Consider the following 72089-nt stretch of genomic DNA (forward strand, 5'->3'; position numbering starts at 1 on the left):
TGACATGTGTCATTTATGTACTGGATGTGTGCCTCGTCATGCCTATGTGTGTGGGCTATGGTGCTCATGCCTGTTTTAATTACTTTTATTTTGTGTTTTTGCAGGTGATGAGGCACTTGATGCTGGTAAGGAGGAGGAGATGGTGCAGAGGCAGGAGTACTCACAGCCACAACCGGGCACCAGTGGAGAATGTGGGGTGGTGATGGGTGAAAACCCATTCCTCCTACAGGCCATACAGTCCACTGGTGTCTCTGGGTACAACTCTGAAGACCTCTATGAATCAGGTGCTGAATCGGACATTGAGACATATGTCCCGTCGCAGGTGAGTGTTTCTGGCAGGGATGCTGTTCTGTCCAACCCACCTGCACTGGGGGTAGACCCCTCGATGGGGCATTCAGTGATGGAAAGTCCGCCTGTGACGGTTACGGATGCAGGGTCACACTCCACAATATTTTCTCCTGTTCCTGGGCCAGCAGATCAAAGGAGGAATGCAGTCCTGCATCCTCAGGCAATGCTAGCACAGCAAGGTGCACATCACCTTGCCCCAAACAGGTGTGGTGCCCACCAACGTGGTGGCCGTGCGCCACCTGGCAATACTGTGTGGGAGAATTCCATGTACTCTATAGCAGCACAACAGGGGGCATTGTGTGAGATGATGGCTCAGGCCGTGGATAGGGTAGCCACTTAATTCATAGGGTGGCCACTTCATTCTCCCCCTGAAAGGCAGGTGGAGCTCCAGCAGCAGGCAACAAAGTCCATTTGCCACTCACACAGGGAGGACATGTTGGCGTCCGACAGGGACCGACGGGTTGGACTGGAGACTCTGCGCACAGCCATGTTTGCAGAGTCACAGGCCCACAGGGATACCCTGAGGTTGGAACACAGGTCCATCAGAGATACTCTGTGTAAACTTGAAGTGTCCCGGAGTACAAGGTCAGAACAGCAGCTGGAGCAGCTGACACGCACACGCTCAGCTGAGCTCTAGGCAACTCGTGAGGAGATCCGGGTATCGCGCGAGGCCATGCAGGCCGAAATGCATGCTACCCGTGAGGTGCTGCATGGGGATCTCCGTACCATCATCCTTCAGAACCAAACCTTTCAGACCCGCATGCTTGCTGCCATGGAGGAGCATGCCAGGGCTTTGCGTGGTCTGCCTCCCATATCACGCCCACCTTCAGATGTAGCACCAGATGGTGATGACAGCGACGGCAGTTCTCCCACTGTAGCGTAGCCGTGCAGGCCATAAGCCCATGGAGGGTTTTTTTTCTCAACATCCACGCATGTGGGTGTTGGGGTGCACCCTATATCTCATCCCTCCTGGGTGGAAGGTCCACACATGGCCATTTTTGATTATTTTTTTTGGAGGTTTTTTCACATTAAATTCCAATTTGCTAAATGAAAATAGTATTCCATTCATTTGTTATCTTTATTTCTTCTTCTTATTTTTTCTATTTCTTTAATTTATTTTATCTTCTATCTTGATTTCTTATTTTCATTTTCATGCATTTATTTTTATTTTGTTATGCTTCTGATTTTTACTTTCTTATTTTAATTTGTTTGTTTTACTTTACATTTACTTTTGCTTTTTCTATGTTTCATTTCCATTTACATTTTTGTTCATAACCATTTTCTTTAAGATTGTTAATTAATGTTACAGTGTGTTGCTTTGTGTGGCTCCTGTAGGCATCCACTGTGTATTCCTGCTGGGCACATGCAGGCTTGTCCTGTCTTTGGGTTAGAAACTTGGGTTCCTGACACACACACCCCTCCTGCTTCCCCTTTCCATGGGCTCGCAAAGGGTGTGACCAAGTGACAGTAACTTACACAGAGACATTGGGCTCCCATAGGTTGTGTGGGCAGTCTGTAGTCCAAACTGTGCATACATCCCTAGTGGGGATTGTTGCTCATATCTCCACTGCATGGTGGATTTACATATGGTTTTACATCCAGGACTTTTTCCTTATATACATTTAGCTTGTTCATGTCTTAACAAGCCTGTCTCCTTTGCAGATACAGTTCATGTTGTATGCAGTACACTGCCACATTTGCCTACCAGCAACACTCTGCAGTTGGAAGGGGACGATGTGCTGCCTTAGTCAGGTTGTGACACTTGCACTACTTTCATTTTTTACTGTCATATGTTGCCACTGTTGGATCCTGTATGGATATTTTGTCTTGCTGGTATTTGTTAATGTGTTTTTTTTTATTCATTACTGAGAGGAAATTGTCTGTGACCTGTTTGCATTTGGGACAGTGCACTTTGTGACACTTGTGTCATGTGTTGTGCATTAATTTGGTTGCTTTCACATTGCATGCCATGGTGTGTTGGGTAGCTGAGATGGGGAGGGGTTGGGTGACATGCCACTATTTGGATTTTGCAAGGGGGTAGTCCTTCATGCTGCATTAATGTGTGCCTTTTACTGACACAGCATTGGGTGTGTTTAAGTAGCTAGAGATGCATACAATGTAGCACTTCCAGGTGAACAATCTCAGGGTGGTATGGTTGTGACAGTTGACTGTTCCTTTTGTCATCATCATTGATTGTCAGCTGGTATGTGCCAGGCCTGTGTGCACTCCGCAGGGGTGGGATTTTAGGTGAAGTAATTTACCACAAGCTGGGTACGGGCTGCCTCACCACATGCCCGTTCACCTCCCATGCGCAGTGGCCGTGCATGTGGTTGGGGATGTGGGGGCACCACCATGTCCACTGGCACGCCCCACCGGGTTGCAACGTTGTGCAGGACACATGCTGCCACTATGATCCTGCACACTACTGGGGGCGCATATAGCAGCTGCTCACAAGAGCGGTCAAGGGAGCGAAAGCGTGACTTCGGCATCCCAATGTGCGCTCCACTATGCCCCAGGTTGCAATATGGGCTGTTTTGTATCTTACCTCGGGTGGTGTGGTGGGGTTCCGAATTGGCGTCACCATGTAGGTGCTCAGAGGGTAGGCACTGTCTCCTGGGAGGTGATAATGGTTGTCATTAGTGGGGTTTTCACATTTCTCAGTGTCTGACATGCATGCATGTGCAGAGGCATTTATACTCACCAATTAGCAATGTGTCGCCATGCCGCTCAGCTTCCAGGTCCCGGTTTAGGGGTGACATTCTGAATATGAAACTATCATGGCTGGACCCTGGATAGTTGGCATATAGTGAGGTGATGATTCCCTTGGCATCACATACAACCTGCACGTTGATGGAATGCCAGTGCTTGCGGTTTTGATAGATGTGCTCAGTGGCGCTGGGAGGACATAGAGCCACATGGGTGCAATCAATGGCACCTAGCACTTTGGGGAAGTGTGCCACCCCGTAAAGGTCCTGGACGACAGCCTGCCTTTCAGCAGGTGTTCTAGGCATGTATATGTGCCTGCGGACTGAGGGGCGTGCAGTCATGATGGCCAACACCTGGTGTAGGCAGCGTGACTGCGTGGCCTGTGAGACACCCCCAACTATGGCATGTGTCTGCTGAAATGACCCAGTAGCCAAGAAGTGCAGTACATTGAGCACCTTTTCCAAGGGGCTCAGTGCTTGGGAGCACAGGGTGGGTGATGTGAGGTCCTCCTCCCACTCCCTGACCAGTTCTAGGATTATTAGTGGTGGAAACCTGTACCTCCCATAGACCTGGTCATCAGGCATCCCAAAAAGGCTGGTCCTGGGTAAAAAAAATGCGGGGCCTGGCTATCCTCCTCCTCCTGTGTTGTCCCAAGACCACTGCTGCGAGGAACGGTATATTCATCATAGCGTATGAGCTTGTTTGTTGTTTGCGCGCACTTTTTCTGCTGGCATACGTGTTTCCGGATTAGCGCGTCTTTTTTGGCGCACGGGTTTCCCCTGTTCGATTCCCTGTTCGATTCCATGAATACGTGTTGTTAGCGCGTGTGTGGGCGTTACGAGCATTTACCTGCCGTACTTCCCCCGTAACGCCCACATTTTCACGCGTTGTTCCCCATTCCGCGTGTTACGCCCCGTGTTCCACCGACTTTTCTTGTGTGCGCTACAAGATTTTCGCTTTCCCTGTGCGCGTCGCACACGCCGTTTAGTGATGTGTGCACCAGCATGCGCCACCCACAGATTTGGCGCACATCCCAGGTTTTACACGCTTGCGCTCCCCTTTTCGGCGCACATTTATTGCTGAATTCCCATAGATAATATGCGACAGGGGCTGCTTAGACACCATCCAATTTTAAGGCCTGCGAGAACTGGCGAAGTAGAAGCTGTACACACGGCGGATGTGTTCACACAACTTTCTGCAAGGGTGGAAATCTAAAATCTAAAATTACACCTTTGAGGAGGAAACCAAACTGCAATCAGCCATAGTAGTTAAAATGCTTAGAGATCCAAAACAGAAGGGATGGAAATGATGAAGGGTGGATGATGTATACTCGCCCTAAACGTTCGGATCATGAGATTGAAAGATTGACACTCAGGAACTTTGAACTTTCCCTATAAACTCAGCACTCTTTCTATTTGTATTGACGATATTTGACTGCCTTCTTTGCTTACAATACATTACTGCATGCATTTTATTAGCATCCTTCCGCCTATGCACTTAAGCCCCCATGCCAGAAGCCAAAAACGCTTTTAACTGATCCTCATGCTTAAAAACTGTGGCCATGTAGACCAGTCCAAGCAATATGCCAAATGAATGCAACAAATTAGTGCCCCTCCCCCTAAAACTTACACTAAAAAATGTTCAATAAATCTTTCAAAACATGTACACAAATACATTAATATGTATGAACCATTACAAACTTTTCCTCACCACAGTTACATTTTATATGTTATATTAGACAAACAGCGCTGAGCACACCAGAAAGGCGCTAATTCAGGTAGGTGAGGACAAGAAAAACATTAGAACAAGAACTTTTTAAGCAAACGCCTAAGGAGAGATGGTTCTCACAAGCCAGTAACCACGAGGAAGAGAATTGCACAGCTGAGCAGCAGCCACAGAAAAACAATAGCCACCCAACACGGGCAGCAAGGAACCGAAACCTGGCAAGCATCCGCCGAACGAGGAGTCTGAGCGGGGATGTAAGGACGACATTTGTACTGTAGGTACTCCGCACCCGGACAGTAAAAGACACGATGAACCAAACAAAGGGCTTTAAACTGAGTCACAGGTAGCCAGTGGAGCTGGTGCAGAACTGGGGAAATGTGCACACATATTGGTGTGGAAGTGGATGCTCTAGCAGCAGAGTTCTACAAAACCTGAAGCCGTCGCAAAAGGTCCGCAGGTTGAGACAAAAATAAAGCATTCCAGTAAAAAAAGAGGAAACGACCAAAGAAGAAACAGGAGCCTTAAGATGGCGTGCAAGAAAAGGGAGAACCTTACGCAGGATTTTAAGTTGTAAATAAACAACTGCACTAATCTTGTCTTCTATAGATAACGATGAGGAAATCTTTACCCCCAACTCCTTCACTGACAACACAGGGAAAGGAAAAGGGCCCAGAGAAGGAGGCCATAAAGCAGGAGTCCAAAAAGAAACAGCAATGAGGGGGGGGGGGTCTACCACCAATACCTCAGTCTTGTCACCATTCAGCTAGAGCCAGTTGTTACACATCCATTCTCCACCACCTTCAAATCTGGCAGCAGTCTCTTTTTTTTGTTTTTTAAATATATATTTTTTTTCTGATAAACAATACAAGCATAGGATCAATATCAAAGCAATTGCGTGTAACTGATAACTCACCCCCTCCCTCCCTCCCCATTAGACCAAGACCAAGAAGGAATGCCGCTGATTAATATGTCGAGGTTCAGTGTGGGCCGTCCGGGTTCCCCCCCGGAGTAGCTGTCCTCAGTTGCACAGAACAGGGACGTCGTGAGGGCCACCCATTGCAATAGATCATCGGAGGAGTCCATGTTTGCTGTCGCTGTGCAAGTTCCAAAGCTCCTGTTTCTGCAGTGGACCATCTACGTATGTCCGCCCACCACAGAGCGTCACTGGGGGCCGCAGGGCTCTTCCAGGCCATGGCAATCCGTCTTTTTGCCAAAATATACATGAGGTCTTTAAGTCTATTCAGGGGCCTGTTCTTCTTGCTCCTGGGGTATGATCCCAAGATACAAGCTTTGGGTGATTGCACATCTAGTGTGATGTCTGCTTCAGCCGCTTTTGCTTTGAGTAAGGTCCAGAAAGCGTGTATAGCCGGGCATCCCCAGAACATGTGGGACATTCCTGCAGAGGATTCGTGACATTTGGGGCATGTCACTGCGCTCGAGCTGCTGAATCTGGAAATGGTGTCTGGGGTAAGGTATGCTCTATCAATGATGTAAAATTGTATGAGCTGGAAACGGGCGTTCCTAGATACCTTTTTGTGGTAATGTGTTATGGCCTCCCACTCCTTGCCCTCAAACAGCATGCCCAGTTCCAGTTCCCATTTTGCCTTGATTCTAAGGTCGTGTTGGGAGGTGCAGCTGAGCAGGGTCTCGTAAAGCCTCGAGGTTTCATGTCCACCCTCTGCCACGCTCAGCAGGTTCTCAATGACCTCGTGCCCGCTGCTGAGGTTTTCCGTCTTGGGCCATCGTTTCATAAGTCTGTTCACTATGGCCCCGTGTAGGAGGAATTGACCTGGCGGTATCCCTGTGGATTCTTGCAGTTCAGTGAACGTGAGGATGCCCTGCTCGTCTACAAGATCCCCCAGGGTGGCGATACTGAGGGGTTACCATAAGCTCCTGATTACCTTCTGGCCCTCTGGTCTGGTTGACATAATAGCGGCTATCGGGATCTGTGGGGGAAAAGGGTCGACCAATTTGGCGGTTTTACAGGCTCTTTTCCAGATCCGGGTGCCTAGGTTGACCAAGTATGGGTTTTGTTGCTTTGCGCCCAGTTCGATCCAGAGTAAGTCTCTGAGCAGTTTCTGGGGGGCTGCGGGTCGTAATAGGCGTGTGTCCGAGGTGGCGTCGTCAGCCATCCATTGGATTACGTGCTTCAGTTGGCCTGCTAAGTAGTAAAGTTCGAAATTGGGGATTTTGAGGCCTCCTCCCTCATACGGTCTTTGCATTACCTCTAAGGCGACTCTGTGCTTTCCTTCGTGCCATAGGAATTTTCTACAGAGTTTGTTTAGTTCAATGAAGAATCGCTGAGGAATGTTGTACGGGACGTTGGTGAAAAAGTATAGGAATCTCGGTAATGCTACCATTTTGAGGAGCCCTGCTGTGCCAGCTACAGAAAGGGGCAGCTTGCTCCAAAAATCCATTGATTTAATCAAGCCTTCTTTCGCCTTCACGCTGTTAAGCCCATGTTCAGTTCTGGGGTCTCGGTGAATCTTTATGCCCAGGTATTTGAATGAGTTGGGTTCCCAATTAAGAGCCAGTGCAGGGAGGTGTTCCTTCTTAGTCGTACTTAGGGCGGCTAGGGGGTACAGGCAGGACTTGTCGTGGTTGATTTGGATCCCAGTGCATCTGTAAAACCCCTCCAGTGTTTCCAATATGTAGGGAAGTGTGTGTTCGGGGTCCTTCAGGTAAAGAAGCATGTCGTCCGCATACATAGAGACAAGGTGGGTCACCCCGTTTATTGTTATGCCCCCGTCACCATACTCTTGCCTGAGGTAAGCCACCACTGGTTCGATGGCTAGTATTTAAAGTAAGGGGGAAAGCGGGCAACCCTGTCGGGTCCCTCTGGAGAGGTTCCATTTCTCAGAAAACGTGTTATTGGTTTGCACTCTGGCCGTGGGGTTTGTGTAGGTGAGTTTGACCCACTTTGAGAAGGCAGGCCCAATTCCCATCTTGGCCAGTGTGGCGTGGAGCCACTTCCACCGGACTGAGTCGAAGGCTTTGGAGGCATCCAGGGACGCCACTGCACTCCTTGTGGGCTCGTCATCTGTGCAGTATATGACATGGTGCAGCTTGCACAGGTTTTCCGTGATGGACCGGCCCTGCACATACCCTGTTTGGTCTTGGTGGATTAAGAGCGGGATGGCGGCCTGCAGTCTCCTTGCCAGTAGCGCTGTAAGTATCTTATAGTTCACGTTTAGCATGGACAGGGGCCTATACGAGCCACAGTCTGACCTGTCTTTTTTGGGTTTAAGCAGGGGGATGATAGTGGCTTTGCGCATGGTATCGGGGAGACAGCCCGCCTCATACGCCTCATTGTACACCTGGGATAATAATGGGGGAAGACGGTGGCGTCGTGGTTAGGGGCGTAGGTGCTAATCAGGCAGATGTCTCTACCTTCAATGGTGCCATGTATCGGGGCCATTCTACCTTCATTGTCCGTTTTGGTGTGAGTCAGGATGATGGGGATGGAGCGTGCGATCCATATCAAAACTCCTCTGGCGTACGCGGAGTACGTGGAGTACGCAGAACCAATTAAGGTTCCCCTCCAGACCTTGGCCAGCGCTGCAAGTTTGGCTGCATTTAGGTGCGTCTCCTGCAGCAGGGCGACCCCCACCTTGTGGCGTTTCATGTAGGAGTGGATACGGTGCTGTTTGACATAGCTATTCAAGCCTCTGACGTTCCAGGACATGATTCTAATTTTGTCAGCCATGATCTGCGTCTGGTTGAGGATAGGTGGGCGGTCCGGTGTCGAGGTCTCGGGTGGGGCCGGTCGTGCCCGCTGTGATTCTGCAGCTGTAGATCTTGGTCTGTTTCATACATAACTTTAACTGGGTACCCGTCTTGGGATACCCTTCCCAGTTAACAATAACCTTTAACTTTCCTTTGAACGTCTTGAACTGGGTTCCCATCTTGGGGTATCCTTCCCAATAAACAATAACCTTTAACTTTCCTTTAAACGTAACTTGTCTAGCGAGGTTCCGCTCGTTCTGACTTTCCCGTTTCTGCTCCATGGACCTAGGTCTCTTGGTGCCCCACGGGCGGGTAAACTACCCAAACTATTCCTGGGGGCAGGAGTAGCAACAACATCAGGTGGTATACCTATGAAGTATTCCGTGTCTGGTGTGGCTCCGGTTGCATCAGGGTTTGCCGCATTCCGTAGTGTAGTGCTGAGTTCCTAGTTAGTGCTGCCTGGGGATGGTGTGGTTGGGCACCCATGTTGTTGTAGGTTATGGTTTGTGTTGTTTTGGTTCTAGGTCGGGGACTTGTTCCCTGTCCATCCAATCGCTTACTTCGGCGGGGGTGTTGAATAAGAGGGCTTTATTGTTATGCAGGACCTTCAGTCTAGCCGGGTATAGGAGCATGTAACACAGGGTTGCGTTTTTCAGTCTGGCTTTGGTGTGGTTGAATTGGGCCCTGCTCCTTTGGTCCTGTAGGGTGTAGTCGGGATAGATGGGGACCTTTGCGGCGTCTCTTTGTATGGAGCCGCCCAGCCTTGAGAAGGCTAAAATTGTTTCTCTGTCCTTATAATTTAGCACTTTGGCTATGATAGGTCTGGGCGGGTGTCCGGGGGGCGATCGTCTGGCAAGAGATCAGTGGGCTCTCTCAATGGTGAAGCCTTGTGATAGTTTCCTAGCTCCGATTTCATAAGGAGGTCCTCAACATAGTTTGTGGAGTCGTTGCCTTCGATTCCCTCGGGCAGGACAATAATTCTGATGTTATTTCTGTGGGCCCGGCCTTCGGCCTCGTCGGCTCTGTCCTCTAGGTTCTTCACCTCCTGTACCAGGACGTCTACTTCTTTCAGCAGTTGTGTTTTCGATTCAGTGTTGTCTCGCACTTGGGTCTCAAGAGCATCCGTCCTACTGGCAATGGAATGCACACCTTGCCACAGTGGTTCAAGTCAATGGCCACTGCGTCTATTTTGCTTTCCATGGTTTTCTGGAGTGTCATGATGGCCTGTAAGAGTTGCGAGTTCGCTGGTTCATGTGCCTCTGTGTTAATGGCCTCATTGTTGGTGGGGCCAGTGTCTTGTCTGAGTGCCCCGGTGGCTGCAAAGGTTTCCGTAGTGGTTTGTCTGTGCTTGCCTCGGGCGCCTTTAACAGACATGGCTTCGGGGGCAGGCTGGCCCGCTGGGTCTATTGTGGGCATTTAGTGGTAGCAGGAGCGGTCTGTCCCATGGTGGTGCAGTGTCGGGGTCACCACTGGCCGGAACGGCGTGGTTGCGTCGCCCTCTTCCTTCTAAGGCTGCCAGGGGCGAGACGGGAGGGTCCAAGGGGAGGTTGAGGTCGGTAAGCCCCTGTGTAGTGACGGCCTTGTGGGGCGGGCCCCTTAGGGAGCGATGTAAGGGGGGCCTGGGGTTGGACCCGCTTATGCAGTAGGCCTGGGGGAGTGGTGCCCTGATTCAAGGTTCTGGCCCAGCCGCAATTTTGTTAAATTATTGGCTTATGTGCTGCAGTGGTGGCCCAGCCATCCTCCGTCGGTCACACCTGTCCCGACCGCAGGTCACTTTCGGGGCCCAGCAGCGGCAGCACGGGTCAGGGGGCAACAGTCCTCTGGGTAGACTTAGGCAGGCTGCTGTTGTCTACCGGGGCCCTTAGAGGAGGACCCAGTGAATGCCTGGGGCCTCGAACTGTCGCGGTACGCCACCCCACAGGGTGAGGTGGCCAGGGCCGGGGGGCCGGGGGATCAGGGCACTGTGTCTGGAGGATTGGGAGACTGATGACCCCCGAACCCCTACCCCCGACTCCTCACCGTCTGTCTTTTGGCCACTAAGCGGGCCTTCCAAGCTCCCGATCGGGGCACGGAGCTCAATGCGCCGGGTGTGGGGAATTCCTCGGGGCCAGCTCCGGTGGCCGCAATAGTCCTCTGCTGGCTTCGTAGAGCCGCCGCAGGTAGCTCAGTGCTGGTGTGGCTCTCGGCCGCAGGGTGCACTCCTCGGATGTCCAGGGGTCCGAGAGGACGGTTCCGCCTGTTCGTCCTGCAGTGCGGTGGTGGAGGTGGCGGATTTGTGGCACCTCCCGTCCCTACGTATCACTGATGCACCGGGAGGTTTTGCAGGAGCTCCTTATAGGGGCTGTTGGGCAAGTCACGCCATTCCCTGGAGGCGAGCCGGGTCGGCTCCGAGCCCCTCACTCTCCCCTTCCAGGACGGGTGTTTTGCCGGCTCAGCACCCCGCCAGCCGTTCGCCATCCGCGGCCTCTCCAGACTCTCCCTCTTCCCAATTCGGGGCACCAGGACGCTGGCACCAGGTTCAGTCTGTACGGTTCACTTTATCGACCCGGTTCACTTGGCACACGCTTCGTCCAGCTTCAGCGGGGTGTTACGAGTCTCGCGACGTCACTGCTTAGGGTGCAGGCTTCATGGAGTGGCAGGTCTCGAGGCGGCCGCCATTTTTAGACTTCAGCGTCTCACCTTTCCCACGTTGCAGTGGCCGAACAAGGGAACTAGGCTGCACCAAACTTCAGCATCAGGTGCCCCAGGCATACATTGTCGATTGGGGCGACTTTCGGTCGTTTCGGTGATTTGTGGCTAATGCTAGCGGCTGATCTGTAAGCGTATCATGCGGAGCTGATGAAGACACATCCTTCCTACATGGCAGTTGGCCACGCCCCCATCTGGCAGCAGTCTCACCACAATAGACGGGTCTAAGCAAACCAGGATCTGGTTACGTCATTGAATGGACCGAGCCTGAGAACCCAGGCATACTCGAACTTCCTCTGTAAATACAGCCCATGCAGGAGAGTCGGCGCTCAACAAACATTCCGTTTGGCATTTTGTTCTGTTATTACCTACCTGCTTCTACATGTACCTGAACCTGCCTGCCTTTGGAAACTGCCTTGGCTTGCCCTTTATGGACTCTTGCCTTTACGTGTATCAGACCCTGCCTGCCTTTGAAACTGCTTTGCACTGCCCTTCATAGACCCCTGCCTAAGTTATTGGACCAGCATGTATTTAAGACATGTTTGGAATACCCACCTTGGACCTATTTGAACTTTGCCCTACCTCCCTCTAGTGGCACCCTTGTGACACTCGGGAGGACCCTGCATTTATTTTGTATTTCTTCTTCCTTTGTTCGGTGTGGCGCGCTTTCTGATCCTTTGCCTGTACTTCTTCACCTTCTAGAACTTCACCTATTCCACTGATTATTACAGGCTATTGTTGTCCACTCCAGTCCACTTGCTCCCTAGGTGTTTCATTTAACTGGGTTAGACGGTGGTGAAACTGTGAGGTAGCCAGTGGGCATTTCCACGGGCACATAGATTCCCCTCTGGTCAGGATCTCGAGATCTGCCGTTGCCACATTTTAGGCACGCATTGTGAGTTACTACCTGAAATACGTTTGCTGGGATTCATTGGGGGTTTTAATAAGAGGGAGGTGTGAGGAGTCAGGAATGAGACACAGACACATGATTTGCATAGCAAGGCAGTTGCCTGCAGTGCATCTTTTGCTATTTTAGTATATTTAGCAGGGTTTTTATTTTCCTTTCAGGCCACGGGCTGACCCCGGGCCGCAGCGTGTGATTAGATGCCACTGACCTATCATTCACACTCTCAGAGGCAATTTTATTGTTCTAATTACGTTTAATGTTTGATTACTTTCTTTTCCTTGTACGCCAGCTCATAGGGCCGAGGGGGCCTGGCCTCACTAAGACTCTGAGGCTCAGGCTCGACAGACAGGGTCCTCTTTTTCTTTCTTACCTCCACTCACTTACCAGGCAGTCCTTCTTCGCTGCATACTGGCAGGAAGGAGGGATTGACTACAGTAACACAATGGGCCTCATTACGAGTCCGGCGGCAACCAGCCGGTTTTTCCGGCTCGGTTACCGCTGGACTCGTATTACCATTCCGCCTCCATGACTCCCGGAATTACCAGGGCATTACGACCCTGGTGTCCTGGGAATTCCAGAGGCGGAATTCAGTAATTCCCCATTCCCATTGAGTACCATAGGACTCAATGGGAATGGGGAAGTGGAAACACTGGCACCATCTCGTGATGGTGCTGATGTTTCCATGTCCGCCTGCAGGCGGGCGGTGTTAAACCCGCCAGGTCAGACCTGGCGGGAACGTCACCTCCCGCCTGCAGGACTCGAGATCGGGCCGTCCGGAAATAACAGTGGCGGCGGGTTTACCGCCACTGTTATTTCCGGACCGTCCGACCCGTAATGAGGCCAAATGTGTATATATCAGAACTGTGCTTCCAGAAAGTACATCAATCGTGCGCAGGGACCATGTGCCAAAGTTTTGGCCATCCGGGCTGAGTACGGGCATGAATCTGGTACTGGGATGCACACACGTGAGGATATTTTGCAGCTTGCACCTTAAAATACTACCCCTCCCCCCCAATTTTTGCACCTCAATCACTATTGGTTCAACTAACACTGAGACTGCTATTAGTAATAAGTGCACCCTCCAGGAATTTTTACTTAATACACGGTCACTTTTATCCACAACTTTTTATCTGAAACTCTCCAGGACCTGCTATGCTGACCTGAAACATGGCTTACTGGCAACTCCCCCCATATCATAGTGCAAACCCTCCCTGAGGACTGCAATATTTTGCATATTGATCGAGAAGCCCATGGTTTGGGTGGTGGAATTGCTATTATTCTTAAATCCAGCTTGCCTTTTACACCAATTCATTTTTTACATCACCCAAAAATAGAGCTCTCCTGGCTCGTTGCACTGTCTCTGCTTCTGAGACTATTAGGGCCTCATTACACGGAAGGCGGTGATCCAGGGTGCTATTAGCACCCTGGACAATGCCGGTAAATTACCGGCACCACCTTGGCGGAAAGGGGATTTACCGCCCCATTCCAAGGTTGGTGGGGAGGTAAATCCCCCTTCCGCCATTGCCCTTCCCCATTCCCATTTCTGCCCCATAGGGCTCTATGGGAATGGGGAAGGCGCTAATTACGGCACGCAATTTTGCGGTGCCGTAATTAGCTCCGAGGTCCCTTAGCGGGTTGGTTTTTAACGCCTGCAAAAAGCAGGCGTTAGAGCACCAACCCGCTAAGGGACCTCGTAGTACGGCGGTAAGGGTTAACGGTCACCGTTGCCATTAACGGTGACCGTTAACCCTTACCGCTGTCCGTGTAATGAGGCCCTTAATCTTTTAATAGTATATAGGCTGCCTGACTCTCATGCCAATTTTTTTAACGCCTGTCTGGAGCAGATTGCCTCGCTTCAAACCAAATTTTCCAATCTTATTGTGTTGGTGGATTTCAACATCAGATTCAACCAACCCCACTCTCTGTCATTGGGCCAATTATTTGGCTCATTTGATGACTTGCCCTTACCGCAGTTGGTCTCTGCATCCACACACATAAAGGATGGTATCCTTGATCTGATCTTTGCACCTACATCTTTAGTAGTTGTTGCTCCAGCTCAAACAGTCTTATGGTCTGATCATTTCATCGTCCCAATTGTGGTCTCGGCTACCCCATCGCTCGTTTAACCAAACTCTGTCCTAGCAAGAAACGCAACTGGTGGTCGGTTGACTGTATCCAGCTCTCACTGTTATTCAGTGAAAGATGTCAAGCAGCTTTGGAAGTGGATCTATTGTTTTTGGCTAAAATGCTTCTTGCTGTAGCAGATGAAGTGGCACCACTAAGAATCTTTTCTAGTAGGAAGTGCCCTTCGTCCCCATGTTTTACTGAAGATTTAAAAACCTGCCAGCTCAAGGCAAGACTGGCTGAATGTACATGGCGTTAAGCCTATCAGCCTTCTTTAAAATCTGCCTTCCGCCAGGCTACTCATGACTACTATGCTGCCATTAGGGATGCTAAAAAGCATTCTATTAATCCAAAATAGAGCTTGCTTTAATCAACACTAAAGAAATATTTTCAGTTGTCTCCTCATTTACCTCTGATGAATGCTTTATTCCCAGTATACCTCCCTCTTAGGCTCTATGCAATTCCTAGCCAACATTCGCTCTAGTATTTCGAAGGACAGGGGCCAGGCGCTACCTAGATTACAGCCTGAGCACTCTGCACTTTGCCTATGGACGATTTTTCCTGTTTTTTCCTCTGAGATATTCTTAAGGCAGTTAATCTTTTTAAATCTTCTCCATCTGATCCTCTGGCTTTAATGGTGATTACGAAAAGTATGCCTTCCCTGGTCCCCTGGGTCCCTGAAGCAGTTAACCGGTCGTGCCAGAAGGACATTAGTCCGGTTGAGCTTAAGCAGGCTATCGTGATCCCTCTCCTAAAGAAACCCTCACTGGAGCCTTCTGTTCTCGCTATTATGGGCCAATTTCTCTTCTCCCCTTTCTGATGAAAGTTTTGGAATCGTTGGTTTCTCCTCTTCTTTCTTCTTTTCTGGAAACCTCCTCCTTCTTTGATCCCCTTCAGTCTGACTTCCATCCGGGACGCGGAACAGAGAGTGTTGTAGTGTCTGTCCTGGATGATCTAGCCATGCTGGCTGACCAAAGCAGGGTAGGAGCCATAATACTGCTTGATTTGTTGAAACCATCGACTACTCCATTCTCCTATCCTGCCTGGCACTAGCAGGCCTCTCTGTTCCTGTTCTGGCATGGGTTTCCTCTTTCCTGACAGGAAGGGGTCAATCACTTCTTCTTTCTCCTTTTTTCTCAGACTACCCACTGTCATGCAGTGTTCCTCAAGGCTCAGCCCTGTCCCCAACCTGGCCACTGCTGGATCTTGTCTGCTCTCAAGGGTTCCGTTGCTATTCGTACACTGAGGACACCCAGATCTTCGTCTTGTTAGATCTTGGCAGGGCTGGGTTGTCTACCAGCTTGTACGCTTGCTTGGAAGACGTGAAGAGATGGATGGATCTGAACTGGCTGAAGCTCAATGGGGACAAAACTGAGATTCTGGTGGTGGGTGCCCCCTCTGTGCCCATTTCCTCTTTTCTCTCTAGCTGGCCTTCTACAGTTGGTGTTCCTCCGGTTCCAGTGATGGAGATAAAAAACGTGGGAGTTGGTTTTTCTGCGTCCCTTTTCATGGCTTCGCAGATTGGTGCAGTGTGTAAGACCGGCCACTTTATCTTAAGAACTGTCCATAAGGTATTGCCCTTTCTTCCTATACAGCTGCGGCCTGTGATAGTGGCTTCTCTTGTGAATAGTCGCATTGACTATCGCAATTCCCTTTACATGGCCCAGCCGGGGGAACCAATTCATCGACTCCAACTCTTTTCCAAATATGGCCGCCTGGGTCGCTACTGCCACTCCATATAGGACTCACATCAGTCCAGTGCTTAGATCCTTGCATTGGCTTCCAGCGGCAAGAAGAATTGAGTTTAAATCTCTCTGTTCACTACATCAGACCTACAACCATCAAGGTGAGGAAAATCTACAGGATACATTGCCACACTATATTACTGAATGAACCTTGCATTCCAGAAACGCACATTTGGTAGTTATCCCCAAATTCTGTTGTGCTAGAATAGGCAGCTGTGATTTTTGGCTGCTGCTAGTACTCAGTGGAACAGCCTAGTACTGGCTCTCAGACGTACAGAAAACCATTTGGTCTTCAGACGTCTTCTTAAAACCCTTCTCTTCTAACTTTGCTTCGCTGTGCTTTACTCGTGCCAAGATGCCATTTGGCAAACATGTACGCTACAAGTGACCCTAACATAACATAACAGAGAGCTCATTGTGTTGGCTATAAACATTTATTCATAATAAAAAGGATTGGAAAATGCCTGGCTGTCCTCTACTCTCAGCCAAAACTAAGGGTCTGTCCTGTGTCAAGATGTCCAAAGCAAAATATCCTGTGTCAGAAATCCTATCCTATCCCTCACACTCTATGAGTAAATCTAATGTGATATGTATAATGTCTTTGGGCTTGAAAGTTTACAAATGTTCAAGATCAAATGTAAAATGTAACTCAAACACAAAAGTTCACAGTTTCAGGGGATGGCTACTGTTCACCAACAACATGAATTAATTACACAACCAAAGTTCTTTATAGCCCAAGAGGATAACTCCCTCCTCTTGGCGTCACAGCTCATTCCCAGGAAGCTGTTTCCCTTCCCCTATGACTTTTAATAACACTTAGAAACTCCTAAGGGTATGAGTCTTCCTTGGAATGTTGGGGGTTTCTCTGGTCAACAAAACAACTTAGACTTTGCTTTGCCTGGTGTACTCCCATGCCAGGACTTCCCATGTGGCTTCTTTACACACTTGCAAACGTGACTTTGCCTGGTATACTCTCCGGCCAGGGCTTTCCTCATGTGAATCACTTTACACACTTACAAACTTGACCTAACCTTGCATTCACCTTGTTGTATATTTCTCACATTCACCTTGTTATCATTCCGAAGACATTGGGTCTCTCAAATTCCCTTTCATTCACTTTGCTTGCTTTCATCTGTCCTTGATAATATTTCTGGAGTGCCCCGGTGTCCTAGTTTCCCTTCTCGGAAACACAGGCTTTCCTTGGTGTTCTCCAGCTCTTCTGCAGTGAATAGGTTGCAGCGTTCCAAGGCCACACTTTCCCTTCACGGGCTTGTTGGCTCCGCTTAGGTGCTCCCACATCCCTTGCGGCTCCCACCTTGATGTGGAACCCATATCTGTGTCCGGGTGGCTTCGGTACTGCTGCTCGGATCCCACAGCTGTCAGGAAGACTTCCCTCTTCTTCGTGTCTCGGCTTCAATGCAGCGAACCAGGATCTGCAATTTTCCTTACATCACCGTCCCCCTGAGCAGGCTGGCTCCACAGTCTGCTTTGTGACTCGGTTGGCCCTTGGTCCGCACCAAGAGGACAAAGCTTCCCAGGCAGCGTCTCTGTTCACCATGCTGGTTGTGATTTTTAAATGTCCCGGTACCTATCAGAGGTTTGTAAACACGGCAGCGCGTGATGTGCTTCTCGAACTAATTGATCTAAATCACTCCGTTCAATATCCTCATCTCAGTATTTCCATGCACATAGGATTGATAGGCAGTTCATGGTAACCTACTCATGGAGTATTGAAAAATGCCATTAGTAGATTTGGTGGAGGTTTGAAGAGAACAATCACAGTAAGCCATAAGGGCTTAAGATATGTAGGGGACTTCCCTAAAAGGGAAAGGGCGGTATATGCTCTCACTGGACTATGCTGTGTAATCCCTCTGACGGTTGCCTCCCCCATGTGGTCCTCCCTCATATACCTGCCCCAGGGTCAGGATCAGGTAGCGCCTCCCCTTCCCTGGCCACATGGGGAGAGGCTACCTCCGGGAAAGGAGTGATGAAATTGACAGATTCATCAAAGAGGCTAGATTCAAAGGTGTTGCTCCTTTGATTGCCAAGTCACTTATTGCCAAATCATGGTTTAAATGTGCCGTTCCAACAGTGAAGTACTGGTTTGCATTGCTGCTATGATGCAAAGCTGCAATGACCAGAAGCAAGTCATGAGATGCATATCCAGCCATAACCCTCAACCAAAGGACTACTGGACAATGTTTCTTGATTACTTAGAAAGAAGGGCACTAGAGGGCAGGGAACTGAAGCAACAAGCCTGATAGCATACATCACCTGGTGTTCAATTTCATCACTTCTAGATTGCCGCCCACTAAATATGTAACCGCAAGATGAGCTATTATATTGCTATGTCATTGCCTGTAACATCTGCTATGAATTCCTATTTGTCATGCTGTGCTCATCACCTGTGTATAAGGCTATATGTTAAACTTAATAAAAAAGAAGCTCAAACAGCCTCATTCCCTTACTCTGCAGGAGTTCAATCAGCTGATTAGAAAACACAAGAAAAACCTGCTCTAGGAAAGGAAACAGAAAAATGCAGACTTCAGTAAAAGGGCACTCTGGGTAGATTTGTTCAGGCGATAGATTGGCAACAATGTCATTCTTCAGGTGTATGTATTTGAAGAAAATGAAAGAGAACGAGGGCAAAAAAAACACTTTGGTCCCAAATAGGTGGACCAGGGGGGCAGGATCTCTTCAAATACCTTATGCTCTTTACTTTGGCGCTCAACAGCGTGAAGATAGGCTTTTCGGTGTTGAAAGGGGAGCATGGGTATTTTTTTAGCACCGGCCAGTGTCGAGTTACAGAGTGGCAGCGCCAGGTCCATTGATTTAGTGCTGTTTACCAGCAGCGTTGGCTTGTGAGTCAAAAACTCAGAGGATACCAGGCTGTTGGGTCGGCGGTGCAGGAAGACTCTTCGACATTGAGTCCAGAGAACCAAACAATAGCCTTCGTCGGCGAGCAGGCTCAGTGTACTCAACACAGCAATGGGATACTTTAGCAGCATCAGCTAAAAGCTCAAAGAAACTGGTGACCATGCAGCAGCGTAAAGTTTGGGACGCTGCAAGTCTCGGCTGCCCACAGATGGAGAGATGGCAAAGCATCAGCAAACAACGAAACTTGAAAATTCAAAAGCAGTTGAGCATCAAGGACAGACAGGACCTTGGCGGTTCACGTGCAGCAGCTCGGATAGCATCTAATGTGCACAAACAAATTGGTGTCAAGGCAGTTTGGAGATGCAGGGAGAGAAAGGGGTTGTTTCCTTGGTTGTGTGGGTGCCTCAAGACTCAATCCATGGTCTCAGGGGCAATGTAAGTCCTTCAGTTCTGTATTTCTGCTCCAAGAAGTTGGTTGCACCTACAGTGGCACCTTAACCTCCATTGCATAGTCTTGGTTCCAGTGCCAGAGCCAGCAGAGAGGCCTTTGTCCACAAAAGTTTACCCCTCTGTTCCCTGGGTATGATCTGGGGACAGAGCTCTCCTCTGCCTTGGATGTTTCCTCTATTTACCTCCCCGACAGAGGACATTGGGATGGACTGTATCCCCAACAGATGTCCAGATAAATTCTTCTATGAGTCCAGAGATTAATCAAAGAAAGAAGGGTGCCTCTTCCTTATAAAGGCAAAATGTCAAAGGCAGATGGGTCCAAACACGCCTGCTGTAAGGGGTCCAATTTAGGCTGTTGTAATAAGTGCCTTTTGGCATCACACCCAGAGTTATTTGAGGGATCAGAAAAGAGAGACAGACACAAAGTTGTAGTTTTCTCAATATTTGCCATATTTATTAACGTTAAAGGGGGTGGGATAAACCCCTATCTGTCCCTATCCTAACGAAAATGTTCCTACCTAGCAAACAATTGAAAAGTGACCATGTGTCCGAATGTATCTGACCCTGAAACTATCACATACAACCAGAGTACAAAAGGTAAATTTATCGGTTTCCAGTTCAACCAAAATGTGTAAAAGTTTGATTCTCACAAAGCAATCATTGTGACCAGGGTTGAATTTCCTTTGTCTGAATCAATTCAGGAAGATTTTGAAAGCGTTCTGGTTCAACAGTGTTCTATTCAGTTCAATAGCAAATGTCTTTTGCATCCAACACGTATTTGCATTGATAAAGAAAACGTCTCTTTCACACAAAACCGATTGTTCAAAAACCAAAGCAACTGTTTCTTCCACAGATTTCTCTTCCCAAGATGAAAATGATTATTTAGATTAGTGTAACACTTACATAACAATTTGTCAGGCTGATAAACTAAATATTTTCTTTCCACAACACTCTTAACCACAACCAAGTTTCCTTCTGTAAAGCAACTATTTCTTCCCTGGTTTACTCCCCTGCCAGGATTACCTTCCACCTCAAACAACTTGGTACCTTTCCTGGTTTACTCGCCTGACAGTATTAACTTACACTTCAAAACAACAGTCAATGTTTTCTTCTGCATGTGGCAATACTTGTTTCACGTTCCTCCATCAATATCTGTTATGGGAAGAATTATACAATGTTTTCCTGCTTTTATAGTCTCTCGACTGGTTACAGGTTTCCCCAAACTGATATCACAGGTAAGGAGAATCGCGCCCGTTTTGCCCTTCTTTTCTATTTAGTCGGTATTCAAAATTATCTTTTGATTGTAACTGCTCTTTGCGGCAGCGACCCAGGGTTAACCCTTCCCTTAGGCCAACTTACCAGCTTCTTTCAGCGTTTCCATGTAGTTTCTTGATGCAGCGGTGCATTCATGGTGTGGGTTGGACTGTGGTAAACTGGCAGACCCTCCGAGGTCCGACAATACCTCCGACAGCTGTTCCATGGCTGCCTTTGTCCACCCAGTTCTTCCCAGGAGATCACCGGTCATTGTCGGGCCTCCTGATGCTCCAGCACACTAAAGTGGTTTTCTGCGGTGCGGGAGCACTTCTCCCTTCCAGCTGGGCTACTACCCCGGCTGCAGCCCTGCCCAGCCCAGCTTCCTGCTTCAGGTACTCTGCAGCACCTCACAACTTCCACCTCTGCTTCTGCTTCTCTGGCGTTCCTCGCTTCCTTGTCTTCTGTGGTTTCGTCAGCTTCCCTTACCTTTGGGTGATTACCAAATTTAAATGTCCCTCTTCGCTGACTGGAATTGTAGCAACTAGACTACACAATCTTCTTAGTAGCACTAGTAATCGTAATTAGCTCTTTGCTCCTCTCCTTGTCCAAGTACCATAAGCATTTTGGGTCTTGAAGTCCATAATGGTTTTAGAGTTTTCAATGTCATTTTGTCTTGATTGTTTGTTGAACTGAAAGCCATTAGAGACAGGAGATGTTCTGTGAGTGGTATGTACAGTTATATTGGGGTTCAGACTTTCATCCCAGACAGAACCATTAAAATCAGGGGGCCTTACATGTGACCCATAGATTCCTAAGGTGGAAAACATATTCAGGTTAGGTGGTTTCTCATATACTTTTCTTTGGATTCTAACTTGGGAAGGATTTATGCATTGACAGCATGCCATCAGGTATTTGGGAATTATAGGGTCTTCATCCTCACAGAAAGAGGAACGCTTCATCTCTCCTAAGGGAGTCACCACATTACCCCAACATCCATCTGCTACCAAGTGATCCTCTGTCATATGCCACCCCCAGGATTAGGATCAGGTCGCAGCTGCCTTCCCCTGGCTACATGGGATGAGATGTTAAGCTGGGGATTAGTGATGACTCCACAGGATTCATCACAGTATGTTGCCTGCAAACAGGGGGGAAGGAAGTTGTAGCGTGCCCCAAGTTAAACCAAGATGGTGAAACCCTTCTCAGCCCACCTCTTCCTCCCGGCTACTCCACTCCGCCCCCTTGCCATGCCTGCTGACTTCAAAGGGATCCCAATGGTCAGCACCCTGTGTGAGTGTGGTTTTCTCTTTTGTCAATGCTGCCTTTGAATCATTTGTGCCCAGAAGACATACTGGGTGAGGCTTCAGTGGCCCGGAGGAAGGTGTTCCTCTTCCTGCACAAAAATCAAATAGTCAGCATCCTGGCCATTTTTCCACATGGCAGCTGTAGAGAGAATCAGACCAGATAGTAATATACACCAGTCCCATCATACCTGACACACAGAGTGGACACTAGTGTGATATCAAATTACTGTGGCTGTATAAATGTGTGCTCATGGTAGACACCATGCCACAGCCAGACATGGCTTATATTTACAGATGTAAATGCCACAAGACAGAGTTAGGCATACAATTATTAGATTTTGGAACAGAAGTACAGAAAATTAAAAAGGCGCCTCTGGCTGTCTAGGCACCTCTGGCTGTGGAAACATTTTGTTCCGGAAGCTGTCAGGAATGCACATGTGACCTTTGAACCTGCAATGTGTCACTGCAGGGCTGGGGCTGAGGGCTCTTGTAGGAGTGGGGCTGGAGTCCAACAATGTTGTCAATCCAAACTCCTCTAGCCTACCATGCCTAGTGCCCTGGAATAACTAAACTGCTTACAGGGCCGAGCCGGGTAATAGCGTTTGGTTGGACCATGCGCATGTGCTACTAGAAACGAAGTGGGGAGGGAAAAAGAGGTTGTGGGGCGTATAGAGACTAGAGAAATTGAAGACACTATAGAAGTATACAACAAATATAACGCTAGGAATGTCCTTGTTGATGTGGTTGGATGCCTTGAAGTCAGTAATTAGAAAGCAGTTTATGTTCAGGGGGCACGCTCCTGGCCTGTTGTGTACCCCAAAAGTGGCAGGAGCCCCCACTTTCTGCCCCCCCTGGCATGCAGCCCCTGACCACTGGACTTATGATGGACCCCCTGCCCATGAGGGCACAACAACAAAAATCCAACACGTATTTGCAGAGTTCTGCACCACGTAACTGGAGGCCAAAAAACAATAGTACTTTCTCCCGCTGAGCTTCAAGGAGAGGAGACAGTGCACGGCATTTCGGCCCGCTCAGATGTCCCATCAGACTGCTTAACCAAGGCGGGAGAAGGAGCTTGGAGACATGCTGAGAAGTGTGTGGAGGCGAGTGTCCCTTCCTGTTACCCTCCAGCCCCCAGGGTAATCTAAAAGGATACGCTTGCATGTGCTTGCTCAGCGGGGGGCGGTAGCACCCGGGAGACGAGTGGTGGTTCAGGGAGAACGCCTGGTGCCCAGGGTGGGCTCTGGTCCCCCCCACAGCCTGGGAGGTGAGTGTGATATCGAACCGTGGGGGAGTAACTTGCGGCTAGAGACAACTGTACCACAATCCCAGCTGAAAGCAGTGGGCCTGCCCTGTACCACAGGCCTTGGTGGGATCAGTAGAGAGGTTTTGACCTCGAAGGGGCTCAGAGCCCAGGGTTACGCCGCAGACATAAATAGTGGCAGAGCCCGGTTTGTCTGCAAGGGTCCCCTGAGCATTTGACCCCTGGCCCAGCTCAGTACTATTGGGAGGAGCACCCGAACTCTAGAGCCACATAAAGAGGCGGTGCATAACACAGAGGTTGCACCATAGGAGCCTGCATGGGCCACAGTGAAGCCCAAAGAGGCCCCTAACAGACTAATGAAAGGGCCCAAGAATCAGAGGTATCTGGTAGCAGGCTAGAGCGCCTCCCTTTTGGAGACTCAAGTGGCCTTATCCATGAAGGCCGGCAGGAGAACCGAAGACGCCATAGGTGTCAAGTTTAAAACTCCTGTGAAGATTTAAACTGGAGAGGCCAAAGGCTGTCAATCTCAAAATTTAAAGACGCTGCATCTAGGGAGAAAGGGAGAAGAAGAGCCGCTCAGCTAGTAGTGGGATGGAGAGGTGAGGGCCCCCTAACCCAGGGGCTTGTGCCCACCTTCCTGCCCCCCATCGCAAGGCAGTCACTGATGCCCTTGAGTGGCCAACAAGGGAGGCAGTGTCCTAACAGACAGGATCTGGTGCGACGACTAAAGAGCCCCCCCACCCTCAAGTGAGGAGGAGGTCCACTAATTGGGAGAGAATAGACAGGCAAGATGGACTGATTTATACTTGTAGCATACGTTCATCTACGTAAGCCATTGAGGGGTGGCACATGGATGGGAGATCCAGGTTGGCCAGCTTTGAATATATTCCACAGAAGAACGATGCAGTCACTGCCACAAGGGATATCATGTCTTTCGCAGTGGATGAGTGCAAACATTGGGAGAAGGATTGACAAAATCACTCAAATGATTCAAAAATGGTAGAAGAGGCTTGTGGAAGTGGAGCATACCCAATCCTCCCTAGACACCCTGGAGACCCAAATGGAAGTGCGTATGTCTGAAATGAAGAGGAGAGAGGCTGAGATTATACTGAAAATTGACTATCTTGAGAATCGCGAAAGGTAAATAATCTCAGACTTTTTGGGATCGCGAACAAAGAAGGGGTGACGGAGATGGACTTGAGAAAGACTTTTCACAAGGTTATGAAACTCACTTTTGAGGACGACACAATTGATGAAGCAAAAAAAAAAATCGAGTGGATTCACAGAGCTGGCAGCTTGTTTGGGGGCCCCAAGTCAGTCCTAGTCAATTTACACAACTACTCTGATAAACTTAAGATCTTGGAGAAGGCAAGGAAGAAAGGCCTGATCTGATGATGTATGGCACAAGCAAAGTGACGATTCTTCAGGATCTATCACCTCTGACCCTCGCCAAAATAAGGCTGTGCTCACTCCTCACAAAGTGGTTAAATGAAAACAAGGAAAGGGGTGGACCTAGTATGGAACACTTCCAGCGCTTCGCTCTGAGATGTGGTGAGTTGGTTAGTTAGCAGCAAGGTGACAGATTGGTGGAGGCGGTGCCCTTACCTCCTTTGGTAAAAAGTAATAGTCCCGGATACCTTGCGCTTTTTTAGGGAGGATGAATATCCACACGATTGTTTGAGTGAAACCCAATTGGTTTTTATTGAGGTAAAGAAGACATATAGGGCCTCATTACGAGTCTGCCGTACCGGAATCTGGTGATTTCGTGACGACGATGACACCGTTACCGCGACCGCAAGGTAGCGGTATGAACAGCGAATACGGCTTGTCGGTCACGCGCACCACACCAACGTGGAAACGGTGTCACCGCCGGCACGTAAACACCCACGTACTCGAACATACCGCCCCAAAAAGCAGTGGAAAAACCGTGACTGCCCCCCGCCGTCACGGACACGGAATTACTGGAAGTGGAAATACCGTGACCGCGATAACCGGACACAGAGAGGCAGCCATTACTTAAACCACAATCCACTGCCATCCTCACACACCACAGGCCTGAGCTGTGAAAATCATCAACCACTATGGCATCCCAGATCCCAGCAAGAAGACAGCACAAGCAGAAGTTTAGTAAGGAAGAGCTCACAGTGTTTGTGGAGCATATATTGGAACATGCCGAAATGCTTTTCAGCGCAGACCAGCGGCGCGCCACCCAGCAACGCCGTAAGGAAGTCTGGGCTGAAGCAGCATGCAAGTGCACAGCAGTAGGGGTGACCACACGCACCGTAAAGGACTGCCACAAGAGGTGGGATGACCTCCGGCTCAGAGTGTACAACCTCATCGCTACACACCGCCAGCACAGCACTGGCACCGGTGGAGGTCCAGCATCCCCACTGAAACTGCAGTCGTGGGAGGAGCGGTGCAGCAGTGTCCTGCACCTTGAGGGCATACACGGCATTGGTGACACAGAGGCAGGAGTGAGCTCACCTGTTGATGCCGGTAAGTCCACAAAGTACAAAGCCATGAGTGTGAGTGACCCAATGGACCCACTGATGACCCCCACCAGCCAGGGCAGGAGTAACCCAATGGATCCACTGATATCCCCCCCAGCCAGGGCAGGATTGGCCCAATGGACCCACTGATATCCCCCCCAGCCAGGGCAGGATTCACCCAATGATGACCTCCCCCCCCCAGCCAGGGCAGGAGTGACCCAATGGACCCACAGAAGAACCACCCCAGCCAGGGCAGGAGTGACCCAATGGACCCACTGATACCCCCCAGCCAGGGCAGGAGTGACCCAATAGACCCACTGATGACCCCCCAGCCAGGGCAGGAGTGACCCAATGGACCCACTGAAGACCCCCCGCCCCAGCCAGGGCAGGAGTGACCCCCCCCAGCCAGGGCAGGAGTGACCCAATGATTACCCTCCCCCCCCGAGCCAGGGCAGGAGTGACCCAATGGACCCACCAATCACCCAGATGACAAGCAACACGCACCCAATACATGGCCCCTGGACATGCACACAGTGCGTGACTGAGTACAAGCTGAGACACACACACCCGAGTGCATCAACAGTCAAATGTGTGTACATGCAAGTGGTCACGGATCGTTCAGTCTGATGCATGTGATGGACCCATCAAGTACCGCCACACAACTAACAGCATGCCCTCTGTATCCCCACAGGCATGTCAAGTGACAGCGACAATGTCCAACAGGCGACGCAACCACCTGCACGTGTCCAACGCAGCCATCCTGCCCGGGATGACGAGGCGAGCAGCTCTGAGACACAGGCACCAGCTGCATCTGGCATGGATGCAGCAGCCGACATCTCCATCCCCATGCAGGCTGACGCCACAGAAGTGGCACATACTCCCACCATGGCCACAGATTCCATCATGCAGGCTGTCTGCACTGCGGAGGAGGCTGCATCCAGTGGCGACAGTGCCCCAGCCATGCACAGTCCAAAGTCGGAGGCCAGGAAGAGGGGGACAACATGGATGACCTGTCACCCCTCCACAACCTGCAGTTCAGCCCCCCTCAATGCACAGCCCCATGAGGTCACCAACGCCCTCCATGGGAGAGCTAAGTGCCCGCATGCAGCGGATGGAGGAAATGCAGGCCACCCTATCACAGCTTGTGGAAAGGCAGCTGGAGGAGGCAAGTCTGCAGCGGGAGGAGGCTAGGCTGCAGTGGGAGGAGGCTAAGCTGCAGCCGAAGGAGACGATGCAGCAGTGGGAGGCGGCGAGGCTGCAGCGAGAGAGCAATGCAACATCAGTGCATCGGCTCTCCAGGGCTTCGGACGTTTCGCCACGACCATTGTCACCTTGGCACGCCATGTCCGGGAGGGCAACAGTGTGACATCCACCATCGCTGAGTCCATGTTGGTTGCCCAGCAGGCGTTTCTTGGACGTGTGCCACTAGTCACACCACCAGTGACATCCACCAGCATCACCCCATCAAGCTCCACCACTGCCAGCCCACGGAGGCGCTCCAGTCGGCTGGCTGGACCCTCAAGCAAGGACGCTCATGCGCATAAGCGCCCTCGGAAACAGTGCCATGTGGGAATGGCTGTCCACAAGACATTCTGGGACACAATGGGTGTATGGGGGTGGGTACGTTTGGGTGGTGGGGGAGTTCCATTATGGGGTTAGTGGTTTGGGGCCTGGTTGGGGGTGGGTATGTTTGGGTGGTGGGTGGGCACGGGTGTACAGCTTTCCTATCCAATACACCTTCTTTCATGCTTTGTTGAATAAATCACCATTGAAAACTCTTTCACGAGTGGACATCCATAATTTCATTTGCAATAAATCCATTTATTAACATGCATCATCATATTCATGCAATACTGTTCATGTGCAGTCTCTCAAAAGTAAATGCAAATGAGTGCATCTCATGCATGTTGACCATCTTATGCCCCCCTGCGAGGGAGTGCAGCCATCCCCAACCCCATCGTCATCTTCATCATCAACTTCATCATCACCCACTGTGTCTGGGGGCAGAGGAATGTTCCTGCGCATGCACAGATTGTGCAGCATGGCACACAAGCACTATTTTACCCGTCTTCACTGGGTTGTACAGCAGTGATCCGAAGATCTGCTCAAGCAGCGGAATCTGGCCTTCAGTAGGCCAAATGTCCTCTCGGTCATGCCACGTGTGCGGACGTGTGCCCTGTTGTAGGCCTCCTCATGCCTGTTCCTTGGCCTCCATATGGGCGTCATCAGCCATGGCGTGAGTACATATCCTGCATAACCTACATGGGATGTAAATGGAGGGGACATGTCAGTGTTTGTGGTATGCATGTCTTGATCAGATGCAGTGCAATCATGTGTCATTAGTCAATCATCCATATGGGGTAAGCAGTGGTCTGACCAGTGGGTGATTACCATTCCTCGGTCATTGTTGTCCACATTGGCGCTTGGACATTGCCCAACGACTTGCTGTGGATATGAAGTTGCCCTTGTGGCCAGTAGTGGTTGGTGAGTATGGCATTGTGCAGTGATGTGTTATAAATGGGTAAACCCTACTTAACACAAAGTCTATCTCCACCAGTAGGGAAAATAATGTGTTTGTAACAGGGAGAAATGACAGGGAAAGTAACTAATTATTATGGACCTCAAAAAACCTACCTAAACTTCATTATGTTCCGGCAACACAGTCTAGAAAAAATTGGACTGTATGCTGATGAAATATAAAAATAATGTCGATTTATTACAAAATGTACCACAAATGGTTAAAACATCAATGGACCCACAAACACCAAACACAGTGGAAGAATATTAACAAATAACCTAATACCTAGACCTATCGTCTAAACAAACTTCTTACGTAATTGCACAAAACACAACAAGACTCAAAAATAAAACAATAAACATTCTACATGTGTTTAAAAAAAGAAATTCCCATAATGTCGATTTATTACAAAATGTACCACAAATGGTTAAAACATCAATGGACCCACAAACACCAAACACAGTGGAAGAATATTAACAAATAACCTAATACCTAGACCTATCGTCTAAACAAACTTCTTACGTAATTGCACAAAACACAACAAGACTCAAAAATAAAACAATAAACATTCTACATGTGTTTAAAAAAAGAAATTCCCGACATGTTTCTGTTCATCAACGACTCAAACGGTTGAACATTCATCAGGGGAAAGCTTCTGTAAATATGCTGTAGACTGCTTCAACACTGTGCACAATGGGTCAGTTTTCACATCTCAAAAATGGATGTAATCTAAAATACAAAAATAAAGGGAAGTTATAGTAAGGGAGGGGTCTGTAGATACCAAATATACCTGCATACTTCAGAAAAAATACTGAGGCATGGAGTAACACAGGCAAGATAAACCAAATAACATCTGCCCTTCTATTAGTTCTAGAAATCAACTAAGCAATTACCTTAACTGTATAATTGCTAGTACAGTGTGCCAATAATCAGAGCTACACGACACACCAATCGATGGGTGCATCTATTGTTTCAAAAAGCGCAAGTAAATTGCCGTAAAACTTGATCCGGGGCGCTGCAGAGTCAAGACAAAAGACAAAAACACACTCACCAAATGTACTTAAATAAGAGAGTATAGCCATCGAAACATCAAATGAAAAAACAAAGGCGAATCACCTCTATTGCCTTTAGTCAAAAACCAGGTTAAATCCGGAGGTCGAATCTCAAGAAAAGGATCAACAACACTATTTCAATCCGATCTTCAAAATGTTAATATCCACACTACCTAAAAAACAACAACAGAACAATTATAGGCTAACGGTGTATCACTACATGTTCGACCGTACTGGTGTGATTCCAAAACCCGTACTACATGATCTTATCACTTAATAAAACAGAGCCAAAACACTGACTACATATAAAAGGCTTGTTAGTCTGCAGTACTCAACTCATTTTCCATAGTACCCGGACCTTCTACATTTCACCACTGTGTATATCTAAAGCTTACTATATATACACACAAACGTTTACTATACATAAAGGTAATGTGACTCAAAACACGGGTACTACCGAAACCTACACAGAGTGACACGGCTACACATCCAACTTACCCAATCAATTGGTAAGCGCTCCTCAATCCACTCGATCTAAACACCTAGGTGTGGACTGACCGCAACCACTGGCCGGTAATTGACATGGAAAACAGACTGACCCTTTTATAAAATGGATCAATGATCATAGAAACAGGACTACCCGCACAACATGGCCGGTAAATGACATCAAAGCCGGAATGACCCCTGTAGTGAGTTGGAACAATGATCATAGAAAAAGGACTGCAACCCAAACATAAAGTAGCACAGGGTTTAAGGCAGGTAGGCTGTACTTAAAGGGGAAGCAGCCTCAAAAGCAAACGGTCCGTCTATGCCCCTAAGGAGCATAGGAACGCCCATGGTACAGGTATGGAAACAGCCTACAGTATCCAACACACATAGTGATATTGTTCCTACACACTTATATTTACAACAAAAATGTTCTAATACCTCGAAACTTTTTGTAAACTTTTCATTCATTAATAAAACATTTATAGGACACAAACATGTAATTCAAGACATATCTTTCAACTTAAAGAAACATTATGTTGAAGAACCTTTTAGAGAGATAGATATTTTCTACAACGATTAACAATCAGTTTATACAATCTAAATTTGTTCATACTATATAGATGTAACGGCATAGAAGCATCAAACAAGCAGCTAATGATCGTTGCTTAGGATCACTATGTCTCAAATAAGACTCACACAGTGCCAATCAATTGCTTCATTTAAACCCACTACGTGGCTCTGTAGTTTGAAAATCATCTTTTGTTCAAAATTGAGCAACTTGCGATCAATCTCTTGTTTATTAATGCCACTTATTTTTTTCAAGATGAACCACCTGAAATCAGTATGAGAATGTCCTTTCTCCAAAAAATGTTTCACCAAAGGAGCTGTAATTACCTTGTTTTTAATACAACTACGATGTTCAATCATTCTTATACGACACATTCTGTTTGTTTTGCCCACATACTGTAAACCACAAGGGCACCTGATCAAATAAACGACATTTTGGGTGTTACAATTCGTTAATTCATTGAAATTCCAAACAAGATCTGGCAATATCTGAAAACTCTTTTTCTCTTCTGTCTGTGCACACATACTACACTTCCCACATGGAAAGTGACCTTTAACTTCAGGTAAACCCCACAAGGTGCTCACTCGTACTTGTTTCCCCTGAGTTTTAGTTATATCATTACGAACCAACATATTGCGTAGGCTCTGACTCTTTTTGAAAGCAACTAGGGGTGGTAAAACCTTCTTACCATGGTATGCTTTCTTCCAAGCTTTATTCACAATTGTTTTTATTTTATACGAGAGATTTGAATACGTGTTAACAAACACAGTATCAATCTCTCTTTTTTCTTTCAAAGTTTTTTCCAACAGAGCTTCCCGATTGTTGTTGTAAGCCCTTTTTGAAGCCAATTTGATCACACGTGGGGGATATCCCTTGTCTACTAACTTTTGAGTCAAGATGTTAGCACTTTTGCTATAGTCCTCCTTACTGCTACTGTTCCTCTTCAGCCTGAGAAACTGTCCAAAAGGTAGATTCATTTTCATGTGTTTAGCATGATGGCTGTTGAAATTGAGAAGGGCATTTTTGTCAGTAATCTTACTGTAAGGTTTAACCTTCAAAGAGCCCATGGAGTGGAAAATGGTAATATCCAAGAAGTTGATTTCACTTGCACTAATACATTTAGTGAACTTCAAAAAACGATTTTGCAAATTCAACCATACTACAAAATCATTGGCTTCCTCCACCGAACCATCCCACACGATAAACACATCGTCAATATATCGCAACCACTTCCTCAGATGTTGAAGAAAGGGATTAGTGGCCGGATATATGACAGATTTTTCAAAGAACTCCACATATAAGTTCGCTAAGTTGGGAGCCATGGCTGCACCCATGGCAGTACCCTCAACTTGTTGGAAAAACTTGCCTTGAAATTGGAAGAAATGTTTTGTAAGTGCAAATTCAGTGCACCATAAAATGAACCCATTACTGACAGGGTGCCCATCTGTTCTGCCAACCAAAATGTCTTCTACAACCTCCAGTGTCGCCTTTTGGGGGATCATGGTGTATAACGATTGGATGTCTAAGCTAATCAGTAATGATTGGCCATATACAAAGGGCAGTCCCTCTATCTTCACAATGGCATCAGTTGTGTCTCTAAGGTAACTCTGCATATTGAGCACAAAGGGTCTCAAATAAAATCCACAAATTTTGACAATGGCTCCAAAATGGAGTTTACTCCCGATACAATGGGACGGCCAGGAGGATGGGTTAGATTTTTATGGATTTTAGGAAGGATATAAAATACCGGTACTCTCCCATTCATTTGAGTAAGATATTCGTATTCCTGTCTACTAATCATTTCCAAATCCAGAGCCCTTTGAACTTTTTCTCTTATAACCTCAATCAGAGCTTTCGAAGGATCCTCTGAGAGGCGTTTGTAGCAGGTAACATCATCTAGTAATCTTTCACATTCGGCGATATAGTCGCCCCGATTCATCAACACAATCGCCCCACCTTTATCTGCTTGTCTAATGACCAATGAATTTTCTTTGGCCAATTTCCTAGTAAGCGCTCTTTGTGTACTATTGAAGTTGGAATTAATGGATCTTTTCTTGCTCTCCAATTTCTTAACCTCAGTAAGAACCTGGCGCTCAAACACCAAAGATTCAGGAGTGAATGAATGAGAGGGAGCACAAAAGGATGAAGGATTGCGGAGACCACTCAGATTCTTACTAGTGTATGGCTGTTCTTCACTGAAATATTCATTAAGATGAATTTTGCGCATAAACGCCTGGAATTCAATCCTGAACTCAAACGGATCATGGATTTTAGTCACAACAAAATTTAACCCTTTGTTCAAAATAGCCTCTTCTTCCTTACTTAAAGTGTAGTTTGACAAATTAATCACCACTGACTCCTGGAGCGACTCCTTGTTCTGATTTGGTTGTCCCAGTGCCCTCTGTTCGGACCCTGTCCTAAAAAAGGCATTCTCTGACGTTGTTGGTTGGACCCTCTTTGGCCTCTCCCTCTCCCTCTGTTAGTATTTTGCTGTGTATCTAGGCTTGTGCTGCCCTCATCGCTCGAGCTATAAGAAGTATCTCGAAAATGAACTCGTCTGGAGGATTTCTGTACTGGAAAGTTGTTTCCAAATTTAAACCCATCAACCACATATGGGAAAGATTTTTCATGATTAAAGTTAGACAAATCTTTTCTCATTCGTTTTACTCTCTCCAGAGTCGTATCATTTTTGAAATCTATTAACCCTTTAAGATGCTGTTCTAATTTCACCTTAAAAGCGTCTAGATCCATATCTTTCTTAAGTTCTTCTTGTAATTTGTTGATATCAACTTCAATTTGTTTAGACACTTCATTGGCTGTGTCAATAATCAACACCAGCCAGTCATGGCCGCATTTATTTGAAATGTAGCTCCACTTGATCCTAAATTCCTTGTTATCCAGGAATAAACGGGGCTCATTTCTAACAATTAAACCCTGTGGCAGAGCCTGGTTTTTTAAGTATTCGAGCATAATAGCTCCATGTAACTCAGTACGTATAAGTCGTTTTCTCAATTGGATCGACTCATCCCATTGGTCGTTACTGTTACTACTGGCTTCATTTTCATTTGAGCCAGACAGAACGGACAAAGAATCCAATAGCTTCTTGACATAATCCTCACTGTAGGCAAGGCATTTATCTGAAGGAATGGCCATCGTGTCTAACGACTGTCCACTTACTCTACACCCAACCAAGAATTGAGATTTGCAAACCTCCGAGACCACATGAGCCTCAAAAAACTGTGTTATAAATGGGTAAACCCTACTTAACACAAAGTCTATCTCCACCAGTAGGGAAAATAATGTGTTTGTAACAGGGAGAAATGACATATACCTGCATACTTCAGAAAAAATACTGAGGCATGGAGTAACACAGGCAAGATAAACCAAATAACATCTGCCCTTCTATTAGTTCTAGAAATCAACTAAGCAATTACCTTAACTGTATAATTGCTAGTACAGTGTGCCAATAATCAGAGCTACACGACACACCAATCGATGGGTGCATCTATTGTTTCAAAAAGCGCAAGTAAATTGCCGTAAAACTTGATCCAGGGCGCTGTAGAGTCAAGAAAAAAAACAAAGGCGAATCCCCTCTATTACCTTTAGTCAAAACGGGTTTTGGAATCACACCGGTACGGTCGAACATGTAGTGATACACCGTTAGCCTATAATTGTTCTGTTGTTGTTTTTTAGGTAGTGTGGATATTAACATTTTGAAGATCGGATTGAAATAGTGTTTTTGATCCTTTTCTTGAGATTCGACCTCCGGATTTAACCTGGTTTTTGACTAAAGGTAATAGAGGTGATTCGCCTTTGTTTTTTCATTTGATGTTTCGATGGCTATACTCCCTTATTTAAGTACATTTGGTGAGTGTGTTTTTGTCTTTTGTCTTGACTCTACAGCGCCCCGGATCAAGTTTTACGGCAATTTACTTGCGCTTTTTGAAACAATAGATGCACCCATCGATTGGTGTGCCGTGTAGCTCTGATTATTGGCACACTGTACTAGCAATTATACAGTTAACGTAATTGCTTAGTTGATTTCTAGAACTAATAGAAGGGCAGATGTTATTTGGTTTATCTTGCCTGTGTTACTCCATGCCTCAGTATTTTTTCTGAAGTATGCAGGTATATTTGGTATCTACAGACCCCTCCCTTACTATAACTTCCCTTTATTTTTGTATTTTAGATTACATCCATTTTTGAGATGTGAAAACTGACCCATTGTGCACAGTGTTGAAGCAGTCTACAGCATATTTACAGAAGCTTTCCCCTGATGAATGTTCAACCGTTTGAGTCGTTGATGAACAGAAACATGTCGGGAATTTCTTTTTTTAAACACATGTAGAATGTTTATTGTTTTATTTTTGAGTCTTGTTGTGTTTTGTGCAATTACGTAAGAAGTTTGTTTAGACGATAGGTCTAGGTATTAGGTTATTTGTTAATATTCTTCCACTGTGTTTGGTGTTTGTGGGTCCATTGATGTTTTAACCATTTGTGGTACATTTTGTAATAAATCGACATTATGGCAATTTCTTTTTTTAAACACATGTAGAATGTTTATTGTTTTATTTTTGAGTCTTGTTGTGTTTTGTGCAATTACGTAAGAAGTTTGTTTAGACGATAGGTCTAGGTATTAGGTTATTTGTTAATATTCTTCCACTGTGTTTGGTGTTTGTGGGTCCATTGATGTTTTAACCATTTGTGGTACATTTTGTAATAAATCGACATTATGGGAATTTCTTTTTTTAAACACATGTAGAATGTTTATTGTTTTATTTTTGAGTCTTGTTGTGTTTTGTGCAATTACGTAAGAAGTTTGTTTAGACGATAGGTCTAGGTATTAGGTTATTTGTTAATATTCTTCCACTGTGTTTGGTGTTTGTGGGTCCATTGATGTTTTAACCATTTGTGGTACATTTTGTAATAAATCGACATTATTTTTATATTTCATCAGCATACAGTCCAATTTTTTCTAGACTGTGTTGCCGGAACATCATGAAGTTTAGGTAGGTTTTTTGAGGTCCATAATAATTAGTTACTTTCCCTGTCATTTCTCCCTGTTACAAATACATTGTGCAGTGATGTACACACATGGAGGAGTCAGTCAATAGACACTGTGATGATGTGGTTGATGCAGATTGTCTGATGGTCACACATCATGTGCATTGGGGGGGGCAGTGGTGGATAGTGTGGGTGGGTGTATTCAGTGGCTCATGTCGTATTAGCTTGTGCTACCAGAACATGTCTTGGTTTTGCATCTCCTTCGGCAGGGTGTGTACGGGCACACTGTGACCACCTGTCATGTGTAGGTTTGTGATGTGTGGGTTGTGGTGACTGTCCATTACATTGGCCAGGGGGTGATGCATTGGCAGTTATAGCAGCCCAGTCACACAGGTCATTGCCCTGGACACCCCCCCTTCACAAGGGCCATGCATTGGCAGTTGTACTCACCCAATAGCCATGTGCTTTGTCCAGCATAGCGTTCCATGAACCGTGGCAATGTCGAATTCCGCAGGACCATTGAGTCATGTGTTGACCCCGGGAAACGTGTGCAGCAATGTGTTATCACTTGTCCAGCGTCACATACCATCTGTGCATTCAGTGAGTGGAATTGTTTCCTATTGCGGTACACCATCTCCATTGCACGTAGTACTGTCAGCTCTATGTGGGTGCAGTCTACTGCACCAATGCAATTTGGCATGGCGGCAATGGCATGGAAGGCCAACTTGGTGGCAATGACCTGGGCAAGGGTACGGGGTAGGGTGATGTGTTCTGACACATGGCCCAGCAGGGCATCCAGTATCTGGCCCAGTATTCTTGAGAAACAGGGTTGTGACAGCCCGCGCAGCTCACCAACAGTGTGCTGATACGTTCCGGTGCCAAGAAAATTCATTACCGAGCCCACCTTCAGAAGGGGGGGATTGCCGTCGAAATGCCAATGCGGCTGCTGATGTCGTCCTCAATCATGGTGGTGATGTACATGATTGTTGGATGGTCCAGCCGGTATAATGTGTGGATCTGTCCTGGGGTCAGGTTCCAGGGTGAGGCCCTGATGCAGGGTATTGCAGGCTGCCTGCGGGGTCGTACCAGCTGCACAATTGGGTTTGGAGTGGGTGCAGGGTTTTCTAACTGCCGCTTGCGCCTGCTCCGCCTCCGCCTCCTCCGCACCATTGCTGCCACCATGTGCACTGCTGCCTGTAAGTTCAATAGCCCCAGTCCCAATGCTGCTACAGCGGCTGCCTGCATAGTTGTGGTTGGAGCTGGCCTGGGTGTAGCCCTTTTGCAGGCGCCCAGTGGCCCGATGGGCACATTTGGTGCACCTGTGGCCTGATTCAGCTCACCAGACACTGTTTAACGACATCTCCGCGGTAGCGGCGATACCGCCACAGTGTCCACAGTGTTTTCGCCATTTTTGTGGTAGAGTTTCCGTGTCCGTGCTACTCATAATGCGCACAGTGTTATGTATTGCTGGTAACTGGGGTGTCGTCGTGCTGTGTCTGCCGACAAAGTTATAGGGTGCGATGAAGCCCCGGTGGCGGTTTCAGGGTGGTGGTATTTCCAGTATCGAAGGTCGGAATTCGCTGGTCTGGTAAACTGTGCCGGTATGGTTATACTGGCAACCTTAAGTCCGGACCGGCAGACTCGTAATGAGGCCCATAGTCTTGTGTGGTTGCTTCACAGAGCGCTGCAATACACACTGACAAACTTTGAATATTCAGCCTAAACAGGACTATAACCCAGCCCAGACCTACACAGGGTGGATAACCCTTTTACCACCGCCTATACAGGAACTGATCAGTCCAGGACCCAAATCGGGCATCAACCAAACACAATAGCCTTGACAAGGACCCTAGAGGTTGAAACACGTGTCAGCTGACCACACAAGACTATGGGCCTGATTCATGGAAGTGTTTTATAATGGCGCAACCCCATAGGATAATGTTCCATGAATCAGGCCCTATATGTCATCTTTACCTCAATAAAAACCAATTGGGTTTCACTCAAACGATCGTGTGGATATTCATCCTTCCCAAAATGCAAGGTATCCAGGACTCTACCTATTACTGGTTAAATGAGCAGGTGATAAGGTATAGGTGGGGCTTCCCATTCTCCTCCGCCTTTGAAGTGGATGGGTACAAATACAAGCTAACCACCAAGGATGAAATTTGCAGAGTCACAGGGTAGCTGGCCGGTTAATCCGGGACTCCCCAGAGTTCAAAAGACAAGGTGGCGGGCGATGGTCAATTGCGAATTAAGGGTCCAAATAGAAGATGGATGCCAGGATCCCGGAAGTTTAGAAAATTGAACACACCCCTGGCGATCAATACCTGAGCTGCTGCCAATGAATAAGCATGCAGTGTAACTCGAAAAGGGGAGGTCAAAATTGAGTGGAACTCATGTGAAATGTTGGCCCAGCAGGGATCTATTAAATACCCAACTGCCTCCAGGCATTTGAGAAGAAATGCTGCCGGCCGTAGGTTGGGGGGGATTGTAGTTAATGTTTGATAAGGGATTTTTGGGGATGGTAAATCGGGCTCTAGAACAAGTGGTTTGAACGCAAGGGATCCGATTGAACTGGTGGCCATTGGGGACTGTGGGAGGGGGATATTGGGGTTTTGGTACGGGTTCTCCTCATTTGGTTTTACTGTTATGACAATAATCAAATGGGCACTCTGAGGTGTTATGGGGGGTGGAAGAGAAGGTGCTCCCAAAGTGGGAAGAAACAAGGGAGGGCTGTTTGAAGATCGGCACTCTCAATGTCAAAGGGCTGAATGAGACAACAAAAAGATCACTGGTTGCAAGGGAACTCTGGAGAGTGGGTCTTGATGTCCTCTTCCTCCATGAAGACCTTGTGGGGGCTGGGTTGGCCGAGAATATTGGGGATCAGGTCCCTGTAGGAAAGCTGGAATGGGGATCCTAATAAATAGAACACTTAAGATGGAGGTTTCTATGGTCTGGTCAGATATAGAGGGGAGGGCCATCCTGTTTTTGGGTCCCATTAGGAAGGTGCACTTCACGCATGCAACGATTTATGCCCCAACCAGTGTCAGTTGAGATTTTTTAAGAGTACCCTCTCTAAAATATTAGTTGCAAGTTCAGGACACCTTAGTTTGGGTAGAGACTTTAATATTTGGGCAGTTGCCAAATTGGATAGACAAGAGTTGCATGCTAGGGAACATGAATTTTCCAGGACAGGATATGGGGCGGTCTAGGAGACACAAAGTATACAGGTTGCAAGATAATTGGCGGCATCTCCACCCGCAGAAAAGGGGCTACACCTTTTATTGCCCCCCCCCCCCCCGTGGAACCTTCACTATGATTGTTTATATGTATATTTCAAGGGACCTCTGGGAAGAGGCTCTGTGCTTACACATTCACCCATTCTCCTGGTCTGACCATGATATGGTGACGGTGGACTTGGGTTGGTTGGGGATGGAGGTGTAATGAATCCTTATGGAAGGACCCGGTTTTCCAGCAGGAGATGACTAGGGAAATCGTGGAATATTTCAACACAAATCACACAGGCGAAGTGGAGAAAAGAATAGTTTGGGAAGCATGGAAGGCAACATGGAGAAGGCACCGATGGGGGAAGGGGCCAGGGAAAAGAGGGAGCACACACTTAATGAAAATAGCCTGAGGAAGGAGATAAAACACCTCGATAGACGGGCACTTGAGTCTCTAGGGGGTGGGAGAACTGCATTATAGAGGCTAGGAGGAAATTCCTGGAGGAAGGGAAAATTATCTGCAATTTGCAATTTCTCAAACCGAAATTCTATGAGAAAGGGGACAAAGCTGATGCACTCCTGGCAGCCAGACTGAGGGCCTGATTCTCATGTAGGTGTTAAGTACCAAAAAGGACGTTAAAAGGCTTAACAACCTTTTCGGTACTTAAGACCTATTCTGAAGGTGGCACATTCTTCCGAAGTCGGAAGGAATGCGCCACTTTTGGAATACATGTGGCGGTTGCTAGGATGGGTTGGAAACCAACCTAGCAACCGCCACATTCGTAAACTGGCTTTTTGTAAGCCTATTCTTGTGGAACTCCTACAGTTTAATATGTGCGCTAAACTAGCGCACATTTACGTACCCTTTTGGTGCCGTTTAACTGGAGGAGTGCCACAAGAAGCCTTGTTTGGTGTAAATGGAAGTGTCCATACACCTGTGTTGTATATGGACACTTACATGTACACCAAAGCAAGCAGCTTCCTCGTTGTAGGATGCAACGTTGAAGCTGCTTGCTTTGGTGTACATGAAAGTGTTTATATACAACACGGGTGTATGGACACTTCCATTTACACCAAAGCGAGTGTTTTGTTTTTTGACAACGGGACAAAATGTGACCAAATATTAGCTAGGCCACTGCAGATGAGGAAAAAAACTGGACATTTATACAAGTGATAAGAGTTGTGGCGATGTGACTGCAATGACGTTGCCACATTGACAGTGGCATAGTATCCCCAGGTCCACAATAGGAATGGTCTGCAGTAATGCATTTCCTCGTCATAGACTATTATCTTTGGGATTAAGAAGCTAGAAAAAGTATATGTCCGATATGTCCTCTCTTGAAAAAAACTAAAACCTGGACTGGATCCAGGGAGTAGAATATTGGACAGGGTAAGGACTGCACAACCTTTAGGCAAAAATGTCAAGTTTAGGCTGCTTATAATGATGCAGGTTTCTACACATCTATTTATAGGAAATAAAGTTCATTGTAAATAAACTAAATAAAGCTCCTGATGGTAGTTGGCTAATCTCAAAATGTATTCCCAGATGACAAAATATCTTGGCCAATGCATTTTGAACCCCCAAAGTCCTTTGTCAGGGCAAAATCTGCATGTATAACACACAGAAGCAGCAAAAGAAAAAGGGTTAAAAAAAACAATTAGTGGCATGCTAGTGCCATCAAAGGAATCTAGTAAAATACCCAAAACAATAAGAAATATAAAGAAAGATAACCAGCCTAGCCTGCCTCAAGAATAATCTCATCAATATGTGCCACCAAGAAAGCATCTTGTAACCTGTAATAAACAACACAAAAAAATAAAACAAAAGTCCATCATCCATTTTCAATGAGGAATCATTCGATAGTGGTGAAAGAAGAAAGTACATCTCAACATAGGTTCTTGTGATTTTTGAGTTGGTATTTCTATGTGAAAGAATGCCATAAAAACTAGAGGTTGCTAAATGACAATTATCAAAAATACTTTTGTCCCAATTCTGAAAAACAATCAATATTACGGAATATTACAACATGCAAAAAGGAGTCACATAGCTAAGAAAGTGTGACAAAAAGGTCTACCCTTTACCTCATAGCGTTCTGGAAACCAATACGCGAGTGGAGACCTGTGTCCCTGCTATCCACCATTCTATGCAGAACACAAAAGATGCTTGTAATCACATCGTGACATTATCACGCGTTGACGTCACAGAGTAATTCATCCAAAAACAAAAAACAAACTTTAAAAAGAACTATGAGCTGTGTGAAGGCATCATGAAGCAAAACGGAGACAACAGATTCAAAGTTCAAAACAAACTATTTTATCAAAGTAAATGTCAGGATGGTAGCAGGCCTAACTTGCCCTCTTCCAACGTGGGATTTCCCTACCTGAACAAAACTAAGATACGTCTGAGTCCAAGAGTTCACCTGAGAATCTGTCTGTGTCCAAAACCTATCCTTTCCCTCACAACTAAAGATAAACAATGTGTAGGGATGTCAGCAACAAGAAGAAACATTGTTCAACAAAATGTTCTGAGCTTCTTCCAAGCTTCATTTCCCCAAGTGCAAAACAGTTCTTAGATACAAGTTGATACAGTTTTAAACATTCCCTCGGGGTTCCCTTTCTCAAGTTTCTAGCAACAGTTCAAAACACAAAAAGGGCCTTCATGCTCTGTCCTCAAGACACCAAGGGTAATTCCTCGAGTCTCACGGTTTCCTTCCCCAAGACTTCATCACAAACAGGTGGGTATCTTGCCTACCTCTTTGTTCCCTTGTCCCATAATGTTTTATTTCCTTTTTTCATATAATGGGTTAACTTCAAGATTTTATTTGATTCTCTTTTCCTCTGTATTTTCATACCATTTGTAATTTTCAGTTAATTTAGCATTCAACATGCAATGGTTTGGTTTAACTTGAAAGTTCCATTCACTTTGAAATTCAACCTGCAATGGTTTTGCTTAATTACCCAATTTCATTCACTTCTGGATTCAATGTGTGATGTACTTTTGCCTAATTATAAAGTTCATATTCAGTGGGCAATGGTTTGACTTAAGGGATAGTTTTCATTCAGCCTGCTATGTAATATTCAGGTATGTAATTTTCCCAGTACTCTGAGACTTTCAAAAAACGTTTTAAGACACACGACCACTCCAATACAAAGTATTTCATCACATGGAAATGTTCAGTCCTTCCCGCACTGGGTTTCTCATCTAATAGAAACTCACCAGCCTCTTCAGTAGCTTTCCTGGCAGCAGGGAGCACACAAACAGCAACCTCTTCTGCTAGGAGTCCAGCTCTTGCCCCTTAGACACTCCGGTGCCGGGTTCTTGACACAGAGGAACAAGCACTTCGAATGAATGGGAAAGGGGCAGCCTCTCCACATGGCTCCCTTCTCTGCAGTCCGCTCCACAGGTCCCCAGCTCCAACGCCATGTTTCTATGACCACTTCTCCATGCAGTCCTCAGCGTCTCGGTGTGCTGCACACAACGGACCGTCCCACAGCAGTTCCCTCCAGTGGATCACTTCTCCTCCAAAAAGGTTCCCTGCTGATCACAGAGGCCATCCTTCTGCTCCTCTGTGGTGTTTTTCCCCTCCTCCTTTTATACACCTGCAACCCTCTAACAGGTTGCAGGTGTATTTTCTCAATTAGACTTGCCTGACCATGATTTAGGGGACATGCCTGACCTTCACAACACATTGCAGGCATCTTCTCACAGTACCAAAGTGGGGAAATGGTATAGTGTTAATTATTCTGAGCTGCCTCTTCCTCGTCACAAAAGGGGAAACGAAGGGACCCGACTTAACCCATAAAGGTAGAGGGAGGGTTAGGTGGGTCATCAATGACCCCACTCCCAATCCTCAAGTACCCTCCACCCAGGTGATCCTCCATTGGTTCTACACCCCCCAGGGTCAGGATACAAAAGTGATGGCCTTTCCCTGGCCACCTGCGAAGCACCACCAAGGGGAGTAGGAGTGAGAATACCCTCAGATTTCTCACAGCTAACAGTGTACTATCAGAGCAGCAATAATAAATATAACAGTCAAAACTGGAATTAAATGGAACTCATAATCTAACCTGATTTGGTGAAATGTATGGACATAAATAAATGGAGCTCTTGAATTTCCCGTTATGGGCTAATGCTTCGTAAAGAGAAATGTTCAAATGTCACCATAATAATGCAACCACTATGATAACATGTTAAGCATTGCTCAACTGTAGGCAAACCTAGCAAACCTGTTCCCCACCCCAAGGTTCAAAATAAAAACAAAGGACGAAAACGTCAGTACGAGCGTACTGCAGAGAAATTAGTTTGAACAAACACATGGTACCGCAGTGACAGCAGTTGCGTGCTGAACAATAGTACAATCATAGTACACCTACCCAATCTAACCCCATTCAAGCCTGAGCAACAAAACACTATAAAAGAGTTCAATCTGTAGATAGAGCTCAAATCTAAAGAATGCGCAATGTTACTCAAGATTAATCAAAATAGACCAACATACACTATTGAATGAATCAAAGTTTCATTTAAAAAAAAACGTGTATGTGTACTATGTACCACAAACATAGTCTATTAAAACTCTACCAGATGAAAACCATTCCTGTATGATATATAATAATAACCTAGTGTCAGTCGCTCAGACATGTTATATGGTGTGCATACCGCTCAAAGAAATGCATATAGAGCTCATAAGAGATATTCATAAATGCTTACAGAAAGAATCTAGGTTGTTTCTTCAAAATCAACCTAATCAGTTTGCATCTTCTCAAGAAACATTGTAAATTGAAATCCTTATTCATCCCGCCAGGTACAAGCGAGTTCAATTGATGCACCCAAAATGCTTCCCTCCATTCAAGTCTGCAACAAGCGTTCCCCTTGAATTCTTTTTTGTTGATGACTTCAAGATCTTTAAATTACATTTGTACTATTGGGGTGCGCTCTTTCTTTGTAGTGTAGTGCCACTGATGAGTTCATATTGCCTGTTTGTATACAGGTATACAGGATCAGTGTTTTTTTTATTTTTTAAAAAAAAACGATTCGTTTCATATAACATGCAACAAAAGAGTGACCCAGTGGCAGCAACATACAGCAACATCTCACTACAAATATAATGTCTTCCAGGTGTTCAGCCACATTACCTCTGCCACTAGGGGAATCCTCCTTTGATACAGTCAGCAAATGTTGTATGCAGTGCTCCAGATAAGATTTGGAGGGGGGAGTATTTTACTTCCAATTGTTTTAAGTTGGGAGTAAAATGATTTTTTACGGAGTAAAACTGTCCAATTTCCAATAAGAGTATTTTATAAGCGGTTAAAAATGTTCTAACTAGAAAACTTTAATTTTTTTGTAATAATTATTTCTTTGCACCTAGTTATTCATGAACATGCACAAGTCGGGTCTTGCAGGTGCTGTCCCCCAGATGAGCATGATTGGATCTCAGTGGTCAATCTTCCAGGAGCCTATCCTTGGGTCTGCATCGAGACAAGACACCACCTTCTGCCACAATGTGCCCCCCACCACGGCCTCACCGGCACTCCAGACTCTCAGTCTTGGTGGAGTACAAGTCCATTCTCCCCTGCACCAGTCCACCAGTCGTGCTGAATCACCCGCTGCACCACCCTGCAGTCCTCCCCGCTCACCAGAAAGCACAGGATTTCGGGCCCTACTTCAGTCTCCACAAGGATACACTCACTGGGGCTAGATACTGGACAGCAAGTACGTGCCAAGCCACCGGTCTCCCAACATTGGATCTGGCAGCCGTCCTCCAACAAGGCCTACCGGGCCCAGTAAGACACTGCCGCACTCACCCATCTTCTTCTGCAGGCCTCCCACCTGTGCAGCCGGGCAAGGGCCGGTCAGAGCCACCCTGCCTCGAAGACACTGATCCAGCAGGCTCGACCGCCTCCCATCTCGCCCAGCCAAGGGTCTGACCAATCGCTCAAGGTGCAGCGGGGGACACGACACCAATGACCTGTTCTCTCCCTCCGCGGGAGATCGCGGTTCTGTCTGTCAGACCTAGTAGAGGGCACATGGGCATTGCATGCAGTAAACTACATTTTCTGATTCACACGTAGAACAACATTTCAAGGGGATTCTTTCTCCAGTTCGAGGATGGAATGTGACTGATTCCCTAATAATAATTTTACAGTTACCACAATTGAAACAAGGGTACGTGCCTACATGCCTCAACATGTGTCTTCTTGTTGCCTGGCTACTGGTGTTCACAAGTAAATCACGCAAGTGCTCGCAGCTGCGCTTGTAAGCAAAAATGGGCAATTAAATAAGAGCTCTTTCGATCTCTCATCATTTGTATGTATTTTCCAATGTCTAAAAATACTGATTGTATTGCTTTTCAAAGAAAACTTACATAGATAAACCAAAGAGGGTGTAGATCTAACTGTTTTTGTGTGCAACAAAGATGCTCTTGTTACAGAGGAAGTTTTCTCTACTGCTGCATGGAGTTCTTCATGTAACTCAAGAACTAAACCTCAGCAAAAAAGTCATCAGGAAACAAAAGAAAACCTAGTGCTGATCCAGGACTATATCCAACCTGGTGCTCCTCAAGGAACACAGAACAACCCGCCTATAACTAATCAATACAGCGCTAAGCCCTCCTACTATTAGAACACCATAGCAGAAAACGACTACAAAAGCAGAGACCTCATCAAACCAGTTAAACACTGCATCAACCCACTACCTGACACTGCCATACCACACGCCATCAAAAAATCCACTGCCATCAACACCTTCTTCATCGACAAAATCGGCAAGATTCCCCAGCACACAGACACCAGCTCTGCAGCCAAAGTCCCACCTGACGTCCTTCCTCGCGAAATCTCCACACCCTAGGCAACTTTCAAGACACTCTCAACAGATTGCCTGGTAGAAACCCTGGCCACCCTCAAAGCCACATCATATACAAACAACATTCTCCCAGCATCCATTCTCAATACCCTGCACGCAGAAGCTCACCTTCCCTTCCTGGATTTCATCAACATCTCCCTAACTCAAAGCACCTTCCCATTGAGCCTAAAGACAGGACTAATCCTCCGTCTATTAAAGAAACCCACTCTGGATCCTGACAACCTAAGTAACAATTGCACCATTAACATTACCGATAACTATTGTTCCATCACCCATCCTAGGTAAGATCATCGAGAAAGCGGTAGTCGCACAACTGCAGTAACACAGCGACACCAACATTCTCATCCAAACCTCCCATTCCGGGTTCAGACCCGGATGCAGCATTGACACAGCAACCATACAGGTGGTCGACAATGCCCTCAACATCCTTGATGACTGCCACCCCTGCCTCCTTGTTCTACTCAAGCTCTAGACCTCTTCAACACAGTAGATCACCAGTCGCTTACTGACACTGTATATCGGCGCGTGGGAATCGGCAACCTTGTCCTACACTGGTTCAAGTCCTACCCCGCCAATCGTCAGCAGCATGTTCAGATGGACTCCTCTAGATCGCCAATACTACCTGTGGAGTGCCGCAGGTTTCCATCCTCTCCCCATTGATCTTCAACCTATACATGGAGCTGCTTGGAGCCCCCTAACCACACAAAACATCCACATCCATCAATACACGGACAGCACACACCTATACCTCAAGAACAACTCCATCAAGGACAGCCATATGCTCAATATCTGCCTCTCGCTGATCCACTCCTGGATGTCCAATGCATACCTGAAGCTCAAACCCTCCAAGACCAAATTCCTACTGCTCACCAACACTAGCTATCAACCATGAACTCTGAGGGCTTCACACCTGAGGTCACCACCTGCGCCAAGTCTCTCGGGCTACACATCAACAAACATCTCTCCTTCAAGACACACATAGCTAAGACAACTCAAACAGCTTGGTATCAGCCCTCCCTCCTGCGAAAATCCGAGCCCTTCCTCCCTCCACACAGATTTAGATCCATTGTTCAAGTGCCGGTCCTATTCTACCTGGATGGGGTCAATGCACTCCTTGAAGGCCTTGTGTCGTCTTCCCTTGTGCCTATGAGAAGTGTTCTGCACATGGCTGCTCGCCTCATCAAGCGTATGCGCAGATATGACCACATCACCCTGTGGGAATGGCAATTTCTATGTACACTTTTATTTGCAATGTAGTACATGACTTTTAATTTGCCCAATGTATTCAATGTATTGCACAACTTAATTTTCCAAAGTATTGGGTGACTTATTTTTCCATAATGCATTTTCCTCTGTGTCCCCTGCACTGTGTGAGTGGGGGGTTGTGGACCCAAGCGATGATCCATCAACAAATAACCAGTTTTATCTGTTGATGAGCTGCAACCTGGAACCCCTTTCAACTCTTCCTCCCACTCTCCCCACCCTATAATTAATCTCCCCTTTGTCTTGGCATGAAGACTCTCTGAACCCTGCAAACCAGTTCCACTTGTTGTGTCCCAACACAAGTAACCTCTCTTTTGGCCCCAACTGCCCTTCACTGTATAATTTAATCTCCCCATACCCTACAATTAACACCCCCTGCTGTGCTAAAACTGCCAACCCCCCTGACCTCGGAATCACACAGAATACCTGAAAAGGTGTGTCTGTCAGGAATAGGGGCTGGAGTACAAAAAAGCGTCCTGTGCACTGTTAAAGCGGGCTGGAGTAAGGAGACTACAGTTCACAGTAACCCTTGGGCTAATCTGAGTCATTGCGCTTCGATGCACAAACAACTGAGTCTCATTATGAAGGGACTATTTAACCTCTGACCGCCCGCACTCAGGTGTGGCTCATTAACGACTATGAGGCACGGGCGGTCATGGCGGTTCGCATGAGGAATTCTCAGCAACTCAAGGATGCCGGGAGAATGTTTCACCACCTGCATCCCGTGCCGCAGCGGTGAGCACGGAACCGGTCCGGTGGATTCAAGGCTCTACAGCATTTGGTCCGGGTCGTCCCTCGGGAGGCCCAGGCCCTCAGTTAAGTGCTTGTGGGAAAAACTGGACGGTGATACGTGTGGGCTTTTCTCTGCATAGAGTTACTCACACCGTAGACATGGGAGAAGGGCAGGGCAATTACTGGGTGAAGCAAAAGTCTAATTACACACGCAACATAGGAATGGGAGTGCATAAGGGGCATTACTGCTCACAAGGAGATCATGCACACGCACATGCACACGCTCGTCGCGAGTGCAATGCTCTTGGACATCAACTCCCATAGAAAAGATTACAAGTTCCACGTTCTGTTAGGCAGCATTACTTGAATTCAAGGGTTGCCCTTTCAATGTTATGCTTGTCAAGTTTTCATTATCGTGCCCAATGGGCCATGTGTTTATGTCTTTCATGAAGGGGATAATTCCCATGTGTGTTACATTCCGCTTGCTCTTGTGCAGTATGTGTTTCATGTGCTACAGTTCAATCTCTGATTTATATGCAAGTCAACAGAGGTGCCGCTATTAAGTATTGTCATGTGCTATATGTGCTAAGTGGCAGGCTTCAGGTTATGTATGCTTACTGTGCTAGGTCTTTGGTTGAGTACTATTCTGCCACAGGTCATATGAGGTCTCTCCCACAAGGGAATAGGTAGGACGCAGGTTAAGGTAGGAGATTATGAGCAGGTCAGGTTCTAGAATAAACTGGTTGGCAGGCAGGATTGTGTTAGGATATCAAATGCTATGTGTGCTCTATTTCTTCGCTGAGAATCCCCAATAGCCACCCAAGTTACGTTTTCCTTACCCTCTTTCCAGTATTACTACAACCCCATCCCTATCCAAAATCTCTCCCTAATCCCTCTTCCTTCCATTGGCTGCATGTGGTCACCTGTATTTCTAACATCAGGAACCTGTGCCAACCACAGCGAGAGGGGTCGATGTATTCGGCTTCCGTGGTTCGGGGGAGGGTGTTGAACCCTCACCCTTTTTGTGTGATATCTGACAGAATAAGCCAACCCCTGATTTCGGGGAATTTGAACCACCCAGGCCAAATGGATTGGAATCCTCCCACTTTAGCTAAAGTGCTAAAAGCCTTGGAGGAAATTCAGGACATTGAAAGCTCATGTACAGGGGTTGGTGGAACAGCCACTGCAAGCTCTTCGGGTACAGTAACGACAGGCAGAACCTCTACTATCATTGTACAACCACCTAGTAGTTTTCCCTTAGCAGCGCCATAAAAGTTTGCAGGAGACCCGCGAAAATTCATGATGTTCTTGACCCAATGCAGATTACATTTTTAATGTAAACCAGCAGCTTTTGAGATCATTCATGCCAGGACGGCATTTTTGATTTCTTATCTGTCCGGTGATTGCGGCAGCGTGGGCTATGCCCTTGGTTCAAAAGGACGATCCTTTACTGTGCAATTGGGAAGGATTTCTGGTTGAGTTTGGGAGGTTATTTGATCAATGGGAGGTATCCGTGGCGCAGGACAAAGAATTGCTGGCATTAAGGTAGGTGACATGCGATTTGATGTCATATGTGACTCAGTTCAATAGGCTGGTGATTGAGACAGACTGGCCAGAGTACAAAGAGACAGTGTTGTTTTTGTCAGGGTTTGAGAGAGGAATTGAAAGATGCCATTGCGCAAGTGGAGCCCCAGCCTAGTAGTTGCACGGCTATGATAGATTTGGCTTTAAGATTAGACCATCACATGAATGAAAGGAAAGGAGACAAAAAGAAACCGGAAGGTGTACCCTTTGTAAGGTTGGATAAGGGGGGAGGCAGTAAGATTGGAGAAGCTGAACCTATGCAGATTGGGAGTGTGAGAGGGCCCTGCACAGTGGCTGAGAAGGAATTGCATAAAAGCAATAATTTGTGCCTGTATTGTGGGCAATCAGGACATTATATTCGAACATGCCCTAATACCCCGAAGAAGGGATCAGGAGGGGTCCGAAACAAGGAGGAGCAGAGAAAAAGGGTGGGCCGGCCTTAGGGGGAACTCAGGTGTCAGGCATGTTTGAAGGGCAGTTCCCAGGCTGGGTAGCCAATACCGTTGGAAATAAGAATTCACATTTGTATATTTTTGGTGACATTGATCTTTGCAGTATCTAAACCGGTGGTGGCAGCAATGGTTGACTCTGGGGCTACAGGGAATTGTATTGACATCACCCTGGCTAGACAATTGGGGTTGCCTTTTCCGGGACAAGGCAGAGGTAGAGGGAGTGCAATCCGTGGATGGGTCACCACTAGTTTCAGGCCTGATTCGACAAAAAACACAAACACTACAAATGAAGTGTCGGTCAGGGCATGTGGAGGAAATAGTGTTTGATCTAATATCGGCCCTGCAGTTTGGTCTTATTCTAGGCATGCCATAGCTGGCCCAGCACAACCCCCAGCTGAATTGGGTCACTCGGGAGGTATTTTTTGAGACACAGGAGTGTGGGGGGCAGATGGAGGGAGAAACGGGTGCTGTCATGTTCTTGGCTGACAGGGTACACGTACCACAGGTGGTGGGAGCAGGAGGGATGGAGATTCCACCCCCATATTCTGGGTTTATGTGGGTGTTTGACAAAGGTGGGGCTGAGAGGTTGCCCCTGCACCGGCCCTATGATTGCGTAATTGATTTGGAACCTGGGGCGAAGTTGCCATGCAGCAGAATTTACGCTTTGACCGAGGCAGAGAATCAGCACTTGAAAGAGTATCTGGATGAGATGTTGGCGAAGGGGTTTATTAGGCATTACACTTCCCCAGTATCCTCGCCCTTATTTTTTGTGCCTAAGAAGGAAGGCACACTCAGCACTTGCATAGACTATAGGACGTTGAATAAGGTGACAGTGAAAAATAGGTAACCATTACCGCTAAACTCTGTGTTATTAGACCAAGTGAAGGCAGCAGTGGTCTATACTAAACTGGACCTGAGAGGGGCCTATCAATTGATACAGGTGAAAGAGGGGGATGAATGGAAGGCAGCTTTCAGAACCAAGTTTGGATTGTTAAAATATTTGGTAATATTTGGTAATGTCCTTCAGATTGTGCAATGTTCCGGCCACGTTCCAATATTTCATGCTGGAGGTTTTGAGTGAGTTTCTTGATGTATTCGTCATTGTGTACATTGATGATATTTTGATGTATTCATCTTTAAAAGAACAGCATGTAGAACTTTAGAAATGTGTATTTCACACGGTTTTTGGGTTTCATTTTGACTCCCACAGGCATTGTTATGGACAAGACAAAAAGTACAGAAAGTCACGGACTGGCCTGCTCCACAATGTATCAAAGACATCCAAACCCTCCTGGGGTTTGCCAACTTTTACCGAAGATTTATTTCAAATATGTCACAAATTGTTGCTCCCATAACTAGGTTATTGAGAAAGGCCACACGTTTCAGATGTGGTCAGGAAGCAGAAAGAGCTTTTCAGGAGTTAAAGGAAGCTTTTACTTCAGCCCCTGTGTTGAGACATCCTGACCCGGGAAAGCTGTTTCAGGTGGTAAGCGATGCATCAAACGTGGCAGTGGGAGCAGTGTTGTCACAGAAGGATGAGGAGTTTGTTTTTTAATCCTGTGGCATTTTATTCTTGCAAAGTTACCAGCTGTGAGCAGAATTATTCAATCAGAGACAAAGAGTTGCTGGCAATCAGCGCTGCCTTTCTGGAATGGAGGCATTATTTGTTGGGAGCCAGGCATCAGGTGGTGGTAGTGACTGACCATAAAAACTTTCAGTATTTTAAGACAGCCCAAACTCTCAGTCCACGCCAATTACAGTGGTCAAAATATTTCAATGAGTTCAATTTGTTGATGATTTTCTGACCTAAATAGAAAAAAGAGAAGGCTGATGCTTTGACAAGGCAACAAAATCTAGAGAACGTGGTGACATAAGTTAAGGCAATCATTTCCTCTGAGAAGGTGGTGGGGACATTACTGAGAAACTGTTGGAGCAGTTAAAGAGGGGTATGAAGCAGGAAGGGGTGAGATGGGGTGTGGAGGATCCATTGCAAACCATTTGAGAGGGTCTTCCTTATTATGCAGGGAAACTGTTTTTACCCACTCTGGAATTACAAGGGAAAGTTCTGTACTGGTGTCATAACTCTCCATTAGCAGGACATTCAGGTAGTAAGAAAACTCAAAACATGCTAGAAAAATATTTTTGGTGACCAACCCAGAAAAATTATACCATTGAGTACATTCAAAGATGTAAAACGTGTGTTCGCAACAAGGCGGACCATTCTAGAAAGATGGGGTTGCTTCAGCCATTACCAACACCGGAGAAGGCTTGGACACATATCTCAATGGACTTTATTACTGACCTTCCCCCTGATCAACAATATGACACCATTTGGGTAGTCGTCATTTTGTACCGTGTATTGGCATACCTGGTGCAGGGCAACTAGCTGAGTTGTTTTTGCAGCACATTGTGAGATTGCATGGGCTTCCTAGAAGTATTGTGTCAGACCGGGAGCCCCAATTCCCGACCAAGCTTTGGTGTGCCTTCTGTCGAATGTTGGGAATTGACTGCACACTATCTACCAGCTATCATCCTCAGATGGATGGGCAGACAGAGAGAGTCAACCAGACTTTGGAAAAGTATTTGTGTTGTTACTTGGGGGATGAAATTGAGTCTTGGGTATGAGCCTTGTGGTTAGCTGAATTTACATACAACAATACCAAGCATGCTTCGCTGGGTATGGCCCCAAATGAATGTTTGTATGGACATGAACAGAATATGTTGCCAGAGATTTTACTAGAGGTGGAACAGATCCCTGTAATACAGCAAAGAAAGCAGTTGCTTCTAGACATTAGGCGGAAGGCACAATCCAATTTGCAACAGGCTAAAGCGGCCTATAAAAAGCAGGCAGACAAGAAATGCCAGGAAGCCCCAAAATGCAAGGTGGGGGGGGGGTGGGTATGGTTATCCACACATAATTTACCGCTAGCAGGACCACGTAAATGTGCACCATGCTCCATGGGTTCCTATGATATTGTACAGTGTGTTTCTTCAGTGGTGGTACAATTGCGTTTATTTGTTAATTTCAAGATACACCCGGTATTCCATGTGTCGCTGCTTAAACCCGCAGCTCCTATAATCCGAACACAGAGACCCCCCAGTGGTTATGAAGGATGGGCAAGCAGAATATGAGGTGAAGCGAATTCTGAACTCTAGGAGAAGGCAGCCGGTATTTTGGTATTTGATTCAGTGGTGTGGCTATGGACCAGAAGACTTTTCATGGGAACCGGCAAGTGCAGTTCATGCTCCCAGACTGGTGCGACAATTTCACTGGAAATGTCTCGAGAAGCCTGGCACTGGGAAGACCCCTGGGAGAGGAGGTACTGTCAGAATTAGGGGCTGGAGTACAAATAAGTGTGCTGTGCACTATTAAAGTGAGCTGGGTAAGGAAACTACAGTTCCCAGCAGCCCTTGGGCTAATCTGTAGTCATTGAGCTTCGCGCGCATGAACAGCTGAGTCTCATTATGAAAGAACTATTTAACTGGTGACCTCCTGCGCTCAGGTGTGGCTTATTAACGACTATGAGGCACGGGCAGTCACGGCGGTTCGCATGAATAATTCTCAGCAACTCAGGGACGCCGGGGGAATGTTTCACCACCTTCATCCCGGGCCACGGCGGTGAGCACAGAACCAGTCCAGTGGATTCAATGCTCTGCAGCATCTGGTCCGGGTCGTCCCTTGGGAGGCACATGCCCTCAGTTAAATGCTTGGTGGAAAAACTGTACGGTGATACGTGTGGGCTTTTCTCTGCATAGCGTTACTCGCACCGTAGCCCTGGGAGAAGGAGGGGACAATTACTGGATGAAGCAAAACTCTAATTACACACGTAAGTTACGAATGGGAGTGCATAGGGGACATTACTGCTCACAAGGATGTCACGCACATGCTCACTGCGAGTGCAACGCTCACGGACATCAACTCCCATAGAAAAGACTATGGGCCTCATTCCGGCAGTAACCGAGGTGGTAAAACCACCTGGTTACCGCCGGACTCGTATTACCATTCCACCTCCGTGATTCCCGGAATTACCAGGCATTACAACCCCGGTTTCCCGGGAATCACAGAGGCGGAATGGTGTTAATCCCCATTCCCATTGAGTCCTACAGGACTCAATGGGAATGGGGATCATGGAAACACCGGCAGCATGATGCTGCCACTGGTGTTTCCTCATCCGCCTGCAGGCGGGCGGGGTTAAACTCGCCAGGTCAGACCTGGCGGGAACATCACCTCCGGCCTGCAGGAGTCGGGATCAGGCGGTCTGGAAACAACGGTGGCGGCGGGTTTACCGCCACCGTTATTTCCGGACCACCTGATTTGTAATGAGGCACTATAAGTTCCATGTTCGGTTAGGCAGCATTACATGAATTCAAAGGTTATCCTTTCAATGTTATGCTTGTCAAGTTTGCTGTTGCTTGCCAAACAGATTATGTGTTTATGTCTTTCATGAAGGGGATAATTCCCATGTTTGTTACATTCCGCTTGCGCCTTGTGCAATATGTGTTTCATGTGCTACAGTTCAATCTCTGATTTATATACAAGTCAACAGAGGTGCAGCTATTAAGTGTTGTCGTGTGCTATATGTGCTGGTGGCAGTCTTCATGTTATGTATGCTTACTGTGCTAGGTCTTTGGTTGAGTACCATTCTGCCACAAGTCATATGAGGACTCTCCCACAAGGGAATGGGTAGGACTCAGGTTAAGGAAGGAGATTATGAGCAGGCCAGGTGCTAGAATAAACAGGTTTGCAGGCAGGATTGTGTTAGGATATCAAATGCTATGTGTGCTCTATTTGTTCCCTGAGAATCCCCAGTACCCATCCAAGTTACGTTTTCCTAAACCTCTTTCTGGTGTTCCTATCTACAACCTATCCCTAATCCCTCTCCCCCCCCATTGGCTGTCACGTGGTCACCTGTATTTCTAAGATCAGGAACCCGTGCCAACAACGGCGGGAGAAGTCGGTCTATTCAGCTTCCATGGTTCGGGGGAGGGTGTTGAACCCTCAACCTTTTTGTGTTATATCTGACAGTGTCCAACTCTGCATCCCATCTCCCCTGGAAAAGACGCTGGCAACACTTGCCCAAAAATACACTTGCCTGGGTGAGAGGCTGGCCTTGCAGTAGGCGGGGACAACACCCTTATACATGCCTGCAGAGAGAAGCCTAGGCTCTGTTTTTTCTTAGCTGCTGGCAGTGTGGTGTGCTGAAGTGGTTTGGGGGCAGAGGCTGCAGAGGCCCTTCTGGCAGGTACCCTTCCCCCCCTGTCTGGCCTTCTCCTTCTCCCTGGTTTTCTTTCCTGTCCAAACCTGCTCTATTTTCCACCAGTGGGTCTCCTGGTCTTTTCTTCCCCTGCTTCTCACTCCTGGCCCTCAGCCTCTGACCCCATGCCTACCACTATGTGCCTCCCTGTCCCTCTCTGCTTCTCTATCCCCTTGTGTCTCTGTGCCTGACCCCCTTGTGCCTGTGTCTGTCTCCCTGTGTCTCTGCACCTGCCCCCTCTATTGCCCCCTTCTCCAACCCTTCCATTTTTCCCTTGGTTTCCCTCCCCCCACCCTTGTATCCAAGGGTACTCCCCAGACCCCAGGTTCCATGTCAGTGGGTGTGCTAGCTAGTCCAGTGTGTCCAATGTATCCTGCTAGCAATGGGTTTACTCCTCTTCCTGTAAATAAATCTGTTCCTGGTTTCTACAAAGATTTTGGGCCTTTATGGTGTGGAATATTTTATCCATGCCAATGCGCCATACTGCACTCCTTTGCCAGTGGGGAAAGAAAACTGCCAAAAACGGAGGCGATAACCCCTGTGCACGCCAAATCTGCAAAACTGTGCATGGTTCATAAACCACAAAAGAGATGCACACCATGCCACACACAGGCAAAGTTGGTGTAAAAACAGAATCACAACTTTCACCTGTCACCTGAAGCAAGGCTACAAAAGTGGGCTGAAATCTGAAAATGTTCTTAAATACAGCTTTCTAATCAATGGCAACCTTCAAAGTGCTGTTTTGGCGCTAAATCCAGTCATTTGCCCAGTGAATTATTGAAATGAAAAGTTGCTTGAATCAAAGATTCTCCAGGCAGTCAGAGGAATTGTTATAGACTGCGTCACAAGGACATTGCGTACCTGTTCGTCCGGTTGAAGACCTTGAAGATGATGCCAGGCTGTCAGGAGACCTGCGGAGATGTAGTTGATGACGCGGGAAGCCAGCCCAGCTCCCGCCCGAGTGGAACCGGGTTGGAGGTGAACCAGCTCCCAACGCCACGGGTGCGCTCTCCCCTGATTAGCGTGGCGTCCGCACAGTGCAAGCACTGACAGGGGGAGCCTTTACAGATGATGATACTGAGGCCCAAGGAGGACTGGAGCCGGAAGGTGGAAGTCCCAAGGATCAGGATCAGGTCACAGTGGAAGTTCGTAGGAGGCTGATCCAGCAGAGGAAGGTAGAGGTTGGCTCACAAGGAAGGCACCAAGACAAGGGGAGGCAGAGCGGGCAGGCAGCAAGGTACAAGGGGCAAGAGCCAACTAAAAGGAACAGAAGGGAACCACCCAACTAGAAGGAAGGAATAGGGAGCCCCAACCACAGGACAAGGAGAGGACAGGACAACAGAACCATGGGAAGTACCAGCAGGGTATCAGGAACAAGAAGGAACGGGAATCAGGTAACAGGCAAGGAAGGCACAAGGAACCGGTGAGGAACACGATCCAAATCAAACCGCGTTGAGACGCGGTTTGAATGAATGGCCGGGCTCCTTAAATAGGGCTACCAACACCTGGGAGGCTTGGAACGCAAGCCGTGCTGTCTCCCAGGCGTTGGTTAGCCTGGAGAGAGGTGTGGACCGCAAGGCTGTCCAAACCGAGTGCCCCGTGCAGTGCGCATTTGCGGAGAACGCGAAACGGCCGCCCGCGCATGCCAGACCAGCATGCCCAGGGAACCCGGAAGCGCCCGAGGACCAGGACAACCCTGGAGACCCCAAGCGAAAGCGCGGGTACATCCTCCAGGATGGGGCGCGCCGCTTCAGGTAAGTGGACCCCAATGCGGGCGGCGTGACACTGTGCCCCCTCCCAGAAAGATCCGGGGCCCCAGGTTTCCAGGGACAACGAAGGAAAAAGTCACGGACAAGACGGGGTGCATGCACATTACAGCGCGGCTCCCAAGTGCGATCACAAGCAGAGTAACCCTTCCAATCGACAAGGAATTGGAGCACGCCCCGACGAATCCGTGAGTCACATATTTCCTGCACTTCAAATTCAGGGACCCCCCGTACTTGAATGGAGCATGGCCGAGGACCGGAACGCCCAAAGACATCCTTCACAAAGGGTTTCAAAAGGGAGACATGAAACACAGGATGCACTCGCCAGGAATGGGGTAACACCAGTCGAAAAGCAACTGAGGACAAACGTTTAGAAATCCTGAAAGGCCCATAGAATCGGGGTGCCAATTTGGTGGGCAGATTTTGCACCGGCAGGTTCTTGGAGGACAACCAAACCAAATTGCCCACCCGGAAATCCGGCTCCGTGGACCCACCCTTTTCTGCCTGCTTGTTCATGCGCTCCCGTGCCTCAACCAGGGTACCCCGGGCCAGGTCGTGTTGCCTCTGGATGTCGAAGACCAATTGATCCGCAGATGGAACAGCGCTGGGCAGTACTGGACTAAAAGGAACCAACTTGGGATGTAGCCCGGTAGAGCAAAAGAAAGGGCTGACACCAGTAGCAGTATGCGTTGCGTTGTTATAGGACACCTCAGCCAAATCGAGATTCTTCACCCAGTTGGATTGAGTTGCATTGGCATAACAGCGTAGGTACTGCTCAAGAGTTTGGTTAGTTCTCTCCGTCTGTCCATTTTTGTGTGGGTGATAACCAGAACTCAAAGCTCCGCTGATACCAAGATGATTGCACAATTGATGCCAAAATGAGGAGAGAAACTGCGAGCCACGATCTGAGATGATCTTCTCCGGTAATCCATGCAATCGGTAGATGTTGTGTAGAAATGCCAGAGCCATCTGAGAGGAGGTAGGTATCTTTAAAAAAGGTATAAAGTGTGCATACTTCGTGAAACAATCCACTACCACCATAATGCAAGTGTAGCCCTCAGAAGGCGGGAGCTCGACAATAAAGTCAGTGGCGATGGTGTGCCATGGGTAGGGCAGTGTTTCGGTAGGCTGAAGTAGTCCAAAAGGTTTTCTCCTAGGCGTCTTGGTCTGAGCGCAGATTGGACAACCCTCCACATAACTCTTGACCTCCTTGGCCCAACCCGGCCACCAGAATTGTCTAGAAACCAGCTCCTGAGTAGCCTTGATGCCACGATCACCACCAACTTACGAATCGTTAAACCCCTGAAGGATGTCTAACCGAAGTGAACACGTCGGTATGTACAGTCGTCTCAAAAAGAACAGAAGACCATTGCGTTCAGTGATTTGTGGTCGCTTCAGAATGTCGGCTCGATCTGGGTCAACCAGTGTTTCTTGTACTATTCTCTGCAGATGAGGAGAAATCGTTAAAAGAAAATGCTTAGGAGAAATCAATGGAGCGTTCAAACTGCAATCCTTCTCTTCCTTATCCAGAGAGCGAAATAAGGCATCAGCCTTCAGGTTCTGAGAGCTGGGGATGTAAGAAATGTTGAAGTCGTAGTGAGAAAAGAAAAAGGCCCACCTGGCCTGTCGAGCGGTGCGACACTGCACGGATCGTAAGAACTGCAAGTTGCGATGGTCAGTACGGACATCTACAGGAAAACGACCACCCAGCAAATGGTGCCTCCACTCCTCAAATGCAGTCTTGATGGCCAGGAGCTCCTTCTCTATGACTGCGTAGTTCTGTTCACTAGGAGCGAGCTTTCGTGAGAAATATGCCACCGGGTGTTCTTCGTCAGATATAGGATGCTTCTATAGGAGAACAGCGCCAACAGCAAAGTTGGAAGCATCAGCCTCAACGATGTAGGGCATCTCATCGTTGGGATGACGTAAAACAGGAGCTGTACTGAATGCCGTCTTCAAACAGTTAAAGGCTGCTGACACCTCTGAATCCCAAAGGAACGGAATCTTGACACTGGTCAAACGTGTCAACGGGGCCGTGACACGAGAAAATTGAGGAATGACGCGCCGATAAAAATTGGCGAATCCCAAGAATCTTTGAAGGGACTTCAAGTCGTGAGGTTGTTTCCAGTCTCGGATTGCTTGTACCTTATCAGAATCCATGTGGATTCCAGCCTCGCTGATAACATACCCCAGAAACTCCATCTTGTTCCGATGAAACGAACATTTCTCAGCTTTGGCGAACAACTGATTCTGTGATAGACATAGAAGAACCTCACGTACATGGAAAACATGTTCCTCCAGACTGTCCGAGAAGACCAGGATATCATCCAGATAAACCCAGACCGAGATGCCAATCAAGTCGCTGAAGATGTGATCCATAAACCGCTGGAAGACGGCCGGGGCATTACACAACCCGAAGGCCATTACCCTGTATTCGTAATGCCCAAATGGAGTCTAAAAGGCCGTCTTCCACTCGTCGCCCTCATTGATTCTGACCAGATGGTAAGCTCCGCGAAGGTCTAGTTTGGTGAATACTCTGGCTGACCGTAACGACTCCATGATGTTCCGAATCAAAGGTAACGGGTACCTGTCTTTAAGGGTAATGTCATTCAGTTGACGATAATCGATACATGGCCGTAGGGTACCCTCCTTTTTCTTCACAAAAAACAGCAGGAATCCCGCGTGGGATTTGGAAGGTACGATGTATCCTTTCTCGACACAATCGTCCAAGTAGTTCCGAAGTACCAGTCTTTCGGTCTGAGTCAAGGAATAAACCTTCCCATGAGGGATCACCGCACCCGGGATCAGGTCAATGGAACAATCAAAAGATCTGTGAGGTGGAAGGGGTATGTTTCCAGGCTCAGAAAACACGGTCCTCAGGTCAGCATATGCATGTGGAATCTGGGACAAGGAACATAAACCAGATGGGTTCTTACCAGAAGTAAGAGATGTTGAGGGTGGTGACTTCAGTGACGGGCTGGAACCACAACATTCTTGAAGGCAAAGAGCAGAGGTAAACACTAGAATTCGGGACTCCCAATTGATCGAGGGATTGTGTCGCAGAAGCCAAGGTAATCCCAACACCACTTGATATGAAGGCGACTTGATGACATCGAGAGCAATTCTCTCCTCATGACCCTCGATTCGCAATAGCATGCCAACTGTATGCAACCGTATGGGTCTGGAAGATAAAGGCGTACCATCAATGACCTCCACTGGTATCGCCTTTCTTCTGGTAAGCAATGGTATGCCGCTGTTGATGGCGAATTCCTCATCAATATAGTTACCGGAAGCCCCACAATCCAACAAACCATGGACATCAACTGTCTTATCCTGCCACTTTAGACTGATTTTCAAATTCATCAAGACGGCTGGCTGCATGGGTGGAAACGCCGTACTGGCACAAGAATGGTCTTGTAGCAAAGATGGACCTGTCGTAGCCTTTCCAGTAGACGACAGATCTCCTAGTTTCCCCCTTTCTTGATAGGACGCAAAGGACAGGTACCCAGATAGTGACCTGCAGCTCCACAGTATAGACACAAACGCAGACTTCTCCTGCGCTTCTTCTCTTCTTCTGATAAGGGACCTCTTACTGCACCCAATTGCATTGGCTCAGTAGAGGAATCCGAAGGTACTGGCATTCCAGTAGGTAGGGTTGAGGACCTGGGGTACACCTTCTCAAACCGACGTCTCTCACCCTTTCTCTCGGCCAATCTCTGGTCTATCCTCAAGACTTGTTCTATAAGTTTCTGAAGATCTTCGGGTTCAGGAATGTGCAACAACTCATCCTTGTATTCCTCTCTTAATCCCCGGCGAAACAAGGTCTTCTGTGTTATCTCTGGCCATAGGGAATCAGTCGCCAGTTGACGGAAACGGCCGATATAAGTTATTATATCGGTATTTGCCTGTTGAATATCCATCAATTGATTCTGTGCTGTGGAGGCCAGATTAGGAGACTGGAAAACTTCCAAGAACGCTTTCTCAAAGGCCAAGAAATCGCTAAGAATGGGGCTATTAGTAACAACCAGGGGTGTAGCCCAAGCAAGAGCGTTCTCAGATAAGTTGTCCAATATGTAGTCGATCTTGGCTTTATCATTATTGAAATGAGTCGATCGGTAGAGGAAATGTATCCGACAATGGTTGCAGAATTCACCCACACGTCTGGGATCTCCATCGAATTTGATGGGTGCGGTGTGAGCCATGGTGTTTTCAGACTGTGGAATTGCCCCAATGTTTTGTGTCACCATTTGATGTAATGTCACATTCTCCTGACGGAGTGCAGTCATCTCAGCACGAAGAGCTTGTACTTCATTACGAAGACCTAGGTCCTCTTCCATCTCAGAGTCCGAAGTATCCGAAGGCAGGCATCTCAACCTGTTATAGACTGCGTCACGAGGACGTTGCGTACCTGTTCGTCCGGTTGAAGACCTTGAAGATGATGCCAGGCTGTCAGGAGTCCTGCGGGGATGTAGTTGATGACGCGGGAAGCCAACCCAGCTCCCGCCCGAGTGGAACCGGGTTGGAGGTGAACCAGCTCCCAACGCCACGGGTGCGCTCTCCCCTGATTAGCGTGGCGTCAGGACAGTGCAAGCACTGACAGGGGGAGCCTTTCCAGATGACGATACTGAGGCCCAAGGAGGACTGGAGCCGGAAGGTGGAAGTCCCAAGGATCAGGATCAGGTCACAGTGGAAGTTCGTAGGAGGCTGATCCAGCAGAGGAAGGTAGAGGTTGGCTCACAAGGAAGGCACCAAGACAAGGGGAGGCAGAGCGGGCAGGCAGACAAGGTACAAGGGGCAAGAGCCAACTAAAAGGAACAGAAGGGAACCACCCAACTAGAAGGAAGGAATAGGGAGCCCCAACCACAGGACAAGGAGAGGACAGGACAACAGAACCACGGGATGTACCAGCAGGGTATCAGGACCAAGAAGGAACGGGAATCAGGTAACAGGTAAGGCAGGCACAAGGAACTGGCGAGGAACACGATCCAAATCAAACCGCGTTGAGACACGGTTTGAATGAATGGCCGGGCTCCTTAAATAGGGCTACCAACACCTGGGAGGCTTGGAACGCAAGCCGTGCTGTCTCCCAGGCGTTGGTTAGCCTGGAGAGAGGCGTGGACCGCAAGGCTGTCCAAACCGAGTGCCCCGTGCAGTGCGCATGCTCGGAGAACGCGAAACGGCCGCCCGCGCATGCGCAGACCAGCATGCCCAGGGAACCCGGAAGCGCCCGAGGACCAGGACAACCCTGGAAACCCCAAGCGAAAGCGCGGGTACATCCTCCAGGATGGGGCGCGCCGCTTCAGGTAAGTGGACCCCAATGCGGGCGGCGTGGCAGGAATCCAGGCATCAATGCCTGACAGATGCTTAAGGAAATTAGCTGTCAAATTCAGTTTAAATGTGTTTTCTTTTTCCTGAAAAAGTGAAAAATCTGCCTGTTTAAAGCATTTTTCTGTGAAAGGCTTAATTCCTTTAAAATGTCAAAATCCATTCATTATAAACTATGTTCATTTTATATCTTTTCAATAAAAGATTATAGGTGAATCTTACAGTAACCCAGTGGAAGTAACTGCTAAATAATTCTGATTGGGCAGTGCCTGGCCTGGGAAAGTTGACATCTCAGCTTGACACTCCCTTGTTACAGGAAGGCTTAAGTGATGCTAATGGTTCCCGCATAATGACAACAAGCAGTACAATGAGACCTCAGTAGATTTTCGTCTGGGGCTGAGCCAAAGAACAAAGGACAGGCTGAGCATTGACCTCTGCTGGGAGGGGCAGAAACTTCACCCTCCAGGAAGGGAACACACCCCCCTGATCAAAAGACTGGACAGCTGCTACCCGAAAAGGGGCGGTTACCAAGGAGAACTTTGATGTTAAATCCTTATGTTTGATTAAAGTTTAAGCAACCTAAAGAGGAAGAAATCTGAAAATTGGTAGACATTAAACTAATTTCAACCTTGTGATTTGAAGACATTGATGAAACTTGGACCATTTATGGAACCAAAGTTATGAAAAATGTCTTATTGTAGTAGAACGATCAATGTTGCAAACCTAAAATTGTATGTACATGATCCACTGATCGGCGCCCAGAGATGTACCGAATTAAAAATGATTCCTCCAAACCGTTATAGTTGAAATTGATAAAAATCTGTAGAATGACCAAGACAGCTCGCACAAGGATGGGGAATGAATGTGAATGTAGACAAACAAATGTAAAATATATGAGTCCAATTTTATTAGGGTACATAATGTTAGAAATGTACATTTGTGCAAAAGTTATGTTTTTGTAAAAATCCATGTGGGAGTTCCTAAATCCTGTCATAAAAGATGCCAGCTCTGTTCAGACCGCCAACCAGGACAAAGCACATGCCTGTAACCACTCACAGACATGGGGGTGTGTTGTGAAGTTCTGCCCACGCCATAAACTTTGCAACGGATAAATATAGGAGTTTCACTACACACAATACACACTGCTTCCAGAACCCATCCAGATTTACGTGCAGCACCTTAGTCCACAACTCTTCATCTTGTAGCTGACTCCGGAATTCTTTGAAGATCCAGATTTCTTTGCAGAATCCAGACTTAGCATTGCTGAACTATTTCCAGCTTGACCCAATTGCAAACCTCCAAAACCTAAAAGAATAATTCTGATTCAGCTTGGCTTGCTACCATTAAGGCTTTCCCGCTGTAACTTGCATACTGCTATCTACCATGTCCAGTAACCAGAAGGGGACCATCCTAATCCAGCCTGCAACGCAGTCCAAAATTGAACAGAACCGTGCCGCTGATCCAAATCCCACCAGAGGTGCCCTGCTGCCGTTAGACCTGATCCGACCCTATCACCAGAACCGGACGGTCCAATTTAATTATAAAGGACTGTAAGTATTCACAGGAAGAACCGTGACCCATAGTATATCTGCATTGTATTGTCCCAATCTCAACCCATCCCATCTTTAAATTCAGAACCCTAGTATTGTTAGAATCCTTCTTGCGCTGATTGTCTCACCTGTGTTACAAAACCATAACTCCTTAGTGATTTTGTATAACTAAAGTAAATAAATCCCAGAAATCGAGTATCCACCACGGACTGGTTCAGCTGGCCACGTAGCTGTGAAGTTTCATGTGTGGCATTCTCTTTTTCATAGTCCTTAATATGGTATAAGAAAACCCATCTGTCATTTTTAAAACCAAATTCCTGTTTTCATTTTCACGCCTATTTTGCAAAAATGCCTCTCACTACAAACTGTATAACTTCTTCAGTTTTAAAGATAGAAACTCTCACTGATACCTAAGATCCTTAGCTACATCAACAACTAAAAAACGCATTGCGGAACAGTGTATTTGATCCATTTTTTTCCAATATCGCATAGTAAAAGTTTGCAGCAAATCTGCAATTTTAGTCAGTTACATGTGTCTTTTGCCCATTTCAAAGTGTTTCTTCCATCCCATCCTGATCTGAAGTGTATATTGTTGTTTATATTATAGCTCATGTGTGTTAGGACTTGTTTAGTGTTGCTTTCCTTAGAGCTTTTCTCCATTTAAGCATTTTTGCACCCTCTTGCATTATTTTACAAAGCCATTTTCACCTGTCAGTTTAAAAGTGTCATTTGCCAAAACGGTTTTCCTCTCTTAATTGGTGAGGGAAGATTACCTATAAACTCTAGAACTTGTCTTTCATTCCTGAATACCTGCTGATTACTCACATTGGTGTAGGATTGTTTGTTTGTATTTAAACAAAACTTTGCAGGGGGACCGATTAACCTAAACGCCATCTGTGCACAAACCAAAACTGTTCTTTTCCCTGTGTTTCTATTCTGCATTAGTATAAGTGAATTCAATTGCTGTGCTCCTGATTCCTGGTTCAGTGTGACCTGGGGGGGAGGGGGGTATTTAGAGACGGGTGTGATATGAGTGGTATATCATTCAGAATATTGAACTTAGACAAAAATAAATAAGGGTTTCATTGCGTGCTATATGCTAGGCGAGACCAGGGTGTGTGCCTGATTGAAAACCCTTACAGCTTGGGGGCTCGTGTCACGATTCTGAATTTGAAATACCACCCGTGACAGTCTAGCACAGCATACTAGCCTGCAGGGTACACACACCTTGCAGGGTTGGCGTACTGTGCTACACTGTACAATCACCCCTCAAAAGAAATACTCCAAAAATTGGGCCTGTTTGCAAAAGTAAATTAACTCTGAAATAAGTCAGAAGGAAATTGATATTTCTGAAATGGTGACCCCAGTAGAAATTAATATTGCTAGGGAACAGTCCTTGCACAAACTGTTTGTCAGGAGTGAGTGGCCAGAACAGGATGAAAAGGTATGGCTACAGGAAATAAAACAACAAGTCACTGCAATAGACCTAGATACATGGCAGAACAAGGGTCCATTACATCAAGCGCTTAGCGAACTGTACATGGGCCCAAAAATAAAAGAGGAGCAGTGTAAAATTGCCAAAATAGCGGCCTACCTGTACCTCCACATAGGAATCATACAGGAAAAGCAAGCAAATACAATAGCGGCCTACCTGTACCTCCACATAGGGATCATACAGGAAAAGCAAGTAGACAACATAGATCTGGCAAAGAAGCAAGGGGAAACATTGCAGAAAATCCAAACTAATCTGGACTCTGCAGAGCAAAGACTCCAGAAGAGCCAATAATCAGAAAGAGAGGCTAGGCAGTATAGCACCAAACTAAAAGAAGATCTGGCTCTCTTACAGCAAGATAACGCAGAGCAAAATACCCAAGTACAGACACTGCAAAAAGAATGTCAGGAAAGGCTTGACTATTTACAACAGATTCAACAGAAACTGGAACAACAATTACATTTTAATAGAGCCTGCGCAGAGCAGGTAGTCACATTACAGAACCACATAGAATCCTTGAAAGAGGAAAATAATAATTTAATTATTAAAGACATCCACTCTCAAGAGGATTTTGATGAGGAAGTCCAGAAATCTAGGGCATTTAAAACACAGAGAGATGACCTGGCTGCACAAAGGGGCACTCTAACTCAGGAGAGGGACGCCTTAGGCCAGGAAGTCAGCCAATTAAAAACTGAGTTAGAGGAAAGAAAGCTGGCCCTTCAGGAGTTTAATGAAGTTAAAACTGAATACGAGAAGCTACTAGAGCACACCAGGCGGGTGGAGGATTCTCTGGCAAAGAACACTCAGACCAATAATGACAAAACTCTGGATGTGAGTCTCCTGCAGCAGAAATTGGCCCAGTATTTCCAACCCAGGCAGGAAGCACAGAGAGACAATGAGGCTCTCTGTGAAAAGAATGATATGCTCCACAAACAGATAGCCATGCAAGAGCAAATCATTGAGACCAGTAAGGCCTTAATAGAGGAGCAAAAGAGTCAGATTTTGGCATGCCACCAGGGAATAGGGGCTGAAAGAGATGAGGTAGGAAGGGACAGATAAACCCCTGAGCATAACAACAGGACCCCTGTCATCAGGAACTTTAACTCCTTCAGTACCATGGACTCTGCCGCCTTCATGCCCACTGGCTCATATGAACCAAGGGCCACAGGGATGGTAGACTTCAGCAGAATGGGAAACATGGGACTGACAGATCAGCACCTACCAGAAATTGATGGGCGGGCGTCTCTGTACAGATTCCCAAATGTTAGGGCTAGCCTCTCTGATCAGGAAGACTCCAGTGAGGGGAGAATCGGGGAATTGGATCCTCAAAGATACCGCCTGCCAAAGTATCAGTCTGTAAAATTTGGTGGTGAACTCCATGAAACTAGGCCCACAAAGAGTATCTTAAAGACCTCTTCCCAGCTAGGGCAGTGGCGGGGAGTGCTCAGCCAATCCTGGGAACAAGGGAGAGTCAGAAGATTCTTCTGAGCGCCACAGGTCTCAAGAAACTAGGATCCCACCTTCTGCAAGCCATTCGCAAGCTTGCAGAATCAGAGAGAGCCTAGAGGATCAGATAGTCACCTCCTGTAGCAGTGCCTCTGAGTCAGAGGATGAGTGGACACGGGTGACTAAGACTAAAAAGGCCAACAACATTAAGAGGGCCCTTCTGAAAGATCCCCTGAAACAGATCAAGGCAATAAGGAGCGTCATAACTCCCTATCATAAAAGGTATTCAGTTTGGGAGCACCTCGAGTTATACGAGCAAATGATGGATACTTTCCATTTGAAAGATAGCCAGAGTTGCATTGAATATGTTAAATGGACATTTTCCCCTGAATACTCCAGCTTCTTTGCGGGGCTGGAGGATCAGAACCACTCAAGATGGTCCACCTATAGGGCGGCCATCTTAAAACATTTTTCCGTACATAGAGGCCCACAAGGCAGCCTACAGTCTGCAATGTGGGGAAGACCAGGCCCCACAAGAATTTGTGCAAGATTTAAAACGTGCCTTTCCCAGACCACCAGCAGGGTGCGCACAGAAAGTAGGGAGTTCATTAATACCTTTGTTCATGCACTCCCTAAATACATCATGACCCAGCTGGTGAGGGACTTTCACAAGAAGAGATCACTAGACTGGGTCATTGAACAGGTGACTCGCATTTATGAAGTGCAGAAACCGGCAGAGAATAAAAATACAAATAAAAACCCCAAACCAACCAACCCCCTGCTGCTGCTAAGGTGGCAGAGGTGAAGGTTGCCCCATTTTAGATCTGGAGATGGGAGAGCCTAAAAATATTCTTGTGCAAAATCCTCCTAACCAAAGACCCAGAAGGCCCCCGGGCCAATCCCAAAAAGGTAGTCAGGGAGGTAATCCCACAAATGGGACCCCTAACTCCCCTGATTATATAAGCCCCTGTTACAAGGGTAAGAGACCCATCCTGGGCTATTTGTGGACTCCCACAGCCCAAGGGGGGGGGATCCAACCAGGTAGCTGCCAACTCTGGAAACTTCCCTCCTAACTTTCCCCAAGAGGGCAGTAATCCCCCAAATGCCGGATTGAGCATCTTTCCCCGGTACCTGCCAAACATCAACCCCCAAAACAACCCTTTTTTCCCCACTTTCCTGAGCCCAAACAGCCCAACCCGGGAGAGGGGAGGCCAAGGGTGGAGGGGTACCAGAACTATCCCAACCAAGGGTATTATGGGAGAAGGGACAGTTACCCTTCCCGAGATCAACCTAGGATGGACCGGAGACCCCCGTACCAGCCAGAGCGGGTGTCCCAACTGAAGCGCCAGGTCCAGAACTTGTCACAGGATCTGGGTCGCATGTTGAGGGCTCAGCAGAACCCTCAGATGAGCATGCCGGCCCAGAGCCCCTCAAACCAAGGGTCTGGTACGCCAGAGCAATGACGGGGAGAGAACCCTGACAACCCACCGGTTCCAAAGGAGGAGGCACAGGGGGAAGGGGAGTGTAAAGCCTTAGAGGAAGCTTCCTTCCCCACTTGTGAAAAGCCCCTGGAAACCCAGAAACCGGAACCAGAATCTCCTGCCCCCGAAAGTCTGCAACCTAAGGAACAGAGGGCGGTGGGAGAAATAAAGGGCCTAAAAAGACCCATTTTGTGGAGGAGGTTAAAGTCTTCCAATTTGATGGAGAGGGGACCTCAGAGGATTCTGGGAAAGGATCTTCTCCTTCAGAGAGAGGGGGAACTCCTCTCAAAGAAAAATGGGTCCCAAGAGATCCTAATCAAGACTGGGTAAATGTGGGGACATAGTTAAAACCGGCCATCATTGAATCCCAGAATGATTGCTTGGAAAATCACCTTGCCCAAACCAATTCTGGTGACTGCCTCTAAAAAGGGGGGTTCAGCCCAGAATCAGAACCAGGGGAGCCCAAAACTTCCCCAATATCAAAATGTCACCTTTTTCTTACAGATTCCCAAGCTCCCAAACAGAATCCTGCCCAAACTACCCCTCTGTCAGAATGAAGATTAAAGAAATTAACCCACCAATTGACCCAAAAAGCACATTATCTTTGCCCCCTTGAGGAAAAGGATGGAAGATTTTATGTCCCAGTCCAAATACAGGGGCAATGTACATTTTTGGCACTGGTGGACACTGGATCCAAAGCCATCTTTCTGTCAAAACGGGTTTTTGATCAGCTGAATTCTGCAAGGGGGGAGAGTTACCAGATTCCTCTCACCCCTCTTCCTGGACAACTTCAGAACTTCAGTGGGGATGAAATTCTTGTCGAGGGTCTGCAGATTTAGACATTAAAATTGGGCGACACAAGGGGAAACACCCGGTCATAGTTGTGACTCCAGAGGGCACACCATGTTTACTAGGGAATGACATCCTGCATAGATTGTCTCCCCTAATAGATTGTGTAAACAAGGTCTTCTGGACCCAGACTAACCGACCAATAAAATAAAACATAGTGTCAACCATGTTAGTTTAAATGGCATATGCCACATGGTTGAACAAAAACCTGACCAAATTGAATTCCATTTTCAAAACAACAAAATTCCTGACGTGACAGTAATCACAGTAGGACAACAAACTGGTGATGGGAAGTCCTCTCTATTTCTGAAAATCAACCTTCCTTCCAGTCTCAATTGGCATTCCACACTGGAAGGAAATACTCTGAAATTCTATACCAATTCACAATCAGAAAATCCCACTTCCATAGTCCAAAATTATGAGAAACCAGCTCAAAGCTTGGCTGACATTCAGAAAATTGGAGAACAGTTGTTCATCCCTATTCAGTTAAATGGGGGGAAGGACTCTGTTCTCGCCCGAGTGTGTGAACAACGGTAAGAGCTTCATCAGCAAAGCCATGTTCCGAAAACTCCCAAAAGATCCAGCCATTCCCACCTTTAAATTAATAGACAAATGGGAAATGGACCTGGAAACTCCCAATTCCAAACATCTCCTGCCTAGCAGGTGTATGCTCAAAATTTCCATAGGCAACAAGAGCATAGTCTATAATTGTTGGGTCGTGCGAGATGTCCCTGCTGCATTTTATTTAGGCAGTGACATTCTCAATCGCTTTGTCATTAGTTTGGACCTAATAAACTTCAAAGCCTGGTCCTGATTAGCGGGTAATCCCATGGACTTTGATGATCCAGAGAAAGCATTTGGCCAGCTCAACTGCTGCCATATACAGCTGAAGTTCAGATTGAAGAGAAAGTCACCATCCCAGAACGGACCAGACTATTCACACTTGAAGTAAAAATTAAAAGAGGACAGAAACTGCAAAATCCTGATGCATATGTTCACCTCAATGCCCATTTCCAACAGCAAGGGTTGGGGTTAAACCCAACACCACTAGTCAATACAGAACACAACACCATTCCAATACTGGTGGATAACAGCCACTTTAGGAGTATCACTCTGGGCGCAGGCACCATTATTGGAATGGTGGTTGATGACCGACATTTTTTCATAGATTTAGGTAATGAACTGATAGGACCAATCCTCAATGACTGTTTTGACAGTGATAGCGACAATGACAACACCAGACAGGACCTTCACCCGGCATGGGGGGAATTTCCTAGTGTACTCTTCCTGCCCTTATGGTAAGGAAGAGGTGACCTGTGACTTCAGGAGGGATGAGGTGATCTTTCAAGTCCACAAGGACTGCCTTCCCCACCTGAAGCCATCAGTCCAAGTCAGTACTTTAACAAGGGACTTCTCCACCCAGCTGAAGGAGGCCGCTGAGATAGCCAAAACAGAAGTCTTTCCGGGCTTCAGGCAGATGGTTGAAGTGAGAGTCAGCCTAGCTGATGCCTGTGAGACTCTGGAGCAGAAGCAAAAGTTGAAATAGGTTTTCTTAGATTTTCAAGATCTCTCTGCGGTGGACTCATGACTGCGGTCGCACCGAAATCCATACAACAACAATTCCCACAGACCCTGGCATGACTCCAGTGTTTGTGAAGCAATATCGCTTGCCTCTCGCATCTATGGAGTCCCTCACAGAAATAATTAAAAACCTTGAGTCCCGTGGGATAATGTGTCCAGTCCACAGCACCTTCAATAATCTGGTGCTGGGGATTTTGAAACCAAACGGCCAGTGGATACTCTGTGCTGACCTAAGGCAGCTGAACAAACGGGTCCACACTTTCCAATCGCCTCTTCCCTACATTGACCAAGGGCTGGCCCAGATCCAGGGGTCAAAGGTATACACTGCCATTGACCTGACCAATGGGTACTGGACTGTACCTGTCAGTAAGGAGGACCAATACAAGCTGGCCTTTACCTTTGGAGGGCAGCAGTACACTAGGACCCGGACTCCCTTCGGATACATCAACTCCGGCAATGAATTTAATATCTTCTTGCATAAGGCCATTCCCGACCTGTGTGAAAGGGGTAACATAGCCTATGTGGATGATGTTCTAATCAAAAGCTCAACTGTGGAGGAACACATAGCGGAGATCCGTTATGTTTTGACACATTTGAGGGCTGCCGGAGCAAAACTATCTTTCCAAAAGGCACAGTGGTACAGGACCCGTGTCAACTTCTTGGGGCATGAGATAACTCCTGAGGGTCTCTGTCCCCAGAAAAAGAAAGTAGAAGCGCTCCAGAAACTGAAAGACCCCACAACTCTGCGGGAGCTAAGGAGCCTCCTTGGACTGACTAATTACAGGAGAAAGTTCATTGAGGATTATGCAGAGATCACAAGACCCCTGCTCCATCTGTTGAAGGGGGGGGGTCAAGTGGGAGTGGGGTCCAGAACAAGCCGAGGCAGTAAGACAACTCAAAAGAAGCCTCTCACAAGCACCTCGCCTAGCTTACCCTGTCAAAAACAAGGAGTTCTTCTTAGAGACATGCTTTTGGTATAATACTGCAGTCAAGCATGTATTTGAGAACCCTGACAAGGTCAATAAAGTAATCTCCTATGCGAGTAAGACTTTATCAACTGTGGAGGAAAAATTCAAAGAACTGTGAGAAGGCAACGGTGTGGGAATTGAAGAATTACCGCCCGTTCATCCAAGGTGAACACATCATAGTGGAGACTCCACACCACCCTCTGCAATATCTTCAAAGTGACAGAATCCGGGCCGGAAAGGTGAGTAATCCCTGAATTACTTCCTGGATTCTGTCAATGCAAGACTTTCCTGTGGAGGTCAGATATGGCCAAAACAAGAAGAGTCCCCCCGCGCGCAAGGTGTGGCTGACTTGCATGATTGTGCCAGAGAAAACTGTCTCGAGGACGAAAGTCTTGCATACTGATTCATGGATTATTTGCGCCAAAGAAAACGGGATTTGTGCGCCATTCTGCCCGCAAATCCCTGTTTAACAAATGGGGATTTGAGGGCAGAATGGCGCACAAATCCCGTTTTTTCAGCGCAAATAATCCATGAATCAGGGCCGTTAAGTCAAGGACAACATGGAGGCGTACCTCAATTCCCCACACAAGATCTATGAAGAAGTCAAGTGTGAGGGAATGCCCACTGTCTATGTGGATGGGTGCTCCTACCATGTTGACAACGGGGAAAAGGAACTTGTGGCCGGCGTGGGGAATGCATGGGTGAATGATGCCCCAGAACCCTCCGCTGGGTACAAAATCGGTCGCCTGTAGTAGTCAAGTGGCAGAGCTGATGGCTGTGCATCAAGCCATCCTCACTGCTGTCCAACACCAACTCCACGAACTGGTCATAATCACTGATTCAGATTATGTACAGAACAGGTTCATGGAACACCTGGTTAATTGGAAAACCAGAGGCATGCTATGTGCTAACAATAAACCACTAATAAAGAATATTGATGATCTGGTCATCTCGAGTGGGATGACCATCTACTGGAAAAAGATCAAGGGTCATTCTAAAGTAGAGGGACCAGACAGAACTGAACATG

Source organism: Ambystoma mexicanum, chromosome 3q, assembly GCF_040938575.1.
Source record: "Ambystoma mexicanum isolate Mex_15411 chromosome 3q, UKY_AmexF1_1, whole genome shotgun sequence".
Classification (NCBI taxonomy): domain Eukaryota; kingdom Metazoa; phylum Chordata; class Amphibia; order Caudata; family Ambystomatidae; genus Ambystoma; species Ambystoma mexicanum.